Genomic DNA, 72,089 nt, shown 5'->3' with positions numbered 1-72,089 from the left:
ACTGGGACATTATCTGTGGAGGGCAGCCCCATTAAAAAAATGAATATTGCTTTTCTCCCCTTCCTCAGCCCCTTCAGATAACGCCTGAACAAATAAATAAATAAAATCTGTAAATAACTGTTGCCTGTTGCTCCAGTCATTTTGCTATTACTTTGGCCAGTAGAGTGAGACCGAATTCTTTTTTCCTTGCTCTGAGAAGCAGCTCTCAATTTCTTTGATAAAATAAAAAAAGAATATAGGAATTGGAGGAAAATCATCAAATGGAGGAAGGGTGGTGAGATGCTGTGAGTGAATTTTCTGGATGTTCATTTGCATTTTGTCATGTTGTTGAGCTAAGGTTGGGTGTTACCTGTCTTCTTTTCCGATAGTTATTTGTATCTCCACTCACACACATGGCGCACTTCTGTCCCACAGATGGTGAAAGAGACATAAAGATTATCCTAAATTACTAGATCACCCTTTTATTACTTGAATGGTTCAAGCAATTACTCGCACTCCATAGTCATAAAAAGACATTAAAGTAGGTGGAAAAAATTGCCCTTTTTAACAAAGATCCAATAGCTATGCTCGAAGATAGTAGTTTGGCTAATATGCCTATAATGGCTCCAGAATGACATAAACAGCCTGTTGATCCGGCGGTAAAAGCAGGGTACCGGTGGAGCCATTTGAATAATTGTGGCATACAGCAGATGTGAGAGGCAGCCCAGCTTTTGTGTTAAGTGCACAGCCAACATGCTTTCGATCAATTCACCCCTTCTGCCTTACAAAGCATTTAAATACAAAATGAATTATCACGCCACACCTGGCTCCACCACAGAGCGATGACAAGTGGAGTAGCTTTTGTTGGGAACAATGCGTCTGCAGCTCTATCCATCACAATGCTGCATGGCCTGCATCTGTCACCGGCCATGCTGCTTTCTCACTTTGGTAAATGCTAATGAAGCTAAGTCAGGTGTGATGCACAGTTTGCATTAAACAGCAAGAACCGTCTTTTATTTGGCAAATAACACCAGCCCATTGTTGTGTATAGAGTATTTCAGTTAATTTTTTTGTACTGGTAGTTAAACGGTCACAGGTCGTATTGATTAGTTTCGTACCCTACAGGTGTGGTTGAATAGCTACACAATTGACTGCTCCATAGATTTTTTGCACTTCATCAAGAATGTAACTACATCAACAATACATACTGGAAAGCCTTGGGCATATATATGGCCTTGGAGAAGGTGGAGAATGAAGACAATATTGTATAAGTCTATAAGGCTCCGTACTGCTCCTTATCAGTAACGAACATACAGTAAAGAGTATATATAATAGAAAGGTTATGGAATAATTCCTTTCTATTAGCATGTATTCAGCTCATTGTTGCTCAACATCACGAAGTACATAAAAGAAAGTTCTGTGTAAATAAAAAGTAAAGATACATACTGTAGTTCTAGTGTTTGGATGGGGCTATCAACTGGAGAAATCCAACCTATTATTGTATCAATAACATGTAAACACCTAATCTGAAAACCTTGTCAGACTTTACAGTTTTCCATTCAATCTTCTTTATGTTTTTCTGTAATGTATGTTTTTCAAGTTAACCTATTATTTTCAAGGGAGCAGTTATACTTTACATGGATATCTCTACCACATTTATTTTGCTCGAAAACTAAAATGGAGGTGTGGCCAGTGTATTACCAAAGTCATTAGGACTCCTCCTTTGAAAACCATTGAATATCTATGCAAAATGTGTTTGCAGTATATCCCAAAGATGTTGAGATACTTAGCCAACACAAATATACATTTGTATTTTACATTCCATTAAAAACAGCTTTTGCCAGCTGGGTTTGAAACGCCATATTAAGATGCATTTGCATTGTATTACACCTTTTCGCAGATAGTGGAATAACCTGAGGACATCTGAAATGGTTTGGCATTCAGCTCCTTTTCCTGGAGATTCCTCTGAGCCACCGATGACAACAATGACATTCGGTAAGAGACGGGACCAGCTGAGCATGACTTCAATCTAATTCTGTGCCAGCTTCTGTGAAAGTCACAGAGCCAAAATGATTCTGTCCAGTGGCCAAAGAAGAAACATGGGAAATATCTGGGGGCACGGGAGACTACTTAAAATAATCATGAAAATTGCTTATTGTGTTGAAATGGACTTTAGATAAAGACAAAGGGAAAAATGATCCACATAAAGGTGTGCGGGACATATAAAAGCACTTTATTGTTACGGTTCACCCTCATAAAGTCATATCAAAGTTACCTCCTGCTGTAATTGATTTCAAATATTTCTTGTTAGCACAACATCCAATATGAGTTTACATTTACACTTCAGTTGACTAGGAATAGGCCTATAGCACAAATTCAACACAGCTGCGTAAAAATGAACACTTATATCTTGAGCTTTTTTCATCTGTGCCACTCTGCCATGTCTATAAATAACATATCATTTAATATCCGAGTCACATTTAACGAGATTTAAATTGTAATAGTGATAAAGATTGCAGTTTATGTTTTCAGAGTTCTGGCTGTCAGAGAAGTCCCAACGTTGTTAAAGTGTGTCTGCATAATCATTCTGTGTTTTCCGCTGTTCAGGGTAGAACGGTACGGTATAAAAAGGAGATGCTATTAAGTAAGACCTTGATGGTAAGAGATTGGTCTTCTAATATAAAAGTAGCACCTACTATAACCTCATTAAAGCCCAGCGATCATTAAAATGTATTTTCTCCCACCTTCACTCCTTTCAAAAAAGGTGGCTCTTTCAGAAGACTTAAAGGTCACTGAGATTCACACACACAGACACACACACAGACCCACACACACAGACACACACACACAGACCCAGAGACACACACCCAGACACAGACACTGGATGAGATATAGTGGTTTTATCTGGCCTTTACTCTCTTAAATTGATTACTTGGCGCTTTGTGTCACTGGAAAAAAGCACGGAGGAGGACACGTGAGCTGTGTCCTAGTTCTGTACAACATACTAACACACTGACACAGTAATACACACTTATTTTCAGAGTGCACTGTTTTCACATAGTACTGTATAGCCAATAATAAATGTATTTACAATTTTGTTCTTGCGGTAAATGGTAAAAGACGAGCTGAAATATGCAACTCAAAGGACTTAAAGATATCTCAAGGAAGGAAATAACATTTATATTATTATGGTGTCATACGGCAATAAAGCAATCAGACACTGAATATGAAACTCATTAAATATAAGTAAGTCATACCACAGCTAAATAGAGTTTAGTAAGGCTGGTTTACCTCCATGGACAAACTAGGCACGCGTCAAGTGGGAGAAGGTTCAAGGTTTAGTATTGTTGTCATTAAATAATAAAGAAATGTGCAATAAAGAGCAGGTGTAGCCCCTTTATGTAAAATACATCAAACACGTATGGAAACAAAGAATAAGAAACACTTTAGTAAAAGTAGATATTAGGAAGAATAAAAAGGAATAAATATACAACACACAATGCTACACACACACACACACACACACACACACACACACACACACACACACACACACACACACACACACACACACACACACACACACACACACACACACACACACACACACACACACACACACAACACACACACACACACACACACACACACACACACACACACACACACACACACACACACACACACACACACACACACACACACACACACACACACACACACACGCAGACACATACATAGACACAACACACACACACAATTGTGTAGTCCAGAATGAAGTATGAAGGATCTATTTCTTCCTCCATTAGCCATGTAAGGGCTTTTAGATCAAAACTGCTGGAGGAATAATGCTGTGCATATAAAGGGTGTGTGTGTTGGGTTCGCTCGGCATCACTTTACAAAGCAATATTTCATCGAGCAGCTCGCATAAAACCTGGCTTTTGTTGGCAATTATTTGCTTATTAATTTTTAACCTCGTCCCAACAGCTCAATAAATAAACAAATGCATTTAATGAAACAAATTGGTTCCATACCAAAATAATTGCTAATAAATCATTCAAAGCATGTGTATAGATTATACATGCTTCACCCTTGATTTCCATTAAGAAGGCAGTGCTCAATTCCTAACAATTGCTCAGTTCCCCACAAGGCATCTGCTGATCAATATGTAGGACTGGATTGTTTGGGCCCTTGAGGGAAAACATTAACTTTGTGCATACGGGAGGAGTAAACAAATCATTTCTGGCATAAAAAAGTTGAACACAGAATTAATGGAGTACTGAATCCACGCTGTTTATAAACCAGCTTGCTGATACCTATACGGTTCTGGGTAGAGTACAAAACATGAAGTTCATGTTTTTGTCTATTCTCCTCTTTCCTTTCTAAGTGCTGCATTTCCTTTTTTTAAAGTTGCGATAAAAATTAAGTTTAATATTGTTTTTGTAATTATTTTGGATGTCTGAAGTTATATAAATAAGCTATTGCAGCTTCAGAACAGCTCCAACAACTTTAGGTGTTTTCTTTAATTCATGTTTTTTGTCAACAGGTGTGACGTAAGTGTGTTAGGTTGGTTGAAAACAATAATATTGAGTTAAAATAACTAACTAAATACAGTTATATGGAACCTGTTGACAACATTTTTTATTGAAGTCAACGTTTCATTTTTTTGAGTGAGGTCCCGGTTACTTAGCAAGTATTTTTGTTACATTTTTGATAACTAATACATACAATTAAAAACTATAAAATATGTGATTAATTACAGATTGCCTTAATTAGAAAAAACATTTTTAAAACCTAAACAAACACCCAATTAACACAACCTATTATTATGAATGAAAAAAATATGATTGACAATGAACTTTTTAAATACTCAATGTTTAAATGGGAAAGGAACAATTGTCAAATTATCTTTGTGTATGAAAGTCACAGTGTAAACCTGTCAGAACCTTCCCTTCACTCATCGAGGCATTCCAAAGAGCTGAAGCCAGGCGCGGTGGAAGTGACTGCAATGTGTGCTTGTTATGATAGCACATGGTGAGATGCACTTTCATCATTGGGATGTTATTTGGACTTTGAAACACACATCATTATATCGTACAGTCTACCAGGGCTCCAAGCGCGGCAGTTATTTGCTATCAAGTTACTGCCATGAGCTGTTCACATCCTTCCAGAGCCTCTTAAGCTTCGACACTAAACAGCTCCACTGTGATGCTCATTTGTCATTAGCTGTCATGATTGGATACAAATGGTCTGGCTGTATTCTGTCATGCCTATGACAGCCCTCTGAGGTGCTATGATGGAGGGTCTCAGTGAGGTGTCATGTTTCGCTCTCAATGACCCAAAAGGTAACACATACTCCACATCGGCTGCACATGACACATTATAGAGTGTGACAAGGCTCTTCACTGAACTGGGAATGACATGTTCCCATAAGAGTCAAGAACAAATATATGTATTTATGTGGGTGTATGGATCAACCCTTCTTGATGCTGTCATAGAAAAGATTACATGTTGTGCTCATTAAACCCATACCTGTAACTCAGAGAGAGGCTCTAGCTGCAGAGTGGTTGTTAGGCATCTCTGATAATCATTTATAATACCACCATTGAAACTGCTGGAAAGTTAAGGCAAGGTCATCTTAAGAAGCTCTGATTCCGATTCCCAATTTCTTGCCAAAAAAGTGATCAAGACTTTTAGGAAAACGGATCACAATCATCAAAGTTGCATATTCATGTATTCATTCAATCTCCCTGCTGAGCGACCTGCATTATAGCTGTAACCAGCAGATATGTCCATGAACAGGGCCTTCACAAGAGCTGATTTGCAAACTAGTTTTTACTCTCACTAGAAAGTAGTGCATATATCACCAGCTAGTTTTTTAGAGCTGTCAGACTTACTGTATATCATTGTAATTTATTGCAGAAACACCAGAGTTGATTTTAGTCTCTCAAATTCTGTCTTTTTGGGCTTTAATAAAACACTTTTTAAACATCCTGGGGGGACAGTTAAGGAAGGCCTTCTATTTTACTCTGTTCTCTCTGAACTTTTTTGCTTTGGCAGAAAGAACCCCCTAATGGTGTCCTTGAGCCTCAAAACGCTTGTCCTTGTGTCTTTTGTGACATATGTCTACGCTAGCAAGTCTGTGATGAACCTCTCTAGCCTCTGGCCAACCAAGAACGCAACATGGAGAGGCTCTTTTTGAGAGGATATGGCAGAGAGTGCCTCAAAGGTAATGTCATTCTCCTCTGAAATGATGAGCGGCAAAGCGCAGGACAACCAGGCTGCTGAGGGAATAAATCAGTGTGGCACGGCAGCGGAGTCGTGAGCATCACTCATGTGTTGTAGAAAGTCAGACACCCTCTCGGGATACTGTACCTAGAGGTGCCTGCTTTATCAAGTCCGAGTTAAACGTCACATATGGGCAGGGGGTTAACAGCCTTCATGTTCTCCCCTAGGTCACAGGGTGACACCCCCTAACAGATGGCAATGGGCCCATGTGGAGCTGGTTATGTGACACAGCTATGAGGAAAACTAACAAGCAGTGCAGCCTTGAGGGGAGATGGGTAAGACACATGACAAAAACAGTTTAGCCTAATGCTGGGATGTGGTCCGCAGCACTCCGTGTGATGATCAAGCTTTATTTCAAGTGGCAGCCCCCTGCCCACCTCTCCCTTGATTAATGAGGGCAGAGCAGATGCTGGGGATACGGAGCAAGGGGAGTAAAGCGAGGAGAGGCTCTCTTATCAACACCGCACACGGCGACAGCCTTCATTTCCTCACCTTTGCATCATGCATGTCTGGCTGTGTTCGTGAGTGTGTGCATGAGCATCCACACTTTGACATCAGGGGGTCTGCCGTTTGCATAATGGCATGAATGTGTGTGTGAAAGAGAGTCAAAGAGTCTGCCACCTGGGGTTGGGGAAGGGGCCACCTCTGGGCATTTTAATCTGAAAATATAGTGATGACAATTTAAATAACTATGCTTACACCTGATATATTTTCATCGCAAGGATTTTTAACACATATTCCTGCAAGCATACTTTTTAATTCGACTTTTTCTTTATCCTGAAATCCCAAACCTCTCACATGCAGAGAAGAGAGGTGATTATATTGAATTCAAGTAAATGATGTTGGTAGAGCATTGTTTGTCGCTAAAAAGCAGAATGAAATATCCGTCCGCCAGATAACAAATGTTATCGTGAATGTATTATTATTGTCATTTTCAGCCAAGACAGGTGTGACCCCACAACCTGCACATTTTTCAATTGCAGCGCATGAAGAGCACTTGCAATCATGCAAATGAGCCATGTGTTTGACCACACTCCATTATACAGAGGGGAGGGTGAAATATTCATAAATAACGATTACAGGTTTCTAATTATTTTAGGTAGTACACATTCCCGGGCAATAACAGTATGATTGTCTTACACACATTTAGTGCACATACTTATACAAATATATGATTCTACTTGTATTTTCCCATCTACTATGAAAGTTGGTTCACATTATTATATCCAATTGGGTTTTACTTATGAGTGGGAGGGGGATAATAAGAGTGAAATAATAAGAATAAATACGAAACTGTTCTGATGTGTAGGTTGTGTTTTGAGTTCGTGATGATGGGGATGCATTGTGCTGACAAGCCAATGAAACATTTTCCCTCCTGTCAGCGAGTCATAAATCACTCTGAATGATTGCCATTGAGGGCTCACACCTCTTATTGCTGTTCCTTGCCCTGGGCTACTCCTTGCTTCTATTTTATGTATTTTTTATACCCGAGCATAAATTAGTTCCTACTTAAGTTGGTAGACAGGCTTGGCCCCACAAAGCTAAGACGAGTGTCCTCCTCCCCACTTGTACAGATTTAGAACTCCTTGTCGATCAAGGGCATCTGAAAACGGGAAGTCATATATTAATGATCATCGCTGGAAGCAAAACAAACCCCAATGCTGCATGACAGAAAATAAACTCCCTGGCACAATAATGAAGGCAGGAAACGAGGGTTTTGTACCTGCTTCCAATTATAGTGCCGCATGTATTGCCAATGGATTATTTATGATGAAGCTTCATTTACATGTGGCGCATTTGGATGCGAAGGTCTATAAATACTTCAGCGGGGCGGACAAATTAAGCAGTAAAACAAGCAGCAATGTCAATACTGTAAGAGCGCACATGTTGGTTCACAATCAGCTGTTTTGACTGAGCACAGAGAGACAGATTGTGTCCTTCGTTAGTTGATCCTGTTTTCATTTGTGCAGGTGTGTAGTCGAGACGGCTGCGAGGAAAGGTCAGCTCTAAATTGGGAGTAGGGGGGAAACAGATCTTTCAGGGTTTAAGTATCAAATCTCAAAAGTCACTTTAACAGCCCTGAGGAGAGTGAGAGAGATGCTCTTGTCAACACTCTATGAAACACTGATGACCCCTGCGACATACAGGAGGGAATGCGTTCTGTTCTTTACGTAAAGTACATTTGACATCTCAGCTGTTTTCCTCTCAAGGACGTACACCTCCCTCTGGATTGTTGCCGTCGCTTTCATTGACTGCTTTGCCACATAAGTATGAGTATGTATATATCTCAATATGTCCCTTAAGCTCAATTACCCCGCCAATGTACACATCTGCCACAGTGGAAACCTCTGTCCAGGGTTAGATGGATCACAACAAGCTGTTGACTATTATTATTATATTGATAATGATGAATAATTAATATATATTATATTTTCATTATTTCTAATGCAGATTTTCATGTAATTGACACAGTAACTAAATGGGCAGCTTTGGTTTATACTGATTGTAATTGACTGTTTTAAAATACAATGCAACTGTTCTACACCCTTTTCAATTACTGTACAAATTAAGTGACTGCGCTGATAAACATTCAAATACACTATAATACAGTAAAGGACCTACTGAATTTAAAATATGGATAATTGTGCAAATAAGGATCAGGCTTTAGCCTAAAATGGTAATGTCTTGTTTACAAACAGGACATATTGTCTTCAGTGAATGTAATGTCATGTTAAGTGTCTGTTTCTTATTATCTTGACTTAATATGTGTCCTTGTTGGAGCTGCTGTGATGCAAGAACAATGTCAGACTTGATATTCAATCGTAGAAAACAAAATACTTTGGTGGTGGTTTCAGTTCATTCAAATGGTTAACAGGCCTGAAAATAAACATGCCACACGTTTGAAGGAGTACGTGTTTACTATAGGCTTATTATAACAGGACTTGTATAAGAAGGATTCTGTCCCAATTTAGTTTCTATTGCATGCAAGCGTGTTTTTCTGAGATCTAATTAACATACTGTGAGTCCCCGCATGTTGAAAACGATATTTTTGCAGAAAAAGCAGATGGGGAAAAACCATGCAGAGAGGTGAGTGCACCTATTCATTTATCTTCTATTTATGTTCCTCCATTTAATAGAATTTTCTGTTACTATAGTCGTGTGGCACTATGATATAAATCTTGCCTCTCAATCAGTCAAGATAGCCAAAAGACGGATCCGGCAGCAGATGTACGAGAAGGGCGGGCAGGGGGCAAGACGAGGGCAAGATTTATGTGTGCAAGGAAAAACATGACCCTGGGTCTCTGCTGCCTGTCAGCAGAGCATCTTTTCCATTACCTTGGGGATTCATAAGCACTATATTTCAGTCAGGGGTCCTTGAAAAAATTCAGGACTGACACAAAAACCCAAACGATTCCAGTACACTCCACTGTGTTTTTCATGAAATGCGGCAATTAAGTTTGTTTTTATTCATCATTTAACAAGATGTGTGTTTTTGTCATTGGTTCTTTTAAGTGGGCAATTGTATTTTAAACAAGTATGCCAAAAAGCCACATTGTCCACGCTCATGAATGGCTTTCAATTTGGCCCACCGTGTTTATTGAACAGTGTTCTTCCAGCACTATGTTAAGTACATATAAGTCATCTTACTAAATCACACTGCAAACTTATTAAGAAGTTTGAAATTGCTCGACAACATATCCAACCAAGACAGATTTTTAACACCCTCCTCCATGAAAGAGTACAGGTTATTTTGAAAGTAAAGTTGATGTGTTTTGGCAGGTTTGTTTAGCTTTTCCAGATCAATGGCGTGCAGGCCTCCAGAACTTATTTTTGAGAGGTAGAGTAGGTACTTAATCCATTAGGTTAGGCATTTCCAGAGCAGACTGGGCTCTGGTTTCAGACAGAGGGTGAAAAGAGGTGCTGCAGCACAGGCAGTATGAGAACAATAAAGCACTTAGCATTAAAGCATGGAAACACGTCACTGGACAAGCACAAACAAAAGCAGCTCTACAAAGTATTGCATTTAAGAGGTAAAAAACATCATGTTGTCATGACTGAATGTGAATGTTCATAATGGTCTTTCCAATGTGTTTTGAAAAGTATGCCCTTGGTTCTTCTTTGTTGGACAACAATGCAAAAATGGAACATTATCCACTCGAGTTAATGGCTTTCAATATTGCTGACCTTGTTCATTTAAAGCATGGACTGTTAAGAAAGAGATAAACATTCCATTTAGAAGTTATTTCTATGCAATGTAACTGTGTATCAAACAATATGAATGAATTATGTATTATGAAACTTTTTATCAGCAAGGAATAGTTCAAATTGTTTATAAGAAGTATATTACTCCATAACAGCACACAACGAGGAAGTGGCAAACACAATATAACATTGTTGGATGCCTGTGAATGCTTTGTATTTCTCTGTTGCAGACATTGCTGCAGAGAGTGAGGACATGATCCTTAGACCTTCAGAAATCAAGCCTCTAGATAAACATGTTTTTCTTCTTTGCTGTTCCCATTTTGTTGTCAAAATAAATGGAGTAACTTTATTTTATTGTGCCTTAGCCCTTATCACCACATGGCGGCTCTATGCAGACTCTTAGGATTGACTCGGGGCACGACTAAGAAACTCGGATGGCTGAAAATTCAATATAATCACTCCACCAACATCCGCCCCCACACACCCCTTTCCACACACATCGATGAGTGCCGGGCATCCAATCCGGTCTCAGTGTTCTTCAATAAAGTCCCTCTGACAAACATGATGGAGAGCCACTCTGCTTCAGAGCGGGATACTCAGAAAACAACTTGATGATAAAATATTGCTATCCTGGCAGTTGACTTGCCAATCCAAATTAAAAAAAGTTAGAGTGGCCACGTTTATGCTGTACCCTTCACTGCAGCTATATTTCATGCTTTTACACCTGATGCACACCCACATACATGCACACTTCCCAACCTACCCTTTTTCTCTCTCTAAGGGCCACAAAGCCAAATAACATAGTGAGTAAGGCCTTTCATCTCTGGAGATTGATGTTTCATCCCATCCCAAAAACTGGGAAAATCGTTCATTATGTAGACACCATCACCATATGAGACGAATATGAGATATAGTGGGCCACAGCACAGCTTTGACTGAGAGTGGGGTCCTCCCGAGTCTGTAACGAAAAAAACTTGGAAATGGTGGTTGGGGTGGTGTGAAAGGGGAACACCACTGACATTTAGATCCAAATATGTTATTAAATATGTGTTAGAACACAGGCTATTCTATTGCTAATCCAGAAACCAGAAGTCTCAAACTTTTGACCAGAAGTCTCAAACTTTTGACGTCTTCATTTGGAGCTGCTTCATAGACACTGAATGGGAGAGTGATTTTGTGGACCTAAACAATATTAGATTTTTCTATTTTAGTGTTCACAGTTGTGAAACTGAAAATGTACCCATATACTCTACCCTTGGTGCTCTCAGCGTCGTGTAACATATTGTTGGAGCCGTTCCAGAATTCATAATTGATGACTGGCGTTTGGGATGATCAGTATTACCGTTTTGTTGCAACAGTAAATTAACATTAACAGTTTGTTTTGAAATAAATCAATAGTTTATGCTTTCAAACAAGTAATCTGTCAATACATCAAGCTTCTGGTTGTGCTGGAGGAAATGTTTCAAATGTAGAGCCTCCATCTTTTCAGCGACATTGGGTCCTGTGAAAGGCGCTTTATAAATTCCATTTATTATTATTATTGTTATTATAAGAGGTGAATATTTGTTTATCCAAATGTACTCTAACAAGAAGCTTCTTAGAATCTAACGCTGTAACTTCTTTAATAGCAGTAACAATGTAATGTAACATTTTTAGGGAAGGTAACCCAACACTAATGGTATCATCCCCCATTTTGAAAGTCTAGCTGAAGGTAAAATCTGCATTGCATGTTTATTTTATTTTTAATAAAATGTGATCAAGGTCCCCATGATTTTCAATTGCATTCGATCATGATACAACTTTTACTGTAAGAAGTAAGTAAGGCAGTCAGTCAGTAAACAAGTAAGCAGGCCAGTCAGTAAGTGAGACAAATAATTATCCTTTTGAGACACCCTGAAGGGAAAACTTCAAGTGAACTTGATTGTTTAGTCATTGCTGCCTCAGCTAGATAATCTATAAACCTTTAGGGAGAGAAAAGTGTCAGAGAGTGAGAGAAGAAAAATGGTTGCTATCCAAGTAATTGCAACCTGCAAAGTGTCCCCATTGTGAGAGTCGACATGGGGACGTGTTACGTTTTTCAATATACTGTACTACTGCAGATGTCTTTGTAAAGTCAGCCAGCCATTAAACTTAATCATATATAAGAACACTAAAAACGATTCAGAGGCAGAACAAAAATGCCTGAGCTGAGATTTGACACAGCAGAAGGGAACATAAAGAAACTAGTAGGGGTTGAGGTCAATGAGAATTTCATCCAAATGACTTATAGAATGGACTACTGAACCATTCTGCTCTGTCCAACACATTTAAAGCACCATTGATGAGGTTTAGTGGTGTTTTATTGTGTGATTTGGAGCCGTGAGGGCACGCCGGGTTAAGGGAGGAGAGCTATGACTTCTCACTGATGTTTTATATCCAATTATCTTCATGCTGAGTGGAGGGAGGAATGGCAAACACGGGCTAAATGGTGCGTTTCATATGTGGTCAAACTCACTTCTAACCTCAGGCTGTGAAATTCAGCTAAGCATGTGCTTCCTACTCGGGCTGTTACTGAGCAGCAATATTAGTTACAGAATCAATGCAATTTTATTTTACAGAACAGCCCAAAGTTAATTCAGGTTAATATGAAACTACGAGTTAAGAAGTTATGAGCAAGACCTCATTTAAAAATGGGGAACATATTTAGAGATTGCAATAGTTATATGGACAAAAAAATAAAAAAATAAATGGATGGATAACGCCCACACTGAGCAAAGACTGTAATTTATTTGCAACAACTTCCTATCTGTCAAAAACTAGTAATTAGAAAAACGCCTAGTAGTTCTAAAATATCTTCATGCAGATGGCGGCATTAAGTGTTTTGTAATGACAAATAAAGAGTCCATATGTTACTAATTTGTTTTAATATAAAAGTGTTAATGCTGCTATAATGTAATTATCTATACATTATCCTGGCTTCATTGGCATGCAAATCAAACACAGCTCTTTTTTTAACTGTATGCGTCACCTGATGTGAGATATCGTGATTACCTGTCATATCCCAACAAATGCCTAGGAGGTTGTATTTAACATCTGTGTTGCAGCAGAATTAATAGAGACAGTGTGGCATTATAGCTGGATTTATGAGCGCCTCTTCCCCTCAGGGATGATCAAGGTCACATCTGCATGTTGACAGCCATTCAACATCGGCTCTGTTCAGATGCAATACAGAATAGATGTGTGTATGGATGGATACCATGTAACCTATGTTTGTTAACAAAAAATACATAGTTAAGGTGCAATTGGAGCCAACAAGATATGACTTGGTGTGGTATATGGATAGTATAAGAGCACAGGAAGAGATTAATGTTGCAGCAGAGACATGGAAAGGGTAAAATAAAGGCAAGAAGGATAAAAGTTAACATTTTCAGATGGAGAATAGTACTCCTTGGTAGATGAAAAACATACGCGCAAGAGACTAGTCCTCCAAAGGCCAAATTCCTAACACGAAAAGTTAATAGCTGTGAATTTCCCCTCTGTTTAATTTGTCCATGATTTTCAATTTAATAAAAAGAAACACCAGGAACAGCGGTGGAATTAGACCAAATACATTCCCATGCAAAAAAGGCAATAACCTGAGAAAATTACAATTTTAAATGAAGTTGAGCTTTTGAAGTAGCACAGGAGTTATGGTGGCTCTCTGTTGAGTCGTTTCAAGCATGACAATAAACTGATAGGCTCACTTGAGACGCAGCACTCAGCTATGGCAAATCACATTTAATTGCTTTGTATTGCAAAAAAAATGTCTTAGCTTATTGCCAATCTCCATTTAAAGAAACAGAGTGCAAACAGTGTCATATTATGTGAAAGTATATAAATGCCATCGTGTGTCATCGTATAGAAAGGGTAAAAGTCACTGAAAAAAACATTGGAGGGAAAAATAACGATTTCAAATAAATGTATTATGTTGAACTTAATTTCACAAGACATTTAACCCTAACACGTTTTTTATTATGGCTTTATAATGAAGGCATCGCTGCTCTGCTTACTCTTAATAACTGTAGCATTTCAAAAGCCTCACTATACGCCACAATGATAGAAGTTTGTAATGGTTTTTAAAAGACAAATGATAGGTGAGTCAGATCAGAAAACGATTCCCCTGTATGTGTCATTCAAGTGACATACAAGGTTGCATAACTTGGAGGACTTGTTGTCAAATCCACCTGTAGAAGTCTACGTTCCTCTAGAGGAAAGTTATAATTGTCACTAGTAACACCCTGCTGTGATTGAAGAAGTCAGAGCTTTACATAGTCTGCATCCACATAAGAGTCAATTACATACAGGTTTGCTGACCTATATTAACTTTATATGTTACATTATACTACATTTAAATTACATTCGGCAGAGTTTTGTCTGAACCGTCTTACAGTGCAATAGGTGATCACATTTCATAGCCAGAGTTTCTCACTAACAAACCACAATGCAGGCATTAAACTGTGTTGATTTTTAAAAGTGTCTTGAAATCTAGGAAAAAATCAATCCAAAAAGATTTATTAATTTGCGGTGCAAATGATCTCAATCATTTGTAACCTTTAAAGGTCTCTGTGGTGCATAATCAGCAGTGCTTATGTCCTTTCACTTTCTGTAACTGTCAGCATCTTCTGATCTGGTTACATCGCAAAAGGGCTTTGCTTACCGTCTAATGTCCTCTAGGAACTCTAAAGTTTAAGGTGAAATGAGACATACAATTGGGTAAAACATCTGTAGTGACTAATCTGGTGAGGTAAATACTTTTTTTCTTTTTAAACAATGGATCTTTAGTATAATAAGCTAATTTTATTTCATATGATTCATATAAAACACATTATGAGGCAGGAGATTTAAAGTTAAAGGGTGCATGTTTGGATGACTGGAAAGCAAGACACGTAGCAAAATTGACCATCTAGCGGGGAGCAAATCTAAATGGGCCAGTTATAAACAGCAGCGAAAGTTGACACAGGTGAGCAGGAAGTAAGAGTCAGGTGACTTGGACAGGTAAAAAGGTCTGAGGGCACCAAGTGGATGGATGCAGAATGGCAATAGAGGGTGGAGTGTGGCGGAATCGAGTGGCAAATTGGTGAAAACAGGCCGAAGCAAACCACCAGTACAGCCGAAAGATACACGTATAGGTCCTCCTGTGTGCATCACTGTTCACTAAGCATAACAGCAAAGCAGAAGGCAAATTCAATTGTGAAACGTTGACAGTAAACTACAGATAACACCAGTCACACGTTTGTAAAGTCGTGATTTTTTGAAGGACTGCAAACCAAGGCAAGGTCTACCGATGCAGCGTTCATTGTAAATCGGATGAAGGTGACATGTGACATCAGCCAGAATAATACGCTACCAAGGGTAGCATATTCTTCCTTTATGTACTTATTTAACATCACAGCTCATCATATACTTCCTCAGCTGGCTGTTGATGTACCCCCTCCTACAGCCCTGAAGAGTAGAGACAGTAAGAGTGGCTGTGTACAAAAGCAGCTGACAGAATGCATCCTGGGAGTGTGGTGGCTGCGTGGGCTTGTGCTCTGATGAGATGGACTGCTTGTCTTGTTTCTGCCAGATATTGAAAGATTGTGCCTGCTTGGGTAATAAAGCAATTGAACAGACAAAGGAAAAAATGAAAGTGCAAATGCCATATGGTGTCCTGCTGTCACAAGCAGCTGATTGTACACCAAGTGGTATGGATTCACATTCGGACTCTCCATAAAATCTCAATACCATTACACATTGTTACCATTTAACAGCCTTGTGAAATAACAGTCAAACAATGCTTCTGATTACCAATTTTCTTTTGGCTGATGTAAGCAAAACATTCCCCCAATATATAGGAGTTAAAGTGGCAATAGACAACCTATTTACTTTAAGCCATCATTATAAAGTAGATGCTGATTGTACAGTGTAATAGCTACAGAACAATGACACCATCAGAGTTCAGATTGGTTTCCTATGGGCCTTGCTTTCACTGTGCAATTCTGTCTGCCTCAGAGTTGCATTCTCTGGGAAATAAAAGGTGTCTCGATTTGAGGCACACCAAAGAAGATGATAACAACTAGAGGAAAGTTAACTGTGGAATCACCACAAAAAAAGATCCCTGCTGGCTGGCAGCGAATGCAAAGAAGGGCGAAGAAAGCAGGAAAATCCGCGGCCATCTTGGATACATTTGCCAGAAACAGAACTGTAACATGCATGTTGATACTCTGCACATGGCCATCATCATGAAATGGATTTGGATTTTTGCCAAATTCCAAATTCAGCTTAAATGTATTGTGATGAACACTTGTAGAAAGCAGTGTTTTTTGTTGCTTTGTTAGCTCTGTAACTCCATCTGTACATACTGTATAGTTAAAATTACAAAGTTTAGTTGTTTAATTGCCAAACTCAAGAAAATATCATTTGGTACGTGTCATGCACTGTCCACCCCTTTTCTTTGTTCTTGACAAGAAACCCATCAGTGTCTTGCCTAAAGACACTTCACATCTGCTTCAACCCTGGCTGTCCATGTGAATTATTGTCTCCTTGAACACTCCATAACACAGTGGATTTATTTTCAGACGTGTGATTTCTGGTGAGAAATCATATGTAAGGAGTAGCTGTCTAAAGAGCTGTGAGTTCGCCTTGATTGAATGTTTCAGCCCATTTGTTTTTTTTGGGCCCACAAATGTACTGTTTTTGTTCACACTCACCATTTAAATCAACCTGCTTCACAGCAAGAGCAGAAGCGGTTGTTAAATGTTTTTTTTAAATTCACTGTAAGCTGTCTGTTAAGCTACAAACAGCAAACAGACAGACTAAGCGTTACGGCTCAGAAGCGTCCCAGAAGCGTCTCGGCGCTGGGCTCCGCTCAAAATAGGATTCAAGTCTATTTTTCGACGCGACGCGAGGCGTTGCAGAGGCGCCGGGCAGGAAGTGAAACGGTGACAGCATCCGGCCCATCCCCAAAATAAACAAATTTTGCAGACCCTATCCCTCCGTAGTCTTTCAAGTAGGAGGAGAAATGCCAGCGTTCTCCTCCGGTTTACAGGCACTGTGTAAATTATATATATAGAATAATTATGATGATGAATGCATTTTTTTACCACTAAAATACAGCAGCACATCTTTGATTCATGTCGTTTATAACTGGAATATTACAATTATTATTAACTTTGTCTGTACAAAGTAGCCTGTCCAGGAAATATGCCCAAATCAACAAAAACTGCGAGCCGGCAGGCAAGACGCTCCGCTTCTGAAATGCTTCTGAAACGCGCCCGGTAGGGTATGACGCCGGAGGAGGCCGGACCAAAACCGTGGCGCAGCCGTGACGCGACGCAGCCGTGACGCGACGCAGACGTGACACGACGCAGACGTGACGCGACGCAGACGTGACGCGACGCAGACGTGACGCGACGCAGACGGACCCGGTGGAATCGAGGGGTAAGTGACAAGCTGGTGAAGAAAGTTGAAGAAGTAGCACCTCGTAGATATAATTCCAAAAAGTTGGTGGAGACCAAAACACAGCGAATAGGAGAGTGAATATTGGAACTGAAGATGAAAATTGGCCTTTATCGCTAAATCTGGCACAGTTACACGATAGTCTCAAGTGCTTATTGAATTGATGTCCATTTCCCCTTTCTTTACTAAATAATTACTACATTTTACTCAAGACTATTTCTGCTACAGTACCACTTATCTCAATGACAGTCAACGCAGAATGGAAGGTAGCCATTTAGTACATTTGTACTAGTACTTTTTGCAACAAATGTATGTCCTTGGACAGAGCAAGCCCCTCTTGCGCCTGATCTTTCCATCATAACATAATGCACAATGAGAGAGAACACTTCAGATATTTCTTATTGTTGCCAGTATCCCCTTGACACACACAACACACACACACGCACACACACACACATCTTCCTATTCACCAAATCCGATGCATTGTTAAGACAAAATTAATGAATTACTGTGCATTTGATGTGGCTTCATTCATAGATGATAAACTGTTCAGTAAGTAATTCTGTTTCTAAATGGAATGCAATACTTTGAATACATTCCAATTGTGTGTGCTTTAATTGCTTCCATAAATTGCTTTTTTCCTAGATTTATCCTTGTTCATCATGAAATGAAATGTGCCGTCTAATCAATTAATTATCCTGTGTAATTATTTATTAAAGCTTGATTGCATTTCCTGAGCAAGACTGAAGGAACACACTTATTAACATAGTCTGTCACGCATTTGAGAAGAAATAGTTGTTGGCTATTAAAATACAATAATACCGTGTGTGGAGATTCATTAATTTAAGTTATGCAAATTAAATGTTGACATTTTACTTCACAAACCAGTTCTGTCTGTGTATCCATCTTTATGTAAATCAACATAATACTTTTAACCACACAAATGTTAAAAATATTCATACACAGATTTAAATATTTTGATTTAAAAATGAAAAATGTAATTTTAAGTGTTTATGAAATGATCATAATTTAAATAATAATTATTATAAATGTACAATTCATGCATGGGTGTCTCACCAGCACATCCCCCCCCTAGCTGAAACGCCTCAAATGTACTCGTTTGTTTACTTCCATAACATACGTGACATCACAATGTAAAAAAAGCCAAACTTCCTTTGGCTAACGCTTCCACACATTGTAGATGATAGGCTAAGAGGCGGGACATCTCTTAGCAGTTGACCAATCACAACAGAGACGGCAAGCTAACAAATCAGAGCAGACTGGGCACTGGTTTCAGACAGAGGGTGAAAAGAGGTTCTGCAGTACAGGCAGTATGAGAAAAAGCAAGACCTTTTCGAACATTAAAGCATGGAGACATGTCACAGTAGAGGCAAATTAGCATTAGAGGGCCCCTTTAAGATATATGATAATGTAAATACTAAAAGTAAACCACCTTTTAAAAATAATGGGAGAATCTGGAATTTTAAACATATTGAATTGTATGTAGGTGGGGCCTCTTAGTCACACCTTTAAAAGGACATGGCTTGTTTCTGTAATGACAATCCTTCTGGGCAGGGCGGGAGAACCAGTTATACCTGAAAACACACCTTCATGTGATCTGAGGCTGACACCCTGTTCACCATAAACAGCCTGTGAGTCTCTGTTAGGGTTAAGGTGTTCAGTGCTCTGCTCTAACAAAAGTCTGCTCTACAAAAAAGAAAAGATTCAACCCGACAGAGAGGCGACTCTGAAAGCAAAAGGTAAGGCTCGTTTTCTCTACTCTTAATGGCCGTCTCTCACTTCCTTTCCAAGTCGCTTTCATGGCCGAGGAGGCTGATGGAATTTCATTACTTATGATTGAAAACCAATGGAGTTTTGAAAGCAGAATGAGATGGAAAGGTGCACTCAAAACGCCGGTATACCCTCCAGATGCCAGCAATCTAATTTGCTGTCAGTGGTAATAAATGGGGAGCCATCGGGTGGCACAGATAAGACGTTATTTCACCATCAGGGTTATCACTTAATATCTGATAATGTCTGTGGGGAGCAATTGTATCCGACAGTTAAAACAGGGGGCCTCAACTCCTGGCCCGAGAAATGATCATCAGCGCGGAAGAATTGTTAATCTGTCAAATCAATGTGACTTCACTCAATAAAGTGTTCATAGGGACTTAAGTTTAGGTTGCAGTGTTAATGATTCACTCTTTTGGGAGAGGATTCTACTCTAATGAAAGGGAACAGTTGTGCTTTTCATATGTTCTGCTCTTTATTGCTAAAAAGGACTTTTCATTATGTATATATTGTAAAAGATTCAAGATTTGAAAGAAATCATTTGAAACAATTATTATGGCTAGGTCAAACCTGATAATCTGTGTATCTTTATGTATATAAAGATCATTGTATGTACGTAAAGATACACAGATTCAGTAGGGTGCAGTCTAGTAGAGTTAGAGTGTGTGTTGTTGTATGTTCGATTATACAATGTCCTCTACATTTTAAGGAGGTGTTTACTTCAGGAATGTTACCTGCGTACTTGCCTAGATTCCTAAAAACAAAGTATGATGGAGGTGAAAAAACAATACACCGCCTAGTAAATGCAATGAACAAAGCTTGAGTCATAGCGTTCACTGTTACACTCAGAGCTGCCAAGTCCAAACGAACAGAACAGAAATCACAGCATTATGACATTTTGGACAGTTGTTGTTGTTATTGTAAACAAAGCCTGTTTTGTGAAGCCTGAGAGTGGGAGACGACACATAATATGCTTCACATTATCCCCTGTGAGAGTTCAGCTGTAGTGAAGCTGTGGCACACATACAATAATACATTCCTGCCATTGTCTCCACAGCTCTGATCCATCTGTCCTCACGCTATTGTACTCCACTTGCCTTTTGTTGAAAAAAAGAAAGAAAACTAGCATCATGGGACAATTTGAAGATGCAGACTTGGGGTGGGATGAGAAGAGCCACGACACGAGGCAGACTCAGCCTCCGAAATACGAGGAGACAGAGACTAAAAGCTCCGGGAGGAAGTGTCCCACGTGCTGCCTGAAGACAAAGAACTGTCTGATGAGTGGAGAGTGCGGCAGATGCCTTCAGATCTCCAGCGTCATCGCCATGTGTGGCATGTGCATCCGCATGTTCGTATGTAAGTGTGTCAACCTCACATAAAACCTTTTATAACTGCCATGTCACGATCACAAAATACTCTGATGTCCGAAAAGCTGATTTACTGCTGAAATGAATATGAATCTGTGGTACAAGAAAAATATAACCCTGACAAAAGTTGAATATTTAAAAAGTATAATTTGTCTTTTTATCCATTTCTAAATGTATATTCAATTCTTCCACAGTTGAGATAGTCTTTGCTATTATTCATTATTGTTTTGTCCTTTTGATTTCCAATTACAGGACCAAACCTTGGGCTTCATAACCTGCTTCTCCCGGATCATCATCACTATCACCCTTTATGAGTGATGCCACGTGGTTTTCTTATGATCTGCTAAAAAATTCTTTATCCACAAGGTATTCATTTCACATGATCACTGTCTGTGTTTAGAACAACTTAGAAAGGCATTATGAAGGAATGAATAAGTGGATGAATGAGCATGTTTGATTGATCATTTCTGATGGATCTGTATTTAGTAAAATCAGATGTCTATATTTATATTTTTAGGTACGAAAATTGCAATAAAATATAAAAACTAATATGATGAATAAAATAGTAATAATGTAAAATCAGTATGAAATTAACTTGAGAATATGCAGAGTTATTCTGTTTATGCTACAGTGTAAAACATTTTCTCTTACAATATGAGTGAGAGGGTTTTGGTGAGAAAACAGTGACATATCTGAACAAATGCAAAACTTTGAATAAAGCTTCCAGTAACAACAAGAACAAAAAGTTTTTCATTTCAATGCCAGCAATGATAAAAACCTGCAATTAATTAAAATCCTTTGACGAGCATGATGCAACGACATGACATTCTCTGCTTTCAACGCCCTCGTCTGAGGTCATTTAGAGAAAGTTGCTTGGCACAATAAGCAAGCTACAAAGAATGTATTACAAAAAGAAAATCTGTAATTCACAAGAAAAACATAACATTGCTACTGTATGTGTCTGTTTTCATTATATACATTGAGGGGAAACTGCATCAAAATCCAGAATGACCCAAATCACAGGAGACATTTGTTCCCCCTACATATGAGTGCCAGCAGCGGATCTAAGGTGTCAAGGCTTGTACAGAAGTGTGTGTCTCACAGGCTGTCCGGAGAGGCAGTGCGTGGGTGGACAGCAGGGGATAATGCCATTGTGTGGAGACATATTACAGTACGTGACGGGAAGAGAGTTCTTGTGCCTCGAACCTTGAAAGAAATATGCTGCTCAAATCAGTACAGAGATCTTAGAAGCACATGCTATGGGATCTGAGTTCCTGTTAAAGAATGAGCACACATATCTTTCATATCAGATGCAGGGGAAAGACATCTTTGTCTGACCTTAAAGGGGGGGGGGGGGGGGGGGGAAGAGAAATTCCCCAGGATCTCCCTTTGAATTTGAAGATGCATTGTTGCAACAACATCATTACATACTGTAACTTGATCACATTGGAGGGGAGTTGTGTGTGTACTGCCATGTGGTAAATACTTGTGGATGCTGCTCTTGCTCTTTTTGCATATCATGTATTTATTTTTTGCTATGTTTATAAATGTCATGTTCTTATATGTTGTATGTCAGGGACTACGGATGGAAATTAGCTCAAAGCTCAAATCCGGCATATTTACACTTGAAGCATTATTTGTCTTACTGTAAGTGTTCATTAATGTGCATTGTCCCTTTTCAAATAAACGATTAAATGAAATGAAAAGTGTTTACCTTTGTTGGACGGGCAGACATCTGAATGCTTGTGATGCTTGCCCTAATATACATCGTCTAGCCTGAGTCGTGTTTCCTGAATCCCTACAATGAGGTTTATGGCAAAGCTAGCCCGACTTTTTAATCTGAATGAGCAAAACTATAATAATGTTATCCAGGTTCAAATATACCAGAGTTTTAGTTCAAGTTTCTGTTCATTTGAGACTTATAACTCCTGTTCCTGCCTCTAAATGTTTTTAAAATGCTAACCATGAATGTAGGTTAGGATGTTATGTAAAAGTAGCTAACATTGTAGCAGTAACTGGAACATTGCTATTACGTTTGTAACGCATTGAAATATTTAATGTATATAGCCTGATTATAAATCATTTCCCTGGTACAACTTGTATATAGACTCATACTGCACTATTCCACATCATAACTTTATTTCATTTTTATAACTATTATTATTTTTGTATTGCTCTTGCTCTTATTGTTATTATGTTATGTTATTATGTTGCATTGTTGGAGAAGCCTGTGACATAAGATTTTCAACTGCATAATTACTCTGTAGCTATGTCAGATTGACAATAAAGAACCTTGAACCTTGAACCTTGAACAAAAAAGGTAAAACAAAAAAACGTTGGGTGCAATTCAAAACATGTTCTTGTCTCACTTACGTTTTTGGCTTTGGCAGCTTTGCCTACCCTATAATGTATAATCTTGTCATAGATTAGCTAGCAGGAAAGCAAGTTTGGAAATGTGGGAATAGAAGGATTTCTGGGTTGCCGTCTATGTTCTTTGGAGGCTCCCTGGGGTCGGCGTTGACATTTTGAAAACGACCCATTGGATAGAGCTTGGCTAGAAACTGCGGATTGCTGAATGATAATGCTTTGATTATCCTGTACATGCTTACTTATGCCTTGCATGAAAACCTGAATACTGCTGTAGAGATGATGTATTACAGAACAACAAATCCTTGTTCTGAAGCAGCAGAGCAGCGCCTGATAAAGATTGTTGTATTCATCTGAGCTCAGAGACGCCACTAAAGACCCCAGAACATTAATGTTTGGTAATTTTTAATCTTTGTAGCGTAAGGTTGAGGTTAAAACCCACAGGGACAAGAATTAAGTCTTTGAGCGCTATTGATTTCAGAGACTGATGTATTAGTCTTCTGTCTCCCTCTTTTCCGTTTTCTTTTTCCTGTTCCCTTTCACTGCATTCCTCCCTTCTGTTGCTGCCTCTTGTGTGCCACAGTGTCAGTGTCGGCATCACAATACAGGGGTGACATTTCAAGCAGACAGATTAGGGCCTCTCTCCAATTAATTTTGCTTTCCTTCCCCTGTTAAATACACAATCAACCAAAGGCAAAATGTCAGTGAAACAAACGATGAGCTGCCGTGTGGCTGACAATTACCGCCAAGCACCTCAGAAATGCCAATATGTTAAAGTGGGAGCAGTGTGTGAGATGAATGGGGACAAACGGCAATCTTTGAGGAGCGTTGTTGCAGCACGGAAACAGGCATGTCAGTGGCTACCTGCCTTTGCCATCTGATGTAGTGACAGACAACATGTTGTTGGAAAGGTCAAGCGTTACTTAAAGGGCTTGGAATCAATATCTTACATATCAATTAACGTCTTCGATAACCCACCATATGTGTAATGACCATCGCAGGAAGGGGAGATATGGATGAGACTATTTATTTCTAGATGTGTGAATCTCACAATGGTCCCACAATGTCTTTGGCTGCATCTCAATGTATCGTTCCCTCAATTGTTTATACAACTCTAGCAACTACTTTTCATCCATTACCACAAGCAGTCAGATAAATCTGAACCTTTTGTTTTTGAATTGCTTTTAGAAAATGATAAACAAAAAGCTGCATCCTTTCCATACCAGTAGACCCAGTCCATAAACATTACCAAAATAAATCATAAATCCATCTGCAGGGCATTAATGTGGTAGAATCAACAACAAATAAGGTAGCTCTAATACAGGGCACCTCACTGCATGAGTTAGCATAGCGGCTATTGGATATTTCCAATACTCAAAGCTATTCTACTTTTACTTGGTTTAAGTACCTGCATTTCATAACAACACAACCAGAGAGATGAATTTCAGCCTGCAATGTTTTTTTTTGCTATTTCTTTTGAAAAATAGAGCAGAGAAATGGTAGCCAGAGCAACAAATGAGTGGTCTTCCAAGTGTTTTAATGTTGCACTGTGCTTGGCCTACTTAAAGTGTAGCTCTAAGATCAAAGGAGAGAAGAGAAACAAGCTCGACAGTTACTTATTATTATTCAGGCAACTACGTTACTGCATGCAGAATGATCCACCTATACCAGTAAATCACTTTACAACCTGGAGGTCCAATGCAGAACTGTACAATTCCAGACACTAAAGCCACCAATTTGTCCCTCCAACTTTGAAAAAACCCCAGATGATTCCTAAATGAAGTAAACCAGTGGTTGGTTGTCACATGTTCCCCGAAAATATCTAATTACTGATTACTTCAATGATCACTCTTATTCTCAGGAATGCATTGCAACATCAGTCTCTCAAACTGCTGCACATCAGATAGTAAACACTGTGTTTGAAGGGCAAACACACAGAAAAATGCACACATCATATGCAAATCAGTTCGGCTTGCCAGGTACTAAGTTGCTAAATACAACTATAAAATTGGCCAAAGAGATCAAACTGTGAATATTGAGAGGGAATGAAACGGAATTAAATAGAACTAAATCTACTTCGATAAGAGAAAACCCACACAGAGTTTAACCGGATATTAAGCGGCTCCTGGTGTGCAAATGCTTTAGCCTCCGCCCATGTAGCCATCCATCTGTTGCTTCCGTTTCTCCCACCCCGGACACAAGGTAATAATGCAGGACACCCAGTCAAGCTAGCAGGCTGCTTCCTGTTTGTTGGGGCGGTGAATCGGAAATTCTCCTTGCTCTTCCAAGTCATTTTAATCACCTTCTTTTGCCAAGATGCACAGCCGGCCCTGCCTGTGATTGACTTGGCCAACAGCCAGCCCCAATACAATTTGTGGCATAAATGCTAAATCGATGGGTCATTACACTAATGAAATGACATGACAGAGGGACATGATACTTTGGTGGAATCAAGGTTCTTCATAGCTTCTGGTCACGGCCAGGTGCCAACATTATGAAATGTTTGAGAAATGCTAAGTCGGTGGTATTACTGGAAGTTGATGGTGAAAATGGCATTGATTCAAGCCTGTGGCGGTTTATATGTCTCTAAATGCGTGTGTGTCCCCACATTTGCACACTGAACAGTCAAACCAACCGTTATTGGACAGATTCCTGGACCACCTTACCATGAAAGCCCACATTAACATCTGATTTCACAGTTGAGAAATACCAAATCACTGACTAGGTCCAGCTCTCAGGGAAAGAATAATGATTATTTGATATAAAAGATCATTTTATGGGTATTTCAACTGAGTAAAAGCAGCCTGTGGCATCTTGGAAGTACACTCTGCCCGCCCATTTTAAGATGTCCAGATTCCTAGTTCCTCCGACAATTCAAATCTTTACAGGAACCTTGAAGACTCTCTCAAACTCTGACTGGGTTTTTTTTTCTTTTACCTTGAATTTGTTTTCATCTATACTTTTTTTACTGCCTCCATGAAGATGACAGGGGGGGGAAAGTGATAGAATTGTTGGGATATGCACTGTTTGTGTGCTGCTCCAGTGTGTTGTTGAGAGTATGCGAGACGGAGAGGTGAGAGAGTGAATGAGACAGAAAGAGATGAGATTTGTGATCTCATCTGTTCACCCGGAGCCTCTCACCAGAGAGGCCTTTTACCGTCGTCAATCATCACCATGGAGACATCTTTAAACTCGGATGGATTAGAAGCTCTGATGCATTTCAAACATGCCCGTTGTACACACTTAGAGATTGTGGATGGGGGCCACTCAACTTGTGCTGAGCTACGGTCCCAAAGAACACTTGAGATTTTTGTTCAAGCAACAGGTAATGCTAGTGGAAAAATAAGTATTCAGAAATGCTTCTTTGGTAAAAGCATCAAAGCAAAGATAGAAATACTCTGTTACAGGATAAAGTAATGCGTTCAGAATTGTAAAACTACTTAGTATGAAAGTAAGAAATCTAATTAAAAGTACTCATTTTGCAGACAGATTTCAGATTATATTATACTATTATAATTATTGATTCAATAATGAGTTACATTTATATCGATAATCTAAACCTGCAAAGTAAATAGTAAAGATGTCAATCAAATGTGGTGGAAAAAAGCATATTATTCTTGTTCAAAATGTAGTAGAGTAAAAGTAAAACTGTCATAAAATATACTTTTACAAGCTCAGTTGCCTTATTACCAAGAGTCAGAAGAGAAATAAATAAATTGTGTCAAAATCACATCTTAAAATGCATTTCCAAGGTTTGTTTATGCTTTTGTTTCTTGTATCATGGCTACATTGTGAATGTGTTTCTTACTCGTTTCATTAACTTGCTTTAATATATTGTCTTTGTATTATATATTATTATTCCACAATACCATTTTATAATTCAAAGCTCTTGGTTAATTATAACGACCTGCACGGGTTGTCCAACCATATAAGCTATTACCACTTCAAATTATTTGAATAGTAATGTCTAAAAAAATAAATGTTCCTTAACGGTATAAAAAAATAGCGCTGGGGAGTTTACCAGGTTGTTTACTACCACCAAACTGTGATAAGACATGATGCCTTAGAAATGCACACTGGATGTACCAGGTTTCATTGAGGAATGATATAATACAGCAAGAGTAGACCATTGTGTAATGTACAAAATGTAGACTCTAATGCAATGCGTTGCGTTGAGCGTAAATACACCAGCAAAGTGGACAGGTGATGAAAAATCTATATTGTGTTGGATCGGGGAGAGGAGCTACTTTCTTTTTCTATTTGGCAAAGAGCTCTGGAAGATGCCCTTGTCTGTTATTCTCCAAGAACAAGGTCTTGGTGCGCTCTCGCCTTCCAGCAAGCAAACAAAGCTAATGTAATCCTCGGATTCCTTAAAGCCTGATTCGAGCTGGTCGGGGTCAGTAGTAGCAGACAGAAAAAAACACACCTGGTTTATCATTAGCGTCACAATGACGCTCCACAGGATTAGCCGGACTGCTTTCGCTGCATTTTTACAGCCAAGACCAACGATAACACCCAGCTTTGTTCCTCGCCCAAGGGATGTGGAAGGAGAATTCAATGCACCCTCTGTTTTCCTGACATTTTATGAGAACTTCCTCAAGTCCCATCTTTTGGCTGTCGGCCTTTATAGCACTTACTTTGTCAGCATAATTCACTGCCATTAGAACAGGCTGTATGAGAGGCACCCAGGGCTAATTCTAGAGGACAAGGAGTGCTTTCACTCAATTCTCCTATAGAGACCAAAAGGAACCATCAAGTCCCAAAGAGTGTCCCGGGTTGCTGCACTATACTGTAGACATTTTCTCCAGAAAGAAAAGAATAAAAAAAACTCACCTTTTTTTTTCCCGTTTCAGTCTCTTGTCTTGGTTTTTTTTAAGTGGATGGATGTCATGGATGGCAGATTTTCTGAAAGTCATTTAGAGTGTGACAGGTAGCAATTAAAATACTAACTTTATCTCAATGTACACTGAAATGTATGAAGCTCTCTCTTTATATTTAAACTAGATTGTTTCAAAATATTAGTTCTGACATTTAAGAACTCAAATAACAGGAGCAGGGTTTTAACGTAATCTAATTTACTAAAGTACAGAACCAAAACAAATATCATATTAATATCATCATGCCCTAATACTTTCTGATTTCACAGTACAGCAGATGGACATAAAATGATCAATGTCAAACCTTGGCAAAACCCTAAATAAAACATAAAAATACAAACAAGTCTCATCCTTTCTGCATTCAGTCGGTGTCTTCCATAAGTCAACACGCTCTTTCCTGGCTACAGAATTCAGTGCCTTTGAAAGATTACTGGATGCATCAAAAGCAAACCCCATCTTACAAATATTGTGTAAAGCAAAAAGCAATTTAGATTGCACCAACACAGAGGTTGCAAAAACTCCCTTTCTCCAAGATCACTTGTTCTTTTGATAACTGTTCCCGTTGAAATTGCCAAGAAAAAAATTAGTGTGAAATGTGTGTGTCCAACACTCTTTGAATTGAAGATGAATACCACTTGAGGTGAAATCTGATTAAACTCAGCTTCAGAGGCTCAAACATTGCTATTCAGTTATTTTATATTTGTTTGCTTTGTGATGCTCAATATTTATGGGTCGGTTTATTTCAAAAAAAGAATGAACAACATTTGCTCAGTCGATATTTCTCTACTGATTTATGATCTTTTAATTCAAAGCAGCAATTGGAATTGAAAATGTGGGTTTATTTTGTGAAATTTTGTGTGGAAGACATACCATATCTTTTTCTCAGCGTTGTGAAGTGATCGGTGGGGATCTTGAAAAAAGGTGAAGAAGTTCTTCTTCTCAGTTTCCCATTTCCCCAGCCTGCTGAAAGAATGAAATCATTGGGGAATAGTTAGAACTGCAACCAAGGTTATTGCTTCTCCAAGAGCATCATTTGTTACTCGGTATTGTGTGAGCCTCATGGTGAATCAATTTAATGGCATGTAACTGTGAGGCTAAAAAGAAAAAGAAACACCAAATAAATGGAGCCATCAAAGACCATTAAATCAGATGTGACATACTAAAAGCTTTCCAGCAATTATAAGAACAGTTTCACATTCTTTAAACACTTTTTTTATTGGGCTGTACAATTTAAAAGCTATTTTGAGTGCTTGGGGTAAAAGTTTGAACGTTGAGTACTGTATGATGAACTTCTTAAATATTAGCAATGAACACATTCAGAAGCAGGACGTGTAAGGCAAACTCATGAAATACAATTGTTTATTTTTCTTATTTTGATTATCCTTTATTGAGCCACAGAGGTGCCATTGACAAACAAGATGTCTTCTTCCAGGAAGTCAAGGCAACAGCTAAATCAGTTTCACATAAAAACAGTTTCACATGTTAGAACACGTACAATACATAAAAAAAAACATTGCCTTCAAGGCCTTTGTAAAATACCTCTAAAAAGGGATAGAAAGAAGGGAGTACTTGTAATATTTTGCAACTCATTGCATATCCAGAGCATAGAGAGAGGAAGAAAGTTCTGAGAGCACAATGGGAACATTTCAATTATCCTAAAAGAAGATTTAGTACTGTAGTTAGTTGTCTGAAAGCATATAAGGCTGGAGATATAAGTAGGTAGTTAGACTAACACTGCCTTGGCAATAAATAATGTGCATTTTTCTCCCCTCTGCTAGAGGAGGGGTATCCCAAAGGTCCATAAACAATGCAATGGTGAAAGCATGAGGCTGCATTTGTTACAAAGATTACGACAAAAATAACACTTTTAGAATTTTCAACCACATACACAATCGTCATCAGCAGGAGTGTGTCCAGTTTTCTGAGCATCCATGTTGGAGAAAAGGTTGAGTTTCAATAACATAATGGAGAAATCCACCTCTGCTGAGTGATATCATGTTATAACTTTAAGTCAACATTGAATTGAAACCCTGTAGCGTGCAAGCAAAAATGCAAATATAAACCTTCTTACCCAACATACAACTGGGCATCCATTATCTGGTGATTCTATCTAAAGCTCCAGAATAGCTACAGTACTAAAGGGACCTTGAGCTCATATTGTATTGTTTTTTTTATTTGAATAGGCCAAAGATTTGCTCAAATTCGTACTCACATGTCACACATTACTCATACTCATGTGTCTGGTTAAAAACACAAAATAGTTTGGAGTATTTTGAGAGTAAAGACCTTCAATTGAAAGAAATTATAAATGGGTTTGGAGGTTTGGGTTTTTGATTATTTACAATACAAAGTGTTTTCTCACTCCATCTATTCGACCCTGAAGCGCTTAGAAGTAGGTAAATAGATGGAGAAATGAATAGATGGACGGCTATGACCTAACTTGGATATCATTCAAAGATTTGAATGATATCTACTTTGATCTACTTCGTAGATCATTTCTTTCAAGGATGTTATGATTTTATGATTTCATAAGAAAAACCAGGTCAGCGTATGTGGTATGAGCAACAATATGATTCATCATATCATCCAATACACAAGACACACATTCAAGTAGGGACACCTATTCTCTGGTCATTATGAAATCAATGACAAGAGAATAGGTGGATAGGAGGATAGCTGAGACGAATGTTTAGCATTTAGTGGCTGATGCATTCAATATGGAAGATTAGATTTCGAATTAGCAGTCACGTTTAAAGCTCCCCGCAAATTAATGAACAATTGAGGGCAGAAGCATGGAAGTAATACCAGGCAAATTAATCCAATAGGGGAGTTGTATTGAAAATGAGGGATTAAGAGGTATGCATAATAATATGCTAAAACACAGAAAAAGTAAAAGAAAGTTAGGATGCACGCTACTGGGCATTTCTCCAAGTATGATGGAAATTACTTTTGAGCAATTATTCTCTGTAGAGACTTTATTCTGAGCTGTTAGGTGCCTGATCTTTGTGATGATCACCTAATCATTTGTCTAAAATGCTAATAATAACTCCCTTATGGAACAATGAGGTCACCTTTTGTGCTTCTTCATTTATTGAGGGACTCATGGGCTGCGGAAAAAGAGGGAAGATATGATGACCTATATTCTATACCTTTACAAAACTCTTTTTCCTTGGCGGAAAATGTCATGTGGGCAAGGAAATATGTGAAGGAGGATTCAAAAAAGGACTTAAAGACACTTGCAGTGCAAAATGAATTTGACTGCTTTTAAAGTAAGATGAATGAAATGAAGCTGCAGCTGATGTGATTGGTTTGGGTCTGCTGTGACAGCATTATGTTACAAAGACAGCAGAGAGACCAATGCTCAAGCTGGTCAAACGGTGCAAAAGTGTTAATACAAGAAAAAGAATTGTGGCCTATTTTACATTGTTTTGATGTCTGTATAACTAGTAAACATGTTGGCTTTTTAAAATACAACAAAATTGAATGGCATTTTATTGCAGACATGGTTTTTTTGTATATATTTTTTATATAATTTCCTATCACGTGTAAATTGTCTGTTTGACCTTCAGTAGTTTCAACAATTTGTTCCTAGTAACTTTAGTTCACTAGATTTCTCACTATAGCTTCTACAATATCAAGTAATTGGTAACTTTCATTTCCACTCGTGTCTTTACATAGTCATTTCTTATAGCAGCTTTTTTTACTTGTTATAGCAGGACATTCACAGAACTAATATTGTTAACAGTAGCTAACTTACATTAAAGCATTCCATTAGGCAGGGGCAGTGTGTGAGCATGCACAAAACCTGAAACCTGGAATGCTTTAATTAATGTTAGGAATGACTGCTTCTCTTATTGACATGTATACGACATCTCAAATGTGTGTCTGAAAACATATTTGCCTTGCCTGCAGTCTGACTTGTTTCAATCTATTCAACATTGCACACTCTACACTACCTCCCAGTGTGTTTTAATGGCTTCATAACCATCTCTCCTGATGCCTGGTGTGGATTATTACCTCAGAGATTTAGCGTGTTGTTATTTGTGTTTGTAGGCGCATCAGCGGAGGCCAACACTGGCAGCAGTCTGGATGGCGGCCTGGTTCAGTGGAGCTGTGGAAAGTGACCTTCTCCGCAGTATATTTTACACCAGGCCCCAGTGGCCCCGGAGCCCTCTGTTCCAGCTGGAACACACTGTTGTGCGACAGATGCCATATTAAGCAGCACTCCCCCCGCCATCAACCTGCTTCCAAAATCCCTCCACTGTCAATTTGCAACCGCCTCTCAGCTGGAACTGGACTGCATCTGTGTGTGTCTGAGTGTGTGCACATTAATACCCAATGATGCGAGGGTCTCAAAGGCTCAGGCCATAAGAGTCATATTGGACATGTGTGCGCATGTTTACACTTAAACACTTATAAAGGGTCTCCAAACAGTTCTCTCACTAAAGTGCTGATGTTTCCCCTCACCCCATCCAGACTGAAATGATCCGTGTGCGCTTTAGAGATAATGGCGGGGCAATTTTATTTCAGTGTCGTTGCGTTTAATGAGAGAGCTACCTCACAGTATACAATTTGCTTTTATTACAAAACCATAAAGCAGTATGTGCTAACGTCATAGTAACTACATGCACAAATTGCCTTTCTTGTTAGTAAAATATCATGCTTGCATCAATATCGTTATTTAAAAAGGAGCAATGTTTCGGCTGGCCATGTGCTCCATAGAAATATGGGGCAGCATTTCACATCTAATACTGAAGTCCATGCAATCTAAATGTACATAAATTAAATTAAATTTAAAAAAGGCAACTGTCAAACCAAAACAATTAGGAATACAAAAAATTCAACGAAACTGATGGAAGGTCAACATACCACTACTGTCTTATAATCCTGGGGCATTAGCTTAAAGTCAACGTTAGCCATCTATACAGTACATGCTATCTACCTATGGGGGCCGTGCTGGCTGTTTACGCCATGATACATAGTCTGGATGCACACTATTGCCAGTTGTATTACAAGATAGGAGGCACATGTTATGGGGACTGCAATTGTTCAAAATACACCAAATCTGTAACCCCAATAGTCATAAAAAAAACAATAATTGAGTAGAAATATCAGGGTAAGCCAATCGAAGGCTGATAAGGGCGAGACATGCCTTTGCCGTCATTCTGCAAAAATAATTATCCATATATGCTTCTGTGTGTTGCAACGAGAGTGTATTTTCAGTTAGAATTCCTTTGGACAGCTCTATAAGCCTGCTTTAGAAGTGAGCGATTCAAGGAAGCTGAAAGAAACGTCTCTGTTGATACGCATTATTGTTTTGAGTCGTACTCTGACTGTGTACAGCAATAGGCAAGAGAACGCCACACACAAACTGAAGAATGATATTGATTTGCATTGGTTTGCAAGACAGTCACACAACTCAAACAGTTGCTCTAGGAGTTTTTATTTACTCCTTGTTCTAAGTCTCAGATGCTCTCTTCAACCTTTGAATTTATTCTGCTTGGCGTATTCACAAAGGAACATTCACTCAAAGAAACAGTCAACACACAAACACACACTTTAAAGAGTTTATTTCTACTGGTAGTACTCCAACTAAGTTTAATTAAGGGTTTTAAATGTTTCACATTTCTTGACCTCTAGTCCAGTGATTCTCAAATGGGGGTACGCGGACCCCTATGGGTACATTGGGGTACTGCAGGGGGTACGTGAGATAAAAAAAAAAAAAGTTTAATTAAAAAAAATACCATGCATGATTACAAAAATAATCTTAGCACAATAAGTGAACAATAAGAAAACACAATTTTATATAAAATATTTCTAGAACCACCAAGGGGGTCCTCATATAAACATGTCAAATTTGTGTGTTGTATTTTATAGTTTTTCATAATATATCATTGTGTTCATTGGTTTGTTAAACATATATATTACTTCAATTGAAAAACTCCTTGGAAAAATCGTTATGTATATGTTCTTTTTTTTCATGCACAAAGATGAAAAAATCCTTAGTTTGTTGCAGCGCCATATAGATAGAAGAGTTACGACAGCGGAAGTCCAATATGCTTGATCGTCACGTGGTTCAGGGAGAGTCAATAGTTCCCCGGAAGTTCGTGGCGGGACATTTGAATGCATGATTACCGGAGATAGAACTACGATTTTTGGTAATAAGTAGTGAATAAAGGTCTTGATTTGCAATATTTATACAACATACCGATATGTGTATGTATTTACATCAATATGTTTAAAAAATAAAATGGAATCTGCTAATATTTATGGATAATATTAGGAATAGTGTGAACAGCTAGTTTACTTGGTTGTTAGGCTAACGTTGCCTTGGTTAAAGAGCCTGTTGCTGTTGTGTATTGCTTTGAATTATTTAAAACAAATATTATCTTCTTAAACAGGTACAGTATGGTAGTCAGGAGCATCACTTCCTAATGTTTGATATATTCAGAGGGAGGGGATGGCAAGGAATGCTTCAAAATGTAGATATAATATTTTTGATATAATTTCCTATCACGTGTAAATTGTTTGTTTGACCTTCAGTAGTTTCAACAATTTGTTCCTAGTAACTTTAGTTAACTAGATTTCTCACTATAGCTTCTACAATATCAAGTAATTGGTAACTTTCATTTCCACTCGTGTCTTTACATAGTCATTTCTTATAGCAGCTTTTTTGACTTGTTATAGCAGGACATTAACAGAACTAATATTGTTAACAGTAGCTAACTTACATTAAAGCATTCCATTAGGCAGGGTCAGTGTGTGAGCATGCACAAAACCTGAAACCTGGAATTCTTTAATTAATGTTATGAATTACTGCTTCTCTTATTGACATGTATACGTCATCTCAAATGTGTGTCTGAAAACATATTTGCCTTGCCTGCCAACACACTCTCACTCCCTAAGCGTCCAGGAGCGACGCTTGGTCAGGGTCCCGTGGCGTCCAGTTGTGACGCGCCGAGGCTCCTTCAGCTTCATAAACGGACGCAAAGAGCTTTCAACTGATTGCAATGTATTCCCATCAGCGGCGGTATTTGACGCTTAGGGAAGCACGGCATTCGTTTGTGTCAGAGGCTGTTAAAGGCAATGTGAGTGTCCATTCCCATTGGATAACGGAGAATTGTACACCCGGAAGTAAGTATTCCCCTTACTGTCGATTGATTTGACAGTGATATCTCCACTACTCATCAACTCAAAAACACCAGATTATCCTTGTTAATTAAACGACATTGATAGGTTTTAGTGTGTGTACAATGCTTTTGTCACGTTTTCCCCTTCAATTCTGAGAAACAAGTCGTTTTCTATGAGTTTTGGATGGCCGAAGACATTACATTACCCACAATCCTCTGTAGCAACCATAGACTGTATAACAAAATTAAATAATACATTATTCCGAGTGTGCTTGCTTTTCTCTTTGAAAGTCATCACATAACGGCATTGTAATACACGTTTCGGCTGCATTAAATATTACATATCTACCGTAGTTAACTCTATTTATAGAGCCCTGATGACCAGACTTCTAGACAAACAGGAACTGCCGCCAAAACTGAAAACTTGACGTGGATCTTAAATATATAAGCAATTAAACAACATCTTACATTTCTTTTCACACAATACGTCTCCTTGCAGTATCAACACTAATTCGGCTGACTTTTATATTTGATCCAATTGGTAGATAGGCTGTATTTACGCCATAACGGTGCACAGCTGATAGAAAGGGACACCACTGGTTAAAGCACGTTATTGCATTGTATAATTTTATTATTAGATATTAAAGGTGGGGTAGGTAAGTTTGAGAAACCGGCTCGAGATCGCTAGAATTTGAAAATACACAACCGGAGAAAATCTGCCACTTCCTTACAGAGCCCCTCCTCCAACACACACGAACGCGCACATGACCAATGAGGGCACGAGATAAGTTTGTGCCCCGATGGAAGGCTGACAGGCAGGTAGGCCATCCAGTTATTTTAGCCGGGCAGGCTAAAATGATTGGTCGTACTTTTTACAGTACTACGGCTTCCACAGATGACATTTTTTTATGGATTTTTTGTCAAAGCACTTCAGATATTAATTGCTATCGGGATGTTAAGAGCATTCCATGGAATATAACAAAAAGTGTATCTCGAGCCGGTTTCTCAAACGTACCTACCCCACCTTTAAGAGGCCATTACATATACAATACTTCTTTGTACGGTTACACCATGGCTGTTCAAGTGATCCATGCAGTGTTATGAGTGAACATCAACATTAAAAGGCAGATTAAAATGTGTAACGTGACATAGCACAATGTAGGAGATTCATTACAATGCATAGTGTCTGCCCATTTTAAGTTAACATTTATAATAGTAATATATGGTTGCATACTCTTTATTGAGCATAGCATAACTTGCTGTCATTAATCAGAAATACATTATGATTAATGATTTCCCCCTGGGGGTTCATGTATTGATTCCTAACAAGTCAGTTAAACCCTCGACCCCCTCTTAAAAATAACAATGAGTTTTGTTTAAAACTTTGGTTCCGACCAACCAATCTAAACTACAGATGTGAGACTGACTACAGATGCGTTAAAGAACATGTTAATTGAAGCAATGTCCTAATCAAGTCAGCATTGAGACAGGTTTTAAAGTTTGTCAAAATGTGTTGCTATGATCAATATAAAGTTTAGATGATTGAAAGGGTTAATGTTAGAAATTCTGGATCCGGCCCTGACCTGTCCATCACTGCTTGCACTAGGTGGATTGGCAGTTTGAAGCAATAGTTAATGTAGTAGACTGTTTCCCTGTGGATATGATTGGGTTTTGAATTTGTGACACACTTAATCTAGTTTGTCAGAAATACATGTAATCTTAGTTTACCAAGTCTATTCCACAGACATTTGGCGCCTTTAGTAGAAGAATGTATAATCAATTCTCTCTGGTGACAAACTTGCGAAGATACAAGTCGGTTTAGAAAATGTCAGACATTTTAGGGGGATAAAAAACATGTTTCTGAATAGACCCCAATTGTTTACCACTACTCGTCTTTTGCATTGTTCCATACTGAAAAGATGACAACCAAAAACACAGCGGACACTGTGACATAAACGGAAAAAAAAATGATGTCCAATTTTTTGGCCACTTTGGTCCAGTAGTCGGGCTTCCTTTCTTCCTTCCTGCTGAGGAGCAGAGAGAGAGTTTTCACCGCCTCACTCAGCTCATCTGGGAGCTTCTCCAAGGAATTGGAATCCTCCATTAGTTGGCTTCTTTTGTCCTGCAGAAGTTTTTTAGTGGAGTGATCATGGACCATAACAACCATAACAAATTGTCAGCTATTCAATTTGATATACCAATTTTTGTCAATTGTGGTGAGAATAAAGAGTTGGTTCTGTAAACCATTTTTATACCAAACTGTTTGTTTTAAGAGTAACCCAATTCTCACCTCTTTGGCCACAGACAGCAGTTCAGATGGTGGTTCATCAGACACATTACACAGACAAGCACAGTGAGTCCATTTCTTCACATCTGAAAGGAAATTGTTGACACAGGACAGCAGCATGTTCAAAATAATGTATTATTAATTGTAGATGTTTCTTTGTGCATTCCAACAAAAGAGTAAATACAATATAACAATAGTTAAAATCCACAGGTTTAAAGAATGTGTTCAGTCTCACCTCCATCATAGTTGCCCTGTTTGTCTCCACAGTCCTCACTCAGGCTGCGGTTGTTATCTGCCTTTTTTTCTTTAGATGCAGAGTCTTTCTCAATCAGATACATCACCAAAATCGTCTCCAGAAGGCTGACCATTATCAAACCAAACATCCCAATGCAGTACACCGCTGAAGAGAAAAGGCAACGTCATTAAAGTGGACGAAAGGCAAGCCATTGTTGTTCCTGATTGAATGAAATGAAAGTCCAATAAAATAATGACTCTGAGTTGCTTTACCTATAAGCGGTATCCTGTCTGAAGAGGAAGGCAGAATCTCGTTGAGAATAAGCTGCATCACAGTGACAGCGAGCAGCACAGTGACCTTGAAGCTGAGCTTCTCGCCCCCGTAGTCTGAGATCAGGAAGGAGGCCAAGTCCAGACAGAAGAAGAACAGGATAGGCACTAAGAAGTTGGCGATGTAGAGGGCAGAACGCCTCTTCATCCTGATCTGTGATCCAAGATGGAAAAACAGTGAATCTGTTCACTAATGCTGCAATGATCAAAAACATTATTGATTATGGGTTTAAGGTATTTTGCATGCAATATGAAAGATATTGCTTCACTGAAATATGAAGTTAAGTGTTTATATAATTTAGTTATATTTTATATTTTGTCACAGTGGTTAAGGATGATTAAGTGACCACCATCAAAAATGTGCAATTACAATGTATCCAATGAACAACAATGTCAATGGGTTTGCTCTTTTTTATTCTGCTGTTTAGAATACAAGCTAAATAAAACCAGCAAGTGGAGCTGCAAACATTTTCATGCAAATGTTTGCAGAAATAAATAAAAGTAAAATGTACAACACACTTACAGTATAAATTAGAACGCTTTGGTTTTGATAAAAATGTGGGACAGATTGGGGATTGACTGCCATGTCGATGAACAGCCACTCAAACTGGTTCCTCATCATTTGGCAAGTCCATTCCGTTATCACTGTACTGTTTTCTAAGGCTTCAAACTCCAACTCCTCCACTAAGGTGAAAGTGAAGAAACAAGTTTGAGATGTCTTATCAGTTCAACACAGGATAAATGCATGTGCTGGTGTGTGCTCATGTGACAATTAGCCTTTAAAGAGATAATTACCACAAACGTGCAATCAAACACACAACATACATATTTGAGCTAAATGTCTAGAAACTTCTGAAAGCTCACCTGGGTAAACGATAGACTTGAGAGACAAGGTGCAGTTCTGAATATCAAAAGGAAATTTGTAAATTTGCATCTTGCACATGCTGATCACCATAAGGTCCCTCACATGTTCAACGAGACCGTTCGAGTGAATGGTGATGAAGGGATTTGGAACAGCCTTGTCCTTCTCTATCCTGTATGACAACAAACATACATTTGTACAAATGATAGCAAACACTTTATGCTTCAAACTGATTTTCACATTGTGTAATACTTTAATACAATGAAACATTTATCTAAATTATGATACTATTGTTTAAGTCTGTATTTTCCTAAAATGTTCCCTCATTACTTTAAATATAGAAATACTATCGACACAGTTTAACAATATCACACATCTCTATATCTTAAATATGATTAACCCGGCTCAAGTCAGTTGAGGGGTATCTGCTTCATTGTGTATTGCATTCTAACCACAGCTGTTTTTCACAGGTTTTCCATAGGTGTACAAATATAATTGTAAAAAAACAATATTTTTAAACCTTGTTGCATCATCTTTGTACATCCATATGATTTATTGTGCATGTCCCTCTTAATAATAACAGGCTCCATCCCCATTTACTGTTGTGAGTGTGTGGATTTGTGAGTATGCACAAAAAATTCCAACTTACATCTCTTCAATCATTAGATCTGGCTTCCACAACAAATCAGCAGAAACTCTCATCTTATCAAGTTCACCAAAGTGATGTGGTTTCCAATAAATATTCGGATCTTCCCATTTCTACACAGGAAAACAAGGAAGAAGGGAAGAAAAAAAAGGTAAATAAAGACCTTTAAGATGCAATCTACAGCAACTAATTTCAACCTACAGTATAATAAAGAGAATGGGAGAATCACAAATTGGTTCTCAAAACAAACTCACCATATAAATCCCAACGAAAGAAACGAAGGTCTGGTCAATCTCTCTCTGTAACCGAAGAAATGGTGTGAACATTTTTACCACATTAAGGTAGCTGACCTATAGGCGAAACTGTCATAAAACATTGCACTTTGAAGTTAACATGCTGACTACCTTCAGCAAGTTGAAAAGAAGTAAAAGCTCGTTTGTAAACCCACTTTGTGATTTCGCTGCATTAACGGGATCGCACTAAGCAAAGCCCTAACGATGTTTCTTCAAAATGTAAGGTAGCATTGGGGGAGAAATTGATTAAAGGTATTGTTTTTGGGTTGACATCATTTTTGTGGACACTTTGTCGCACTATTCTGACTTGTATGTGCTTCCTTCAATAGTGCTAGTATATAGCTGTTTCCTAGAGATACTATGTACAAGTACTGATCTGGTACAAATCGTACTATGACGCTCTCCCTGCGGTGACCCGCATAATCCCGTCTCTTGACGCCTTTAAAAGGGCCCTCAAGTCCCACCTGTTTGCCAAGGCCTTCGGCCCCTCATTGATTTGTTGTTTTGTCTGTCTGACTGTTTGTCTGACTGTTTTTTTGGTTTGTTTTACTCCTGTTTTTTCTGCAAAGCGACCTTTGGTCCCCTGAAAGGTGCCATATACATTTAAGTTATTATTATTATTATTATTATTGCATGCTATATTGAAATGTATGCTGAGCTGTTTTTTGAGAGAGTCGTTTGTTCTTATTAAACTAACTTATCCTATATTTTGATTTGACTCTACTGATACCTATTGCTTTCTGGCTTTCATGTGTATTACCGTGTGTTTGTACTGTTCAACTGTTATCTTTGTTTTTGTTGTTTTGGGCTGCTTTCCACAGCAAAAAATAATGATTATCCTCAAAAGAAAAAAAAAATCAAAGTTGAACTTACCACATCTAGAATGGCCAGAATTGACATTTGGACATAGACCCATGTTTTTTTTTTGTAGTCTTTGGCAGGTCGGACCAACTTTTCCTTGGTTTTGTTCAGGTTCAGGCAGTTTAAAACATCTTCATATGTGAACTTCTTTTCTATTGGGAGGACATCAAAACAATATCTCTATCAGAGAGTTACTTCTTTATAGGAAAAAACTATAAGGAAAAAGCATATATATATATATATATATATATATATGTATCAGCATTCCCACTAAATAAGGTAGAAATAGAATAACACATAATTACTGTGTACTTACTCTCACTGTCACGATCACATGGTCCTCTCTTAATGGAGAGTTGCCCTTGTTGTTCCAAGTTATTGATTGTTTTTCCACCTGACAGAAAAAAGTATGCAGCTCTTAAAGTGATTCAACTGAAGCAGGTTAAAGGGTTGTGCATCTGTTAGCAAAAGCTAAGAACACAATTATAAAATATTTTCATTCTCATCGTTTAACAACCTCAAATGTGAGATTTCAAACATATAAATAAATCAAATTCACTCACACATTTTCTCACGGATATATACAATCTATAAATAAGATAAATGCTCTATACATTTAATTACTTGACACATTTTTAGTGTTTACATACCTGCTTCAAAGCTGGGATTTGATGTAAGATCATCCTGAAGCTCTGGTAGCTCTGTGGTATTCCAGGAACTTCCACCTGACAGAAAAGAGCATACAGCTCTACATTCAATATTATTTTCATGCACACACACAAACTGCTTTCCCACAAAATAAATGTAATTGCATCTGCAGATATTGTTTGGTTTAAATGATGCTGAGATAACCATCTCCTAGATGTTTTACCCATCAAAGAAGGTGAATGGGATTTGTGGAGCTCACTTCACTGTAAAATAATGATGTCAGACATCATGCATGCTCAACAAATGAAGTTTAGTTTCTTTATATCATTTTTCAGTTTGCTGTACACACCAGTAACATATCTATCAGTTTAATTAAACAAAAAAATACTTTGAATTATATAATGCAGTAAATAGACAAGTGTATTACTTTTCAAGACTTCTATACGTATAATAAAAATAGAACAACACATAATTACTGTAATTTGTTGTGTTTTTTCCTTTACACACCGTTGTTATTGTCGTCCTTTGAGTTATTGTTGGTACTTCCACCTGACATAAACAAGTATACAGCTTAAAAAGTGATTCAATTGAAGCAGGTTAAAGTGTTGTGTAACTGTTAGGAACTTCCACCTGACAGAAAAGAGAATGGAGAACTACATTTAATATTATGTTCATGCACACAAATGGTAATTTTTAACAAAAGCAGCTTCTCTTCCCAGGGACATACCTGCTTCTCTGAATAATCCAAATACTACGCCGAAGAATTATGAAAGAGTTGGAAAATTGTGTTTTTTTGTAAATAGATGTTGCTTGTAGTATCATCCTTTGTTTCCTTTTTTTGTATGCTGCATCACAAACAAACCTTCATTCCCCTCAATGATATTGGAGTGGCAACAGAAACGTCCCACCTGCATGCAACATATAGAATTGTCCCAGCTTACCTGTGAGGAGGAGCAGAAAGAGGAAACCGGTAAACATCCTGACTGGGAGAGTTCAGCAAAGTACATGAGCATCCCTGTCCTCTCTGTGTTTTCTGGGAAGGTTTTTGTAGTCGTAGAGATTATAGCTCTACTAGAAGAGGGACGGGCAATTGATTGACCAAATTTTCTTTTTTTTGTACTTATTAGTCTAATGAGAGAAACTCGCTAATGCAACACTCAGCCCTCTGTGGTTAAATCAATTTGGATGTCATCAAATGAGCTGTTTAATTCTTGCTTCCGCTGTTGCGGCTGTTTGTTTTCCAAAGTAAAGTATTTCATTGTCAGAGCTGCTTTTGGCTGCAAGAAACTACAATTTACATTTAAAATAAACAACACATAATCTCCGATGTGACTGATTACTGTGTCAAGCTTTTCCATCACTTCTAGGCACAGTAATGTCTTTATTCTTTGTAGACTTTACAATCAATGCTTTTGATTCAGTTGCGAGTTGGACCTGAATAGTTTGACAATACTATTTGTTTATTATGGCCATCACAATATATCTGAATTTATGTATTGATTAAATGATGGATGATCCAATCCTATGTATTGATACAAAGTGAATACATCCGTTCATATAATCTAAAGAGGTGTAATGTTTAATACCAAACCACATGATCCAAAGACAAAGGGAGCGGCATTACATATCACCAACTGGTTCAATATTTAAACTAATTTGTTATAAAAAACGTCTGAAACCTGTCAAAAAGACATTGCAACACATTTCCAAGTGGAGCCATCCCCTTTACATTAGAAATATGTATGTTTGTCCCACTAACGCTGTGCTTTATGGTTTGTTTTCCTATTGATTGTTTGTTTATTGGACCATAGCAAAGTGGCAGAACTGAGAAAAACGCAAATAACAGATCCCAGGAATTAAAGGGGACCTATCATGCAAAATGCACTTTTGTACGTCTTTTATACATGAATATGTGTCCCCGGTGTTCCAGGGAACTCACCAAGTGTCAGAAAACACAACCCTCTCTATTTTCCTCCATACCCAAATCTCTAAAAAAGGGGCTGCAACAGATCTGATAAAAACTGATCCAGATTTGAACACTGTCCTGACGTCAGGACGGTGGCGCTACGGCTATTGGGCCAACTCTCCACCTATCAGGGGAATGTGGGGTTGGGCCACGGCTGGCCATTGCCGCTCGAAAGCGCTGGAGACACTGTAGTACATATGCCAGGCCTGTAAGTGGCGCTGTAGTCTGCCACAAAAGCAGCGAAGAAGACTTCCCGCCCATAGTTACCATGGTTACCCTTCTGTTTATTCTCCGCTGTGGCTTTTTTTCTCCCTCCCCGAGGCAAACGTTTGCTCCCGCTGCTTTAATTCAATGCAATCCCTCCCCGTCGAGGCAAGCACTGTAATTCTCTCCGGTTAGTCCACCAGCAGATGACAAACACCCACCTCTCCGCCTCTTCCAAGGAACGAGGGGACCGTGCGGCAGAGTTTCAGTTTCAGTTTCTTTCGCCGGTCAAGATGTCCGTTAAAGTTTAAATCTTCCGGACAAAATTAGAAAAGTGCCGGTCAAAGGTCTTCTTTGTTATTTATTGAGCTTTAAAACAAATGAATAACGACTCTATAGGCCTATTATAATATAATAAAACACGGAGGACGGAGATCTTTTTTTCTCCCCCTCTTGACTTGATCAGAGCACGGCTCCCCTCTCCTGCAGGGGGGCGTGGTCTCACAGAATCAGCCCCGTTGACAGCAAACAGCACATAGAGCGAAATGAGGCATGGCTAAAATGCATGATCTGTTTGGTATTTTGAAAACAGAAACGTATAAATATACCTTATATAGGTATGGCCCTACAATATATCATTTAAATATAGCATGATAGGTGTCCTTTAAGTTGGCAGATGTAGCAAATGTGATTCTGCAAAAAAACAAAGCTAACTGCTAACGGAGGTTTTGCCTGTCCCCTGTAGCTGCCGGGCACTGTACTTCTGTAGAAATGTCCTGGTGGTGTAGTAGATTAGGCAAGTGTGAACGTTTTATCTTGATGCGCCTTTAGTTCAATCAGGAGAGACGGTTTTGATGTAAGAATACATATTTATTGCCAGGAATACACAAATTAATGTAATGGAGTTTTGGCGGTTAGGCCCCGTTGTGCAGGAGTATCATTCGGGAGGGGAGAACCGATCCGATGAAATCCCCCGGGGTCTAGACATTGGTGGTGGTAAATGGATAGTTGGGTTCGGTCTGAAGGGGAGTGGCTTAGCTTGACCCTGGATTCAGAGGGACAGGAGGTGAAAAGGGGTGGAGGAGGGTTGCGTCGAGTCACCTGAAATGACAGATGTCAGAGGGGAGAGCAGATTTAAAAGGTTTAGCGGAGCGCTATGATAGGCTTGTGAGAATAGAGCGAAGTGATTGGTTAAGCTGGGGAGTGACGCCCCCGATCACTTATTGAGAGGAGAGAGAGTAGTAACATGGAAATAGTAAATGAATGAGTAAAAGAAGGTCTTCCTGGTTGAACTTGCGCTGAGCTTCATTAGTCCACTGTACAGAAAATTGTAGTTTTTCCACAGAAGATGCACATCAATAACATCTGCTTGCGCATCATAATAACTACGCCCAGTATAAGTGCAGTTGGATTCTTAGCACCACGGTTGTCTTTTCCTAAGTCCTGTTGAAGTCTCGCCTCATCTCTCTTTAACCCTTTGACATTTTCATAGAAGACATAAGACCTGATTTGACCACTACCAACGAACATGTTTTGACAAACCCTTGGCCAGCGCTTCTTCTCTGTTCTCTCATGTTGGACTGAGATTAGACTGAACACAACAATGACTCACTATCACCTCTTCAGGTACAATTCTCTCTGCAGCACAAAATAGATAATAAATGATGGTCCCATTTAGAGCCAAATAGACAAGAAAGTAGCATATGCCTGAGGGTGTAGATAACTTGTGATTTTCAGACACTGCCACAGTGTTTGCAGTCTGGTTGATGTCTGTGTTCACTTATTGCTTTGTTTAAGATTGTGGTTTTTTTGCCTACAAATTTCTTCTTAAAAGGTTCAGTTGAACTTAGCTCACTTATGTGACTAATGTTTTCAAAGATGGCCAAAGCCAAAACTGAGATTTCAACTGCCAAAATGCCGAGCTTGAGGCTAGAGTTATTTGCGTGCGTGGTGGGGAGTGGCTCGATATTTCATTTCTATTGAATGGGAACCCTTTAAGAGGCATTAATTGAGTTGAATTTGCAAATGTATGCCGATGATGCGGTCATCTTTGTACACGGGAAAAACACTGAAATTATCTCATCCTGTCTCTCAAATGCTTTCGAAAAGGTTCAACACTGGCTGAACAACATTTGCTTACAGTTAAATGCAAAAAAAACAGTATGCATGATGTTCAGTAAACGACCAGTCAAAATCTAAGGGTCCAATGTGTTTTTAAACGGAGCAGCAATAGAACTAGTCCCCCACTTCAAGTATCTTGGAGTCATAATGGACTCGAACTTGAATTTTAAGAAACATATTAAGAAAGTATCCAATACCATTAAATTCAACTTGCAACATTTTAAACAAATTAGACCTTTCTTAACTGTCAATAGCCGCGTTCACACCGCGTACTTTGCAGTACTCAGTGCCCGGCACTCAGTGTGGGGCACTCAGTGCCCCATGGGGGACTGAGTACAGATCGCGTTCACACCGGAGTACTTCCCTGAGGGAAGATTACGCAAATGAAGCCGCTGACGTCACTTCTTCTGCTTTGGGTTTACTGGCAGGCCGCAAACAACTTCACGGCGTATACTGCCACCCGAAGTCCCCGGCCGGAAGTCCCCGGAGTTGGGGACTGGCTTCAGTAGGAGCTGCTGGGACTCCCAGCTAGTAATCTTAAAATGTTAAATGTTACTGTGAAATGCTTTTATACTTTCCTCATTTTTGTGCATTTTGTTTTTTAAATTTAGGCAAACATTCATTTTACAGATGAACCCAACTCTCACCTCTTTGGCCACAGACAGCAGTTCAGACACATTACACACACAAGCACAGTGACTCCAATTCTTCACATCTGAAAGGAAATTGTTGACACACGACAGCAGCATGTTCAAAATAATGTATTATTAGTCGTAAATGTTTCTTTGTGTATTGAAAAAATATCAGTAAAATACATGTAGCATTAGTAAACTGAACTACGATAGATTGCGTGGAAATCCACAGGTTTGAAGAACCATCATAGTTTCCCTGTTTGTCTCCACAGTCCTTACTCAGGCCTTTATCTGCGTTGTTTTCTTCAGATGCAGAGTCTTTCTCAATCAGATACATCACCAAAATCGTCTCCAGAAGGCTGACCATTATCAAACCAAACATCCCAATGCAGAAGACTGCTGAAGAGAAAAGGCAACGTCATGAAAGTGACACCAATGACAAGAAACTAAATCAGTTCATGTGTAGTTTCTGCTTAAAGGAAATGACAGTGAAATGAAATAATGACTGAGTTGCTTTACCTATAAGCGGTATCCTGTCTGAGGAGGAAGGCAGAATGTCGTTGAGAATAAGCTGCATCACAGTGACAGCGAGCAGCACAGTGACCTTGAAGCTGACCTTCTCGCCCCTGCTGTCTGACATCAAGAAGGAGGCCAAGTCCAGACAGAAGAAGAACAGGATGGGCACTAAGAAGTTGGCGATGTAAAGGGCAGAACGCCTCTTCATCCTGATCTGTGAAACTTCTAATGGTCAGTTGGTTCATGATACTCAAATACCTTTTTTTCTAAGCAAATGTCAAAACAGCAACAATCAAAACTATTTTGATAATGCATTAATCAATAAAGCTGATTTGTGTGCAATATGGCAGAAAATGTTTTACTGAAATATGGAGAGTTCCTGTTTTATATTATATTTGGGTAATGGATTGACCCAACAAGACATACAGTATAAGGACATCACTCTAGACTTTGAGCAAAACGTTTGTAAAAGTTCCAGCAGCTTTGTTTAACAGCGATAAACACTCTGCTGCAACAAACCTCTGGAGAATTGAATCATGCAGCTAGCAGCTAAGGAGACACCCTCAGGAGCTGGTAGAGACCAAAAACAGAGCTAAAAACATAAAAGTGAATATTGAACTTAAGTTGCCAAGGTGTTCAGAAATACTAATCCAAATTTATTTTAATTTGACTCTATTTCTAATGGATGTGTTAATAAGAAACTGTTTTCACAAATTGTTTCTGTTTAAACACAGTGGCCAAAAAAGAAAAGCTGTAGCTGCAGGTTTATGTAGAATAAATAACTTACGCGCAGTCATCTTAAGACTTTCATCATGTTATTAATGTGCAAAGTTTTTCATTCTGCAGGTTAAAGTGAGAGCAGCAAGAGGAACTGCATAAATCTAAATGCAAATATTTGCCAGAAGAAACACATTTTAACGGTAAAATGTACTCAATACTTACAGTATAAACGATCTTGCTTTGATTAAATCTTGAATGCTTGACAGTTTCTGGGTTGACTATCAAGTTCTTGAACAGCCACTCGTACTGGGTCCTCTTCATCATGTCACGAGACCACTGTGTAATCCTTGCAATGTCGTTTATGACTTCAAACGTCAACTCCTCATCTGAAGTGTAAGTGAAAATAAAGTGTGGTTTCTAATCAGGTCAATAAAGAAATGCATGTGCTGGTGATTATGGAATGCCATTCAAGCCAAAATTAAATAAATACATAAATAATTAAATAAATACATATATATATAAATATGCCTATGAAATAAATTCTGAAATAAATAAATGAGCCAATAAATATGTATACATGTATTTATTTCATGGGACTTTTATTTCATAATGACACATTTATTTATTTCAAGAGACTTTTATTTCATAATGACATGTTTATTTATTTCAGGGGACTTGTATTTCATAATGACACATTTATTTATATATGGAAATAAAGGAGAAGAGAGAGTTTATAGGAGTACTGAGTGTAAGTGGCAAAATAATACTAAGGGGTTGGAGAGGTTTTTAGGTTAGGTTCAGGAGGGAAGAAGGTTAGGATTAGGTAAAAAGGTAGGGAGTGATTATGGTTAGGATGGGGGGAAGGAAAGGGTTAGATTTGCGGCTTTCACACCAGCGCTTTTCCCTTTCTAGCTCCTAGCTAGAGCTTTTCTGGTTCAGCTCCGGTTTCCCTTTTCAGCTCCGACTCTGTTCACACCGCTCAGTGTTGCTTTTATTCATACGAAGCCAGATTAAATTAAATAACGACTTCTCCAACCTTATACTTTTCTCCAGAGTGCCGTGGTTCATTGTTTATTAATGTGTTTCAGCGGCATTTACCGACCGCTGCAGTGCTGGCTGCTCTTCCACGGGAGTTTATTCTCCCGTTAGCTCCGGGTTAGCTCACACGGCTCTAAAGTATTCACTGTCTGACTGTCACACAAGCAGCTGATACATATCCCCAGTTCCCCTTAAGTGAATGTGTGTCAGTCTGAATTGACGCTGTTTGGCATCACAACGCTGTTATGAAAGTTTCTCTGGTATAACATGGGTGATGTTAGCATAGCAACCGAAGCTAAACTGACTACTTGCTAAGCCGTTTTCTACAGGCACATTTTACCGGCGTATTTTTCATTATGATTCTACTTGTGATAGTCAGACATGACCACCTGTGCAGCCCATGTATTCATTCCATCCGATAGCTGCTATAATAACAAACAAAACGTCTGCCTGCTCTCCACAATGATCAATAACAGCGAACGGATGGTCAAAGTAAGGTACAAATAAACAGAATCACACGAAGCCTGGTTAGTGTTGCCTGACTTTATAAAGTGTGTTTTTTTTTATAAGTGTGTGGTTGCCTTCTAGTCACTTTGCTCAGCGCTACTGTTGTAGGCAGGCATGACGAGACTCTTCAGTCGACCCATGGCATGTTCAGGGGAGGTGGGTTTAGTTTCCTGCACGCCTCGACGTAAGAGAGACGTAAGCCTCTAGCTCCAAAGCTCTTGCCTCTAGACCGACAATTTTTTGTAGCTGGAAGTGAACCGCATTCCGGAGCTATGAGGCGGCGCCGCTGCAGTGTGAACAGGAAAAACCGGTACTTTTTCAGCTCCGAGCCGGAGCTGAAAAAGCGCCGGTGTGAAAGGGGCAGAGGTGGGACCAAGTCATTGTTTTGCAAGTCCGAGTCAAGTCTCAAGTCTTTGCGCTCAAGTCCGAGTCAAGTCTCAAGTCTTTGCGCTCAAGTCCAAGTCAAGTCTCAAGTCAGGATGGGCAAGTTCAAGTCAAGTCCAAGTCCTAAACTTTGACAAAACGAGTCTTAAACAAGTCCTTATGTGCTTTTCACCAAATGTAATGACATCGATCAACAGAATAATACTTAATAATCAAACTGCTCTTTATTAGTCACATTAATCATTTAATAATCCATTTTCTCTCTGCTGGTAAAGTAACGTGTTTTTTTCTATTTTAAGAGGGATCAGTAAGGTTAGGCTACCGTGACGGTTTGATTCAGAAGGAGTTCAATGCATAAGAGCGCTGATGTTGAGGTAACCAGAATGTTTATTTCCACTGTGTACATGTTATAAGGGACCCACAATCTATCTTTATGCAAGGGATAATGTGCAGCGAGCCGGTCTCTATGGGGAAAAGAACACCTGAATCTAGATCCCTCTGCAGGTGATACTTTAACTATATTTTGATGATAATACTTTTCTACTTTTACTTGTAACATTTTGAATGCAGGACTTTTTATTGTAACAGAGTATTCCTACACTCTGGTACTTTTACTCAAGTACAAGATCTGAACTTCTCCCACCTCTGACAATAAATCCTGAGTGGTTACCAAAACAAAACCCTGCTCTGAAGGTTATTTTCATTTGACAAATCCTGCACTCAGCTTTGCTTTCTCCAATATCATTGAAATGCAGCCAGATGCTGCTTCTTTTTTCGGTTTTCGCTCATTTCTTGACTTTTTCCGACGCGCTTGCATTTAAATCCGTCTCCCCGTCTCCCCGTCGCTCTGTGTAGCTGGCCTGTACCACTACACTTGCTGTCTTTGGAGCGTCTGCCCCCCACCCTTCTTTCACATAATGGTATGATCCTAGTGTGTCCTCGCATATGATTGGCCGCATGGTGGCTCAGCAAAATAAAGTCCCGCCCCTGCCTGCATGGATTCTCAGCAAGAGTTGCAGCGGCTGAAGATTCTGCTTTCCCCGACGGGAGTCTGCTCTTCTAGCGGCATCTCGCGATCGGCGTGTTGGAGACCTCTGAATTAAATTATCAAGTCACCTCAAGTCAGAAGGCTCAAGTCCAAGTCAAGTCCCGAGTCATTAGTGTTCAAGTCCAAGTCGAGTCGCAAGTGTTTTGTGATTTTGTCAAGTCGAGTCCAAAGTCATCAAATTGGTGAATCGAGTCTGACTCGAGTCCAAGTCATGTGACTCGAGTCCACACCTCTGGAAAGGGGCAATTGAAGGGAGGGAAAAGTAAAGGTTTAGATATGAGGGAAGGGAATACAGATGTAGCAGCTTATTTCAGACTCCAGTTTACAGCTTCCTGCCTGCTACCTGCCAGCTACCTGCCAGCTACCTGCCAAAGACCAGTATCTGGGAATGTTAAGCCCTCCCACTATTTTCCAAGAGGGCGTTGCCAGATTTTCAATTTCAGGATTTAACCAGGAGATGGCGCTTCATTCACAAATACAGAAAGACAACTTTTCATGGACTTTCAGTTTTGTTTAGAAGAGCATTTGAACACATCAATATTTTAGATCAAATAAAGTATATCTAATCTTGTAATTCAATAATATATAGTCTTTATATATTAAATAATCATAATAATAATGTAAATGTTTACATTACACTTCTTTATTTGTCATGCGGTCTACCTACGCTGTAAAATGTATTATCTCTTCGATTTACACACGGCATCTATTGCACTTCTGTCCATCCTGGGAGAGGGATCCCTCCTCTGTTGCTCTCCCCGAGGTTTCTCCCATTTTTCCCTTTGAAATGTGGGTTTTTCTCTGGAAGTTTTTCCTTGTACGATGTGAGGGTCTAAGGACAGAGGGTGTCATTTTCTCATACTGATATTCTGAACAAACTGTGCTGTTGTATTTGCTGTAAAGTGTCTTTAGTGTAGGGTATTTTTATTATATGTACAGCACTTTGGCTCGACCAAAAATCGTTTAAAAATGTGCTATATAAATAAAACTTGATTTGATTTGATGCTCATACTTTTACTTTTACAATCGTTTGCTTTAATATGCAGTATATTTTTTGTATATTTTTGTGTTTGCTTCCTCCTGCTCCCTTTCGGACATATACTGTATGATTCATTATTATTATTAATATGAAGATATTATTAAGATAAGATAAGATGTTACTTTATTGATTGAACATTTTAGTTTAGAATGTGCTATCCCACGGTAATTCAGAAGGCTCACAGGTCACATTCCGACCATTATTTAAAACAATGGGTGCTTTCATAATAATGATGAGAAACTATGAAATAAGAAATGAATCAAATTAAAATGTAATTATCATATCATATATTATATAGTGTATTGTATTATTAAGTAATATCATACATTAACCCCATTATAGCAGATGCCACATTGAATGGATGAACACATTTATGCATCAATAATTACAACAGAGTATTTCTAAATACAAGTTGTAATCTAATCCTCTTATTTTACACAATTGACAGACAGTGTTATTTGTACGTCAATAGTCATATATTGTCATAACCTTTTTGTGTGAAATAATTAATATTATTATTATTTCCGCCCACTGTTTGGCGAGCTGCATGAGAAACTGACGGGCTGTCAGGAGAGAGAGAGAGGGAGAGAGGAAAAGAGAGGATTGGTTTCTCCCGTGTTATTATCCAAAGTGAATGTAAACTTTTGAATAATGTACTTATTATAGTGATGAACATTAAAAACAAAGCACGTTGGCTGATTTTGGACCCCCTCACTATTTGTTTTCACTACTTTAATTAAATGTTTGATAAGTGCATGCAGATCACAGTACAGTATGCTCGTTCAGTAAAACACGTACACAGATAAATTATTTTGTATTCCAAAAATCAGGAAGTAAAGTCCCCTGGTTTGTGACAAGATGTGAAGTCAACAGATAGTCACTCAGAGGGGGGTACTATTTCTTTTCAAATGCATATAGGCAATGCCATTCATTTACATGTAGGCAACACTGCCCTTCCAGTCAAGAATTTGAATGGGATGGGGAGACGTGTGTGATTAAAAATGAGTGGCCAAACTAGGACTTAGTTTTTCAAAAGAGAAAATGCAGATATTACAGTCATAAAATAAATGGTAGACATATCTGTACTCTTAGTGCCAAGTTGTCTCAGAGAATCTGCATTTCCTAATGTGGGACAGTTCTGTGCAAAATGTGGGACACTGAGGCTTTTTAACATAGACTTTTCAGTCACCTTAATTCATGTAATGAAAACATCTCAGGACAGTAACACTGAAAGCTAAATGTGCAATACCATGTTCAGCTATGTTACTATTTATAATGTTATTGTTGTTACAACAGAAGATGTTTTTCTTTATATTGAAGTTAAATGCATCAATCTGTGACACTTTTATTTTGTAAGATAGCAAGGGGGGGCATATTGTGATAACCAGGCCTGTCATAAAATGCACCCCACCCAAAAAGATGTTTGTAGGGGCGGCAGTGGCTTAGTCTGTAGGGACTTGGTCTTGGAACCGAAGGGTCGCCGGTTCACATCCCGATCGGACCAAAAAAAGTGAGCTGGTAGCTGGAGAGGTGCCAGTTCACCTCCAAGGCCACTGCCGAGGTGCCCTTGAGCAAGGCACCTAACCTCGAAACTGCTCCCTTGGCGCCGGGTACCTGGCAGCCTCTCTGCTCTGCCACCTCTCCTATCTGCATGTGGTTGTGTGTGTGCATGTATATCCTCTGTGTTTGTGCATGTATATCCTCCCCTGTGTGTGTAATGTGTGTTAACACAACAGAGTGGGGAAGGAAAGAAATTTCCCTGTAAGGGATTAATAAAGTGTATCTTCTTCTTCTTCTTATTAATCCCACCCTCAAGCATGTTTTAGGGTATAGTTGTAGGACTAGTACCAATGAATGGAGCAAGTTTCATGAATGTGACACTTTTATTATGTAAGATAGCAAGGGGTGCATAACGTGGCAAAAATATGCTGACAAAGACTATGTAAACATATATTTTGATTATTATATGACAAATATGTAGAATTAAACAATACATTTTAAAGCACGTGTATACAGACAGGACGTAACAATAATTACAAAAAAAAAAAGATTAAAAAAAACAAAAAGTGAAAAGGAAGTGACGAATGAATTTCGACACCACTACCATCAAATACGGAGCGAAAAGTTTAACCACAAGAATCAAGACTATACGAGCTACCACTAAACAACTCACAGTCTGAAAATTACCATTAATAAAAACCCTGAACGTTTACTTTTCGTTTTAAACATCGTTTTAAGGTGTAAACGTGTCATTTAGGAACTGCGACAGCATAAATATGCGAACACAAACCTACAGACTGCTGGAGAAGAGATATCACAGGGGGGGGTTGGGACACACACATTCCGATGGCCAATTAGTTTTAAACAAAGAGTATACTCAACATAGGCCTACAGTAGGCAGGGGGGTGGGGGCTGGTGAACGGTATGGTCAATGTTTGTAAACACTGTGACATTTTGACTTTATTTGATCATTTCAGTTAAAAACTAATGTTCATATTTCTCTTTTTGAGAAGAGCAATATGAATATGTTAGTGGCTGACCCAGCCCCAAGGTCTGTCACAGTAGTGCGGGAAAGAGAAGTGCACTGTTTTGCCTGGCTGGACCTGTAATTTACAGGAGAGTGCGCGCTACTAAAGAGATGCGCTACCATGGAAACCAAACAATGGTGTAGCTGTATTGAAGTCCGAGTGGAAACGGTAGCATTTGGAGCGTTATGTTTGAATGAAACAGCCAGGTCGTGACTCACAAAAAAAAAGTGTTACTTCACTAACTGTAAGCTTGTCACTCAGTTAAGTAACCTACAGTTAACTTAACTGCTGGAGAAGAAAGATCGGGGGGGGGGGGGGGGGGGGGGTAGAGAGCTGTGGCTGATGGGCCATTAGGTGTGTAAACACACAGCATTCAGACTGTTTAAAAAACGGTAACAACGGACTATTTTTCTTAGTGGATGCATGTCAATTTAAATCAATACATACAACTATTTTTTTAAATCAATAAAAACATTTTCTAAATCCATAAATGCATTTCAATTAATATTGGGAGTCATGTCATTACTACGCGTCGGGATCCTGATCTGCCTGACAAGGCTCCATTAAAATATAAATATTTTTAGTGAATTACTGAGTTTAGGCACGTTAATAACCTTTTAATGAAGTTGAATACAGAATATTCATATTTGTCAGTGATTTCATGTCAATTCGGCAAACATAAACATAAATGATCGTGGTGAAGATGATGATTAAATTAGGATTAAAAATAGAGCCGGCTGCATTTCCTCTCGTTTGTTTTTTTCGACTAAACAACATTATTTTGTTAAATAACAACATGGTGATGTTTTGTAAATGATTACATGTCTCTTATTTAGCACAGACTATGATCCTATCCGTGACATATGGATCTTAACAAAGATCCGCTATACAGTAGTACCAGACATACTGGTATCTGTATCGAAGTTGATTTCACATGAGCTCCAGTGTGGAACCCCACTGTACCCCCTGGTGGATCAATGATCCATTGCAGCTGGCTTCACAATAATTACATTTATTTATCACGGGGGTGGTCTCAAGTCAGACTGGAGGCAGTCTCTTGATCACGGGCAAATCACGGGCCGTTCACGGGCCGTTCACGGGCCGTTCACGGGCCGACCACGACCCTCGCGTTTCAAACTGTCCTAAATTAGCTACTACATCTGTATGTTCTTTTTTTTCATGCACAAAGATGAAAAAATCCTTAGTTTGTTGTAATTCATGCATGAAGGAGTTAATAAATCACACACTGATGGATCATCACTATATTGTAATTATGTATATAGGCATTTTCTATCAAGACAAAATGTGGGGTCGGTTAGGCGGTACTCGGCTGAGAAAATGTTTCAAAGGGGGTACATTACTGAAAAAAGTTTGAGAAGCACTGCTCTAGTCAATCGATACCTCATTATTTATGGATGATCATAAATAACCCAGCCAGTACAAAGTGACAAATTAAAGTTATTTTGTGTGGCAGCAGTGCTTATAACAGATGTGGTTCTTTCCGGCTCTATACCTTGATTGTCTGTGTGTTACAAGGAGTGTTTTCAGGAAGTGAGACATGTCATGAAGCGCCAGACATGCAGTATTATTAGCTGGGAGCCCGGCTCACACCCCGAGCCACCGCGCTGTGTGATTACGATTGCCCCTGCAGTTCAAAACAGATGCTCTTCACCGGCACTGGCATCATGGAAGAGCCCGAGGCAGGCAGCTATTTTGGGTAAATTAGTAAAGACAACAGTTGCTCCCCAGGTTGATGCTGCCATGCTGGGTTGCGGTGTGAGGCGACAGAGTGGAAAACACAGACTCAACCTGGGCAGCGCAGCCCCGCGGGCGTTTGTCATTTGGAGGCGCTCCAGCCGACAGGTGGCTGCTGTGGTCCACTGCTCCCCCTGCACCTCATCCAGGTAATTAGCCATTCAGCTCGGGCACGCAGGAGAGGAGGGCCGTCATTGACAGAGACAGGTTTAATGAAGACAAGCTAGCAGTGGAGACGTGGTTTTTGTACATTTCTTATCTTGATATTCCTAAAAATGTCACTACCTGCTCTACGAGAAGGCATCTGTTTTTACCTCTAATAGCTAGAATATTTACTCGTGAAAAAATAGGTGTAATAAACCTCTTGAAAGAAAGAGCATTGCTAGGAAATACTAAATTCTTCATAATCATTACTTTATGGAAAGCAAGCATTTATGTTTTTCACTTATTTTGGAACATAACTCCTTATATCATGTTTAAGTTGTTTTATGTATTTGTATTGTCTTTGGTTGTTATCTTAATTTATTTTGTATTTCTATTTGTATTACATACACTATCTTGTCTTTTCATTTTGCCATAACTCTATCATTTACAATGTTGTTTGTTTGTTTTTAATCTGTAAAGCCCACTGAGACAAACATGTTTTGTGATATTGGGCTATACAAATAAAGATTGATTTGATTTGATGATTTGAGTGCAACAATTCAGCCTGCTGTTAGATGCCTCTAGTTTAATCTTAAAACTAAAGTTTGCAGCTGAGGAGAGTGTTGCTTTGTTTACTGAGAGAAAGTGTTTTGTTATTTTGGTGAATTTGGGGGGAAAGAATCAGTCATTATCTGTGTTTACTCTCAGTTCCTCCATTGTAGTAAATAAGACTTCTTACTAGTAGTGTTACAATTGATGACTTTGTCTCAATGTTCAAAGTTACTGTTTGAGTTTCTGTCTGTCAGTACACATGTTATTCATCAACATTAGTTCTCTAGCCTTCTGTGGCTCCAGAGAGAGCTACGCAAGTGGACTAGAAGATATAGAAGAGTTTGAAAGAACTGAGCTCGCCGTACTTCTGTAGCTCGCTCCTCCTCTGTGCTAGAGGCAAGTGTCTCGAGGCTACACACCTGAATCTCAGATGTGTCTGCGGGTGAGTGTCCATGTTGGTAATGTAGGCGCCGGGTTTTGACAAGGAAGGAAGAATGCAAGGAATAGAAAAAGACTATAACTCTGGTCCAGATACATACATTTTAAGTTATTCTGTCCATCATAATATGCTGCAGGAGTGCAATGGTAAATGAGTGGCGTTCTATGCATAAAAGCTGTCATGATCTAAATCGCCTCAGGTCCTCACAGCAGGGAAGGCTGAACACTCAAAGGTGCTGTGATTGCTCCTTGACTTCGGAAAAGAGTTTATCAGGTTTTCAGGGAAGCCAAATCAGTGCACTTTTTAACCAATCCCTAGACTTTCTTGAAATGTTATTTTTTCGTTATAGAGTGGTCTTGTCTGTCTCTGTTAGTTCTCTCTTTTTGCAGTCTAAAAAAAGTGTTATATCACTAAACGTACCGTGTTTATCATATTAAATCTGCTCATGGGATACCGTCTGCACTATTTCTCTTTTAAATTATCTTTAATGCTCTTTTTACTAAATAAAAAAGCAGTGAGATAAAAATACATAAGCCTACAAATGAGTATGTGTCTGTACTTTGAAGAAGGGAAAAGTTCAGCCAGTTGATGGGAATATTTCTCAAAGAGAGAACAGTCACCTCCAGTTCATTAAAGGCCTGATTACCTATTTTATGCAATAGTGCTCGTATTCAGAATGATATACACTACTAATTATATTTAATTGCTCGGTCGAACCCCAGTAACCCCTCCAGAAAGAACAAAGCATTGACCTCCAACAAGCAAAGGTTCGGTAGTGGTAATGAGACGCATTATTCTAGAGCATTATTCTAATAATGACTTTTTCTATGCCCTTTTGGCTGTCTGAAGTTTTGTGAATGGGTATACGCAGACTGTGGTTGACGGAAATGAGCACTCTACTGTTTCAGAGTCTGAAGTTCTGTGAATGGTCTACTGGAGAGTTGTGGTTGAGTCAGTCAGCGTTGATGGGCGGTAAATGGGGAAAGCGAACTATGTAAATGGGAGCCTGGGTGGTGCTGCTCTGTTGGGAAATCAGGTGGCCATTTGAATATTCAACCCCAGGGCCAGCGCTCTAATTCCTTCCCCCTCAACATGCCACACAAGGAGAAAGGAAGTGACAAAATGGCAAGGGGAGCACAGGCAAGAATTTGCATTTTAATGTGTCTGTCGGAATCACTTTGGATAAGAGCCGGTAGTATGAGGGACCACACAACCCCACGGGTCGGCACCAAACAACCTATAATAGCCGCCGCCCTGAAAACAACATCTTCCGTGAGAAGAAGTTGTTGCGGAACAGGGAAGAGGGGGGAATCGATGTTGTTAGGAGAACAGAATAAGTTTAGATCCTCAAGGCAGATAAAAAGGCCCAGGTGGCCAAGGTGGAACAAGTAGACACATAGGAATAGTGGATAGTTCACACGTATACACTTTTTGAATCGCCTTCAACCGAAACAAAACAAGTACAACCTTGAAAGAACTTTCCCTATAAGCTTTGATGGTAAACTGCCATTAATTGCAATGACAGTCTAATTATAAAGATTGTTTTCCTGAAGGACAATTGCATTTTTCATGTCTGGAAAAACAACCAACTCCCCAAGCAATAACTGTGTAGACGCGATGTTTTTAAGGAACCAAACCATACAAGATCATTATTCTTTTTCCTTTGTCGTACATTATGTAAATATTTCCTTCCTTCTCCTCTTTCAACAACACAGAAGAAGCATTGTTTGGTTTTGTCATCTCTACAACTCCTAAGAGATGAAGATGGCAATTTGAAAACAGATGCCTGGGAGTTCATTTTCACACGGTGGCACTCTGTTATTGCTGTTTAATGTCCTCAATCTCATTGTCATTTGGCAGAAGGTGAGGTGAGTATCGAACGGCTTGATTTAATCAGTTCAATTTGATCCTTTGCCGTTACAGAGAGTATCTTTCCACCTATCGATGAGTGTGTGTTGTGCCCTGGCAGACGCAAGGACACTGAGTGAGTGGCTCTCAGACACTTCCCCTGTCAGGGACGGTCAGAGAGCAGACAGCCAGGCAGCAAGGCCAGACATCAGGATGCTATTGAGAAGCCAGAGTCATTCTAGAGGGAGACATTGTCGAGGCTTCACTTCATTGTTGGAGCCATTTTCTGCTTTCAAGGTGATCTGTACAGTACAGCTTAATGAGACTGCAGTCTCCTTGGTATACTAAGTAGCTGCCTCTAACTTTTTCAGGCTTTCAACAGCTTGACAGCTTATATATCAATGTATGTGGAGGTTTTAAACGTTTTAAAGCATCACTCTGGTGAACTTGAAAAGAAAAGTAAGGAGGTTGAATATGAAGATCTAGATGTGTGCTCTTTAACTAAAAGATAAACACATTGATGGAATGGATATACAAATCCATTCCACTGCCCATAACCTTACTTCAAACCAATTCACATAAATACAAATGTGAATACACACTCCACACTGCCAGGCTGTTTATTGTTTTTCTTGTATTGATTTCTCCATTTCTCGTGTTTCCTAACTGTTCATTGTTGTTTAATTGTGCAGGGAAACTTGTTTTTAACTGTGCATAATACAATAGACGCTTTGGCTTGGTATAAAAGAGTGACACGGCACCAGAGGGAAGAAAATTCTCAACAAGAGCCAGCCAGCCCAACCGTTAAGAAGTTAAAAAATATTGTCTGTGGCGGAACAAATTAGAATATGGCGAGCTGCCACTGACTGGGGGATTTTTTTTTTTTTTAAATGAACAAAAGCAGTGTTTCAATGCCCTGTCTTGGCTAATGTGTCAAGTTTTCTAAAAGTGGTTGGATGCAGTAAGAAGTTACCTCTATTGTACCTGCATCTACACTTAGTGATTTCACAGTGACAAACTTGTTTACATCACAGCAGCAAGAAGAAAGATGATCCTCTAGAGGTCTGGAAAAACAAGATTGGCTTGTTTTGAGTTGCTCTTTAATGAGCCGTTACTCTCAATGTAATGCTAATTCAAGTATATTCCATTCTACAGTGATTTTACTTTTCACTGCTGTGTGAAACATGCAGGTGCTGTTTCCACGGGAACGCAAACGGTTGTATCCCCTACTTTTGTCTTTCGTATAGCCCGTTCGTTCACACGAGGCCGTAACGGAAACGGACCCCGCAAACGAGGTCTCAAAGTGGATAGATCTGCAAACGGAACGCTCTGGGGGGCCAAACGGCTCCGTGTGTACGCCCTACTGTATACGATCATTTCCTGATAACGATGAAGCCATAGCCCCACCTCTCCCAACCTCTGCTGTGCACTGCTGTAGCTACTGACAGTAGCTACTGACAGTAGCTACTGACAGTAGCTACTGACAGTAGCTACTGTCAGTAGCTACTGTGAGTAGCTACTGTCAGTAGCTACTGCTACTGACCATGCTACAGATGTTAGTGCAAAATCTACAGCTCCTCTACCACAACCATCAGCAATAAGTGGACATGGAGAATTACATGAACTACATGTTGCTAAATCCACCGCGGGGCATAAACAGAAGGGCTACCATGGCAACCATGCTCGGGGGTCTTCTTCGCTGCTTTTGGTGTATTTTGTGGCAGAAGTACAGCGCCACTTACAGCCCCGGCATATGTACTACAGCGTCTCCAGCGCTCCCGAGCGGTCTCGTGTGAACGGAAGACTTTTTTGATATCGTATTCGGTTCGTTTGCGTTTCGTATGCGTTTGCGTGTAAATGGGGTCTAATGTACTGTAAGCAGGTACTCCAGGGTGTGTCAGTTCAGTAACTTTTGGGTAGGTAACAGGTGCAACGTAGCATACTTTTTACCCCACCCAATCACACCCATCATTGATGATGTGTACAGTCAGAGGTGCAACAAAAGTGAATGATTCAAAAAGATGGGGCAACAAACATGTATTTTATGTCACGACCTACCAATAAAGTCATTACACACGTCAGAGTAATCACTCTTTTTTTTCTTTCATAGAAACTGTCTTCTGTCCAATACTGACATCCTTTTTGATTACACTTCAGATCCTTCAATATGTTGCCTGCCAACCTCACATCCTTATTCAACAAAATACTTCACATAGCAGTTATCCAATGGTACCATTTATTAAAACGTCTAATTCTGACCCCTTTATGTTTAATGTTGTCACTTACAAAACAAATCCTCGAACCTAAGCAGAAAAAGGTCACGTCCCACTGTCAATGCAACAACAAATCCGATGACCGTTCCAAAGATCTTTTGAAATACAACACCCGTATACACGTATTAGGAAAATGTAAGAGAAAGATTGCTGGAAACAAAGAGTTGCCCGCAGTGTTAAATGTACAAGCTTTGAATGCCTACTCCCAACTTTGCCCATAAGTGTTTTATGAAGCAGTACAACATCACTTTACTCCCCCTGCGTTATATAAAGTGGACAGCCATTATGCAGACTACAGAACAAGGTTACTTATCAGGAAAATACAGCAGATTGCTTTAAGAGCCTTTATTTGAATTAGATATTTTTCAGAGGAGATGTAAATGTAAACATGGCAGAAGAATAAGGCGGAATGACATGCGACAAAGCTGGAACTGAACCAGAAACATTGCATCAATATGGTGCAGTAATACGGCGTGTCTAACTCAAACAGGCCACCAGGAAGACAAACACTTTTAGTACACACTTTTCCTCATGACTTTGTTGTTCAGATGCACACAACTTTTCTAACTTCTCCTATTTCCCCATTACCTCCATTTTTTATACCTCCAATATCTTTCATAATCTTTGTTTAGCCTCTCAGTCAGCGTGCCTAGCTCTCTCTCTGGGCCTTCATGTCCACTAAACCCTTTACCATTCTGTTGTAATCTGACCCGGCCTTCCGTGCCATTATTGCACTAGCTCTCCCAGATCCGGTCCTAATGCAATTGGAGGAGCTTTTCCACTCTCACTGTTTCCCCATTTTCACTTAATAAACCCCATCTCATTGTTTTTAGGCCACAAACAGAATTTCGCCTCAATTCAATTTATGCCTCGGCTGTGGGCTTTCGCAGAAACAACACCCTTCTCGCTCTGACACTTCTCAGTGGGGTTTGTTTGTCTGTTTGAAACTATAACATGGTACAAACACATAGAAGGGAGAGAAATTAAGAGGTAACAACTGGAGCTTTGCAAGAAAAGATGTGTTGCTTCTTTTATAAGCAGGTGACCCTTACTGTCACTGGTTTTGCCTTTTAATAAAAGGGCTGGAACGACGGAAAATTTAACTGTATCCCACTTGCAATTAACGTGCAATTACGTATCTGCCAACATGCAATTATGTATCTGCCACTACGTTTTTTTGCGCTACTAAATACTGCTCGTCACTGTACAGTATTTTACATTAATTATGTGACTGTCTATGTTTCCTGTAGTTATATAATTGCTCTGTTTACTGTTAGTGTACAGTTTTATTATTATGCTGCTGTGTTATACGTGTTATTGTATTTTTGTAACTCTGGCTCAACAATTTCCTTCGGGATAGATAAAGTCCTATCTTATCTTATCTCTTATCTTGATTAGGCTCAATCATTAGCTGTTATGTGCCAATAATGATGTGCCTTTTTAGTAAGTGAAAGGGCTACAGAGGAACAGACAAAATTATCAGAGCAGCCGAATCAATACTTCACAACTTCTTGTTCTCCCCCTCGGGTCGTGTGTGCAGTTTCCATTGGGGACACTTAATGCAGACTTCAGTCGGAGGAGATGAACCCTCACTGTGCTCCTGAGCAATCACTTCCTCCAGGGAAAACGGTTCCTGTGGGTTTAACATGCAGCTGATGGCTCACTTGATTACCTACAGCTCTCTCCACTTCCGTCTGGCTGTTTCCCTCCACTCTCCAACTCTGGTTGTTTTCCATCCTCGTTTGACCCTATTGATTGCCCCAACCCGAGTTCCAGCCCGCTTGCCTTTTCTTATTTATTTGCACGGTTAATCTGCAACACAGCATTGACCCATTGTCCTGACAATGAAGTGGAAACAAGCTGCATTGGCTGAATGAAAAGCATGGCAATTGTGTTTCAATTGCTCTGCGGCAGGGAAAGCAGCCATGTCACAAGGTTAGCCAAGCAAAATATTTCAAGACTCCCAGGCCATACTAACACCAGAAAAATAATCAATAGTCTATTTATAAGAATAGGTAGCAGACTAAAAATAAAAGGTCTGGAACATAATGCACTGCAAAGTATATGAACTACTTCAAATGTATCAAAAGTTATCAATAAGTCTCTAATATCCACCTTAAGCGACATTAAGACATCATATCCAAATTCAGGAGCCCTGAGAAGAATTTCCATTAAGGTGCTCTTTAAATACTGCTTTTATGTTCAAGTTCAAGGCTTTTATCGTCATGTGTACATAGCTACAGTGTAGTTATGTCGATGAAAATCTTAGGTCACAGGTTCCTCCAACAGAGCAACACAATAAAACAGATAAAATAGTGCAAGTAAATACAATAAAATAGAATAGAAGTAGTGCCATAAGAGTCTATATACAAGTGATACATAATTCATAAGTTGCAAACAGGTGAATGTTATGGATGTTTCTTTAAATACTGCTTTTATGAGGATGGGGAGGACGTGAGGTCACAGTGGCCTTTAAAACACCAACATTGAGTGGAGATATTTGGCAAATTTAAAGAAATTCCCTCAAGATATCACGTTAATGAAAATAGGGTGTGGGAAAAAACATAAAGGCTCCGGCATTATGACCCTACCATCTCTTGCTTATGGATCGTGAAAAAAGGTGTAGAAGTATTGCAAGACGCCCAATCTCAAACATTTAATATTGAAGAATAGGTAAAAGGTCTCCATTTATTTCTCTGACATGTCCTTCTTCATTTGTTTCCTAGAGCTACTGTTTGGCCCCAAGTGCCATGTCAAACTGGCTGTTCTGTGTTAAAGTGACATTAAGACAGCTGCTTATAATACAGCTACATTATATTTTACCAGACACCTGCAGTACATGCTGTATTATTTGAATGTTAGCTGCTTGACAAAGGCTCACAAAGGCTTTTCTTTTTGGTCTTCAGTGTTAAATGGTTCAGAGCAGGTATATATTTGTTATGTTCTCCATTTCCTTTCTCATATTGTGAGTGGCAGACAGGAACCGGCAAAGGGTTATCGGAGCATATGAGCAAAAGTCTTGGAAACATCAGGTAGGCACGACTTCTCATGAGTCACATTCTGTTGTCTTATTTTAAAAGGCCTCCGGAGACAAATACTTGAGTGGACGATGAAGGTGTGAAAGCGAGAGAGAGAGGATTCCTGCACCCTCCCCTATCCACAGCTCTCTCTCCCACAATGTTTCTCTAAAGCCAGATGAAATTGACATGCCATGGTCAGACACACCATTTGACAGCAGCAGGTTTATTGTCGTTCTCATTATCATAAATCATTTGAACATGTTGGCCAAACTCACCCTATAATTCTTGTGCTTGGCAGGCAGTGTCCACTCGGGCTGCTGCGGATGCTCATTTGTGACTTTGGCACAGGCCTTGCAGCTAAATTGTTTGCCTAATACTCAAAGAATTACTCCCTATGCAAGTCCAACCTGTATTCCTGGACTGCTCCCAGTTTGGAACACCAGAGGGCTTTGTTCCATCTAAACTTGGATGAAGTGAAAATATTTGGGAATAAAATATTGGCATTTAGGCATTATTTTGTTTGCAGAGAAGGTCCAAAGCCTGTAATTACTACATCAGCCCGACCAGGAATTTTCGCCTCAGTAAAATGAATAAAACACAAGCTATCCCCAGCTATAAAATCCCGCTTCATTTACATATCTTCTTTCGCTGGTGTGAGAAAATCCCGAAAACTGTTCAACCTTAACACTATGAGCCACTACCTGCATGCATGCATCATTACACACCTCTATGTTACTGCTTTCTCAAATACGTAATTTAGCCAAACACGAGGGTAGCATGCATACTATATTCAAATGTGGCCACTTCCACTATCAATATATTTGATGTAAAGAATAGATCAGATAAAGGATATGTAATGTGAAAAGGGGTCAAACATAGTGACAAACACAGACATGTTCTACAGGATCGTTTAGTCTCCTTTAGCTCTTTGATTTGGTTGTACAGAAACTGCAATAAACAATCCATGCTACTTGGTCTGGACCGAAAGGCAGGCAGAAAAGGTTACGAAGCACATGGTGAAGAAAGGTAAGCACCTAGCAGTAGAATAGATACTCTGGAGTTGGTGGGGACCAAAACAGAGCTAAAAGGCTAAGTAGAATTTGACTTGTTTTGAGGGTAATGTAACACCTGCACACATTTGCAAGCCAGTAATATGCAAGTGTTTTCATCTTGGTACAAAACATATCTTTAAATAAAAATTTAAAACAAGATTAACAGCTATCCAGACACCACCTTTTTTCCGTACGTAGTTTCAGTCCTGACCTAACTCTTAAAAAGACAATTTTTTTTTATATTGCCACAGATTTAACACTCAATTAGCCAGTAATGGTGTAGTGGCTTCATGAACAAGAGTGAAGTCATCGCATGTTATTGTATTTCTGTTTCATGTATAAGACAGGCTAGTCGAGGCTGGTTGATGGGCCTCCTGCTGGGATGAAGGACCACTGCCCGGCTTTGGCATTCAGAGCACAACCATCTGTTGTGAGTCAGTGAAGGTGCAGCTTAGCCTCACGCTGTGTGCTAATGATCATAATTACATCAGGAAGCAACTACATCCCTGCAGAGTTCCCTGCAGAAGATTGACATCACCTGTGAGAGATTATGTGGTTATTCAAGGTCTTTGTCACGGCATCATCATGGCATGTTATAGTGGGGTGTTTTAGAGCATTACTGGCCAGTCATGTGGCCACAAAGACACTAAAGGGTGCCTTGTCCACTGCGGAAGCATCTAGTTGACACCCTGGGAGTGAGAGGAACTGGTGTAAAATGCATCACAACACTATATTCAATTTCCAAATAAAGTATCTATCTATCTATATTCAATTTTTTTTTTTAAAGAGAATCCATACACTTTAGTATGTGCAAGAGTCTTTATAATAAGCAAGAAACATGCAAAATCCTTTAACTAAGGTCCTTTAAACTCATATGAATCCTGCATAGTTCCACTTTGATTACTGTTGAAGAACAATACTTATTAGCCTTTAGTCTTCAAACTGTAGCAGCAGCCCTGATAATGCTTTACAGTTTGTTTTGAATAACAATACAAACTAAACGTATGAAGTTAGAGTTGGGAGGCAAAGAGGGTTGCAAAGAATGTTTGCAAGTGGCTATTTTTTTATAATTTTTTTTTAAGGCAGTGCAATATCCCGAGTTCTGACATGAAGAAATAATGAACTCAGTGGAGGGGATGATGAAGTGGAGTGGCTCCGCCTCTGCTGCATCCATTATTTTTGAGATACCTCATCATGTGTTATCTCTTAAAGATCACCCGTTGTGATTAATGATTTTTTAATGTTTATATTTGAAATCATACACAAATGTTACTATGATGAGGCCCTGTTATTTAGGGAGGTTTTATTTCATAATCTTCTGTAATTGTGGGTAGTTTTCTTCATTCATTAAATACAAGTGGGGGGGGTATACACGTATTTATACAATTATATATTGACTTTTATACAGTACATTTCAAGTTATTTCACAATTAACCAATCTGTTCTTATTGTCTGTCTATTCTGTAGGGGAAGTAAGTTTCTCATACAACATAAATGTATTGCTCAAATAAAAACAAACCTCAGCTCAGTCGTCTAATTCCTCTACTATTCTGTGTTTTTAGGTATTTCCATATTGTCATATCATTGCAACATGTAATAGTTTGCATATGTAAGGAATGATGAACCAATAACAAAATAACTCTTTGGAGGAAAAAGAAATGCGTTGGTCCTAAACACAAATGTATTGCCTTTAATGTATTAGATTGTTGTTGAAATTCATTCATCAAGATGTTTTTGAAACGTACACCATTTCAAAACAACTTTATCCGTATGTCTAACAGGGTTTATGTGTTCTTGTTTGCTCAAAACCCACAGGATCTCGCTTCCAATGCCACTAGTATTTTCATCTTGAGGTAAGAAAATCTTTTTTTCTTTTAGATTCTAAAAGACAGTGTATATAAGCTAAAAAAATCAAAGACACAACGATCACCGTGTCAAAAAAATGCAACCACTTCAAGGAGCAACTCCAAACCAATTACTTTGGAAAGCCGGCTAAGATGGTGCTTCTGTTTGTTTCTGCCTCTGCGGGAGAACAGATGATGCAGTGGCGTTTGAAGTAAAACAAAAGACAACATACTGAAGGAGAGACGACTGAAAAACAAACACTGGTTAAAGGATTTGTTCACTCAAGAAAGAGATGGAGGAGGATATCCATTTCATCCTGACTTGTCTAGAGGCAAGAATAAACATGAAAGAGAACAATGTGAAACCTGCCAATTACAGCTAACATTTGTCATATGTTTTTTTTACATTCTGCTTAGGCCAACAGGCCAAACGAGACATAATAACCTGAGCCATTGAGAAAAATGCTTTGTGGACTAGTTCAGTCGTCACCTGGCATGTTTCATCTCTCTAATCTCCCCCTGTCTTTCCGCCAAATCCTCCCTCTGCTTTCCCTCCTTTATTTATTTTCTCTGCTTCTGCAATTTTCTTTAGATTTTTCTTATTTTCTGTAATCTCGGGGAATGTGTCGGACATCACGGCATGTCACAAGCTGACATCTGACACAGGCCAGGCAGCACAGTCAATAAAGGCCCCTAATTGAGTGCCACTGGCTGCCGTGTATTGACAAAATAAGACCTGGGAATTAGGTGTGTCTCCGTCGGCTGCTCGTGGGCCCCGCCGTCCTGCTGCCTGTCGACAGCTGTCCACTTCCCATCCATCACCTGCTTGGTCTGCTGTCTGTGTCACAGGATGGCACCGCACTTGAAAAAACAACTACTTCACCTCCCCTCCCATGTCCAGGTGGGAGTGGGTGCATGAGCCAGAAAGAGGAAGCGCACTTGAAAGAAGGAGACGGACCGTAAATATGGAAATGAGTGTTGCTTATTTTATGGGGTGCTCGTGTAGCCTGTGCCTCCATCTGTATCTCTGTAATGCCCGTCACAACAGGCACCAGTGGAAAAGCCTCCTCACAGTAAAGTACACTCGTGGTAATTAATTAGTGTTTATTCTTTGGAACACTGTCTTTGTCGCCTGGCAAAAGATAAGATTCCCGTTGCTAAGCGCTTTGTACCTGATAATTAGTAGCTAGGCCAGAGCCTTGGGCTGAGAAACAAAACAAAAATAAATTCCACTATCTGCCATTTAATTGTTGAATGCGAAGACTCTTATCGGGACTCTCCTTTCCTTTCTGCAAATTACCTTCAATCATGTGATAATGCTTTGGCAGATGGTTGTTCCTGCTTGCAGGCGTTTACCTACAAGGTTTATCGGAGTAAACATCCAGTCAATCACAGGATAAGTGCGGCATCCATTTGTGTTTTGGCTTGCCACGATGGTCGCAACTAAACCTAGCTGAGCTATCTTGTGCCTTTTGCCTCTTCCTCCAGTCTCCTCTATTCTTCTGCGAATCTCCCGGACCAGGTGTGAGCGATAAGAGGCGGGATGGTAGCTCGGCTGGCTGGTTGGACTGGAGATGCCACACCAATGGCAGGCCTCGGCTGACAGTGATGAACGAGCCTTCGAGCCTTCTGATAATTCGTCACTCACAGGCGGAGAGAGGTCCATTAATCAAAAGTGTGGCGGCGCCGCATTTTCCAATACGCACCTCCTTTCTCCCACCTTCTTTCAAACCTTAACCCCTGTACCTGAAGCTGACGTGACTGGCGGGCGCGATGGAGAGCAGCAATCTGTTGCACGGTGGGGTTTAGACCCCTGAATGTATGCGCAGAATGGACAGGAGGATGGGGGGGAAATGTGCCGGTAATTCCACTAACTGTTGGTGGAGGTGGATAGGCATGCATGGGCAACACAGGCGCAGACAATGCAGCTCGAGGCACAGTCCTCTGAGGAATCACTGTCCTGGCAGGCAGCAGGTGAAGGGATGGGAGAGCGGGCAGTGGGCAGATTGATTGATCCGTTGCAGACGTAATGCATCAGGAGTTTCCCAGCGGAGAGAGGCTGTGTGCAGAATGCTAGCCGTTTCTGCTCAAATCTGAGTAGCAGGGCACAAATCAGCAGCGCCAGAATCTCCAGAGAGGTTCCCATTACCGCTGCTATATATAACAGTAATCTTGTTAAGCCTCCATTCCGTCTGGGCCCCTGGCAGGGGGGTTGATTCAGTCAATAAGTGACCCCTCGGACTGTAAATGAGATTTAGCCTGTTCTCCCAGGCAAACACAAGCACCTAAACACAAAATAAAACACACAACCATGCACGGCGTAGATGCTGACACATGCACACACAGGCACGATGTACTCTAGGATCTGGTTTGTGGGGAGAACAGACCCTGTTTTAATGAGATTAGGGGCCTAACCCGTGTACTCTGACATGAGACCCTCATGACAGCCATTTGGAGCTCTTTCTCTTCCGTCTAGCCCCTTCATTTGGAAACCATACTTAATTAGAAATGGCTGTTTTTCAAGCAGAACAACTTGTGCTGTCGTCCGTAAGAGGCCCCCAAAGAACTCCAAATACTTTGCTACGGACATCTGCTATGCTCCCAAAATAAGAAAAAAATAGATAAAGTAAGAGAAGGGGTATGTGTTGTTGATGGAGCGAGGGAAACATAGGAGGAGATGGCTTAATTTGTTTTTTATTTAGCAGTATTAGCTGCAATTGCATCTAATCTTTGAGTCAAACAAATTATCGGAGAATAAAAAAGACAAATTGAAATTATATGTAGTTTTAAAAGTCTCAAAAACAGTCTTGAAACTGCAACTCTCCTCATCAACAGGGCCCCGGACCCTCACTGACCCCCTTTCCATATTCAATACATGTTACATTTACGCACTTAAATATCTGTGTACATTACATATTCATTTGATACTTTAACCTGTTAAGCCCTGAGCCTGTTTTTCAGGTCTCAGGCTTGAAAATGACATTCCCAGAACAAATGACCATATCTCCCTTCTAAAAGGGTTAAATTAATAATCTTTTTTCTCAAAGTAATGATAAACCTGTGAGTTGGATGTAGAAAAGTCAGAATCATATAGATGTTTTTTATTTTAAAGAAAATTCAGATTTTACATAGTAAAAAACTGTAAATTATAGTGTCCGTCCAAAAATTCTTTTTTACTTATAGTGAAAACTACCCTTGGATGATGGGTTAGTAGACTAAAAGCTTTAGGAATCCAAAGTACAATATATAATAAGTACCCTGTATCAAGATTGATGCAAAACAAGTGAAATTTGACTTTTTTAGAGAGATTTAGCCAAAAACCCCCACTTCTGGGGTCATTTGGGTGGATTTGACCTATCTCTGGCCCCCCCTTGCTCGATTTTGATGAATGAAATCTCTTTATAACTGCTAGAGCCAATGGAATCGAGGGAAAGTTATATACACAACCAAAACGTTAACAAATAAGGAGTGAGAGTGACGCGTTACCAAAACCGGAAGCTGCATACACTCTGGTGGCTACCATTAGCAGCTAACTTTTCCGCTCCGATTTTTACATAAAAAATTGAATTATGGATTATAAATAATTTCTTCAAAGGCACAGGTACATTATCAACCTATGGATCAACAGTTATAGCATTTTTTTTTTTCGTTTTAATGCCATTGAAACACGTCTTTTGACCTAATTGACAGCTACGGTGAGACGATCTGCCGTAAAAGCTCCGTAAAGGTACGTGTTGTGATGTCTGTGTTTGCTTCCCCTGTCGCAAGTTCGGATCGCTCAGTGATGATACTATACCTAAATAATCAGTGGAGTCTCAGCTTTAATCGGCTATATTGTATGTGCAGCTACGATAAGTAATAAGGGTATCTTTATCTTGAATTGTGTGCCGCAGTGCGTTAGAATTTTTTCGCTCAGGGGTCATTTAGATGCTTCTTATGAGACTTGTGTTTTGTTTTGGTAAAAATGGTTCATATCTTCAGTTAGCTGAGATTATTCCCGTTAATGGTGCTACACATTAATAGTTTCATAAATGTTAAGAAGCCCTGAGACATCTCGAAAAAAAAACGGTGGGAGGGGTCCAATGGGGGGACCGCCGTGCTTAAGAGGTTAAACTGTGATTGTTTGAAACATTACTTTTTTATCTTTCGTTTTTATTAATATATTTTATATATAGTATATATTCCTATCTGTATTGTAACCTCTTTGCAGAAAACATGTTTTTTTATAGCATTCTTTCATCATTTTATTTTTCATCATAATTTTCTGCCATTCCTATTTATATTCATTATTGTTCTTTCTTTTTTTTTCATTTCATTTTCTGTTATGCGTTTGCCAATAAACCAAAGTAAAGTCTTTGCTTGTGAAACAACTATTATAAAGAGGGTTTTGATTCAGATATGATTTAAACTCAAGTGAGATGTAAAGTGAGAGCAACAGATAACATTCGATACCAGCGCAGAAATCTTGGCGCATGTTAATAGCAGCAGAAGTCCTCTGGCCTCAATTATAAACGGTGCGTACGCTCAAAAGGTGGCGTATGCCAGTTTCTAAGCAATGTTTGCGATTTATAAAAAACGAACTTGACAGGAAAATGTGCGGTCCTCCACGCAAACTCTGACCCATGCGTACGCACTAAGCACAAAAACGGGAGAGACGAGAAACTGCGACACCGTTAGCAGAAGGAAGAATGGAGAGAAATATGTGGAAATAATACCATAAATAAAATGTTACCTCATTTATCATATATGAAGAATTCATTTGCAAACATTGATTAAAGCCAATCTTAAAATTATTAAACAAACGCCTGTTTGAGACTCCTCAGTGCACACAAAAACATAAC

The 72,089-nt window shown here is 39.3% G+C and overlaps 2 protein-coding genes and 2 long non-coding RNA genes across 4 annotated transcripts; 1 reads left to right on the top strand and 3 right to left on the bottom strand.

Moving 5' to 3' along the window:
- Positions 1-19,544: 19,544 nt before the first annotated feature.
- Positions 19,545-21,904, top strand: LOC117473296. Its single transcript, XR_004555024.1, has 3 exons — positions 19,545-19,685; positions 20,774-21,072; positions 21,336-21,904. It is a non-coding gene; the product is annotated as an uncharacterized LOC117473296 (long non-coding RNA).
- A 15,438-nt stretch (positions 21,905-37,342) lies between these two features.
- Positions 37,343-39,872, bottom strand: LOC117473451 (5-hydroxytryptamine receptor 3A-like). Its single transcript, XM_034119031.1, has 7 exons — positions 39,820-39,872; positions 39,173-39,342; positions 38,828-38,992; positions 38,252-38,491; positions 37,980-38,144; positions 37,718-37,830; positions 37,343-37,579 (listed from the first exon to the last, which is right to left on the bottom strand). Exons 1-7 carry the CDS (start codon positions 39,870-39,872, stop codon positions 37,343-37,345), a joined length of 1,143 nt encoding a protein of 380 aa, XP_033974922.1.
- A 1,795-nt stretch (positions 39,873-41,667) lies between these two features.
- LOC117473569 lies at positions 41,668-42,608 on the bottom strand. Its single transcript, XR_004555043.1, has 3 exons — positions 42,560-42,608; positions 42,126-42,167; positions 41,668-41,695 (listed from the first exon to the last, which is right to left on the bottom strand). It is a non-coding gene; the product is annotated as an uncharacterized LOC117473569 (long non-coding RNA).
- Positions 42,609-46,618: 4,010 nt separating this feature from the next.
- Positions 46,619-47,265, bottom strand: LOC117473450 (5-hydroxytryptamine receptor 3A-like). Its single transcript, XM_034119030.1, has 3 exons — positions 47,061-47,265; positions 46,750-46,937; positions 46,619-46,624 (listed from the first exon to the last, which is right to left on the bottom strand). The coding sequence occupies exons 1-3, from the start codon at positions 47,263-47,265 to the stop codon at positions 46,619-46,621; spliced, it is 399 nt and encodes a 132-aa protein (XP_033974921.1).
- Positions 47,266-72,089: the final 24,824 nt, after the last annotated feature.

The sequence above is a fragment of the Trematomus bernacchii genome, unplaced genomic scaffold, assembly GCF_902827165.1.
Source record: "Trematomus bernacchii unplaced genomic scaffold, fTreBer1.1, whole genome shotgun sequence".
Lineage (NCBI taxonomy): Eukaryota > Metazoa > Chordata > Actinopteri > Perciformes > Nototheniidae > Trematomus > Trematomus bernacchii.
The sequence above is the reverse complement of the archived record's forward strand: the minus strand, read 5'-3'. Positions and strand labels throughout refer to the sequence as shown.

Excerpts from the sequence above, each read along its gene's own strand:
- LOC117473451 (XM_034119031.1), bottom strand. The coding sequence starts at position 39,872 with ATGAGAGTTTCTGCTGATTTGTTGTGGAAGCCAGATCTAATGATTGAA. Across the intron at positions 38,993-39,172 it reads CAAGTCTATCGTTTACCCAG|TGGAGGAGTTGGAGTTTGAA; the intron begins GTGAGCTTTCAG and ends CTTTCACCTTAG. Across the intron at positions 38,492-38,827 it reads CGTTCTAATTTATACTGTAA|ATTCACTGTTTTTCCATCTT; the intron begins GTGTGTTGTACA and ends ATTAGTGAACAG.
- LOC117473450 (XM_034119030.1), bottom strand. The coding sequence starts at position 47,265 with ATGAAGAGGCGTTCTGCCCTTTACATCGCCAACTTCTTAGTGCCCATC. Across the intron at positions 46,938-47,060 it reads AGACAGGATACCGCTTATAG|TCTTCTGCATTGGGATGTTT; the intron begins GTAAAGCAACTC and ends TCTCTTCAGCAG.